Below are 58,293 nucleotides of genomic sequence, written 5' to 3'. Positions count from 1 at the left end.
TACATGAAGTATTAAATTATACTTTTCTCTGTCCATTGTAAATGAGATTTTTTAAAAAACAAAGTAAGAGAACAACTATGTTATATTTTTATAGAATACTAAAAATGTTTAGGTCGGAAGTCGGATACTTAAAAAAGGTGGGACGGAATGGGTGAAATCTATTATCTATTTGTATTGACTTATAAAATCTATTATTGCAAATTGAAGACATTTACTATATTACTGTACCAAATAATTTTCACGAAAGCACGCAAAATGATGGCAGTCACCATCTTGGAGTTCCCATGTCACGTCCGATGGTGCAAATAAATTTTATCATGGAATAAAATATCTATTCAAGGGTATTGTCACGAAAGCACATTCATTTCTTAATTTTCGAATATTGATAAATCGCACATCATTTTTCTTAATTAAATATTTATATCATAAATTATTTGTTTTTATCCTATTTACAAGTTATATTAAAACCAAATACTAAATGCATCTTTTTCCTCTATCCACAAATTGACTAATATGGAGTAATAAATTAAATTTTTTTATGTATTTGTAATGATTTTCTTATTGTAATAGTATAAAATATAAAAGAAAATGAAAAATTATCAAAAAAATTATGAAATTTGACAAAACTCTGTCCCATAATTTTATCTATCAACTAGAAAAATCATAATTTAGAATTATTTTCAGTTATTTTATAATAATTTTTTTTAAAAAAATATGATATGATAACTAAAAATTTATATATGGATGTCACTGTCAATGAGTTAACAATGTTATCCGTTCACAAGAACAAATCTAAATTTCATAGTTTTTTCTAGTTAATTTTCAAAATTGCAAGATATGAAGTAGAATTTAATAAAATTTTATGATTTTTATAATAATGTAACCTAGAAAAAAAGGATGCAAAGATGAAAAATGTAAAATCTATAGACAAAATGTTAGAGATAATCACATGATATGATATCATAGCATTGATGACTAGTCACTTAGTTGTGATAAATTGATAATCTAGTAGCGGCGATGCATGTCCCAACTTGTCTATTCGTGCACGGTGCACCCCATTTGGACTTTGTCCTAAACAGGTCAAAAATTTCACAGTGGATGTCTTAATCCTAATTATTTGTTCTAGTCCTGTGATTTTATTAAGATTTTTATGGTATATATTGCCTTTGTTTGACTTGCTGATGAGAAACATACGTACTATCAATATTTTAAAAACCGGACCGGACCGGCCGGTTCGACCGGTCGGACCGCAAACCGGTAGGTAGTTCGGTCCGGTTCACCCCTTTAAACCACCACTGCATTGAACCGACGTGAACCGGTGGAACCGGCCGGTCAGACCGGTTGGACCGTGAACTGGAAACCGATTTTCTATTTTTTTTCAAAATTTTTTAAAATTTTTTGGTGGTAGAGGTTGAACTCATGAGCTCTCTTCTAGTTAAGAAGACCTCTACCACTCCACCACATGGGCTCATTGAACAATTTGAACATTAAATATTTTTATACATTAACCATTAATTTTATCTACAAAACTAATAATTCATTTTAATTTTATTATTCTTTAATATAATTGTTAATTATAATATATAATTATCACCCTTTATATTTTAATGATGCTCTATATTATTATCAGTACCATATAAGATTCATTATTTACTATAAATAAATTTTTTATATTACATAATTAATTTATATACCCTAGCTATTGACATTAATGATAAATCTTATCTAAACTAATTAATACGTACTTAATTCGTATTTAATTATATATTATTTTACGAAATAAATTTTCTTAAATTAATATAAACATTATCTATTTTAATACATGAAATATTAAATTTTTTATCTAGACTAACTAATATTAAATATATATATCTGAATATATTTACTAAATTTTAATATTATTTATATTTATACGTCACTAATTATCTATAAGGTTTAATGTTTTGTGATATATTATTAATTGTAAATCATTTACTAAATTTAATATATTTTTATATATATTTGCAACAGTAAAACGGTCAGACCAGTGGTTCGACCGGTTGGACCGATTGAACCGTGAACCAGTAACGTCGCCGGTTCGCTTGCCGGTCCGGTTTTTAAAACATTGCTTACTATTAAGTTGCGCGATTAATTTGGATAATTTATTATAGAGCTATAGTCTCATAAATTTTCATGTACTTTGTTGACCATCGTTAACAATTGGTCTCCACACTTGGTACACGATGCAAAACAAGCTACAAACTCTTAGGGCACCCGCAACGCGTGCCGCCGGAGTTCCGCGTGCCGTTCCGCCAGAACGGTTTCGCCGCGGAACGCGTTGCGGCGCACCGTTCCGCTCCCATTCCGTTCTCATTCCGTTCCGCGTGTCGACGGCACGGAACGCGGCACGGCTTGTGCCGCCACGCGCTCGGGCGACGTGGCGCTCCCCGCTTCGTGCGTGCTTCCCACTCGCCGGCCCGCGAGTGGGACACGTCAGCGATGACGCAATAATTAATTTTTTTAAAAAAATATATTTTTATAATTTTTTTTAAAACGGTCATATTACCGTTTTTTAACTTTTTTTAATTTTTTAATTTTTATTTTTATTTTCTTATTCTATAAATACACCTAATTTATTACATTTCACACACAACTACACATCTACTCTTCCTAAACCAACATCAATTCCTCTCCAATTTTCTATTTCAATCTCCTTCACAAAATATCCGGTGACGGGAATTACGGCGGTGGCGGCTCCGGTGGGTGGGATCTCAACGCGTTTGGCGATTGGGAGACCATGTACAACACACTAGGTGGTTCCGGGTCGTCGACACCGGGCACCCAGGGGTCGGCGACGCCGGGTGGATACCAACCACCCACTTTCGATGTGGATGCCTACGCTCGACCACCCGGCTCGCGGCTTTCTCAGGGTTTGTCCCAGATTCGGGAGGATATCCCCGTAGAACCCACCCAGGGAGGAAGCCGAGGCGGTGGAAGCTCTAGGGCTGCGTCTGAGGCACCCGAGGAGGAGGAGGAGGAACTGGAGGATCTGGGCCGGCATCCGTACAACAACGAAGAAACTAAGGCGGTGTACACCGCCTGGCTCACCGTCTCGTACGATCCCATCGTCGGGAACCAACAAGCCGCCAAGTGCTTCTGGGAAAAGGTCCGTGATGTCTACCACCAGACTAAGCCGAAAGGGGTCCGGAAGCGCAAATATACAATGCTCCGTGCTCACTTTGGCCGAGTCGACGCACAGGTCAAAAAATTTTGCGGCATCTACGCGGCCGAAGCGGCGAACTACCAAAGCGGAGCTTCGGGCGCCGACATTCTGAGGGCGGCTTTGCGCGTCTTCTACCAGGACACCGGTCTACAGTTCAAATATGTTGATATTTGGCAGCTCGTCAAGGACGAGGAAAGGTGGGCCGGCGGTGTCCGCTCGAGCTCGGGCTCAACCTCAAAGCGCACGAAGCACACGGCGAGCGGCCGCTACTCGTCTGGTGACACCGGTGAGGCCAGCGAGGGTACACCGCAGGTGTTTGGGGGTACGGGGGATCCAATGCCCGACGAATACGGGGGATCCAGCCGTGGGCGCCGTCGGCCGCAAGGGACGAAGGCGGCGAAGACGGCTAGAGCGAGGAAGGGCAGAGGCGAATCAAGCCAGTCGGCCTCGGGATCGGGCTCGCGGGGAGGCTCGGACACACTTATGGTGGCGTACATGACCGCCACAATGGCGGACACTTCCCGCTTCTCGTACGCCCAATTCACGGCCTGGTGGAACGGAATTGTGGGCATCACAACTTGGCCTTCCGACTCCCCCTCAACCTCGACCGCCTCCGGAGAATGATTCGCCGGCGGAGTAGTTTTTTTATTTTCCCACGTTTAATTGTGTGTTTTTTATTTTGTGTTTTTTATGTTTTTAGGATTTTAATTGTGTGCTTTTTTTATTTTTTTTAAGTTTAAGTTGAATTTTTTTTAATGTTGTGTGTTTTTTAATAAAGTGTGTTTATTTTTTATTAAAGTGTGTTTATTTAAATTGAATTGGGTTGGAAATAAAAAAAATGAAATTGAATGAATAGTAATTTAAGGAACGGTTAAGGAACGAAGGGTTGCAGGTTCCGTTCCTTAGTTAAGGAATGGAGTAAAAAAGTACAGTGGGGCCCTCAAATAGTGATTTTAAGGAACGGTATAGGAACAGCGTTGTGGATGGCCTTATAACTACTACACTTGATCCAAGACATCGATCAATTCAGCACGAAAAAAATTCATTAAAACCCTCAACTAATTATTGTATTTATTTCGAGCTAGCCCGAAATTTCGAGTTTTGGCAGTAATTAAACAATAATTTTTGTAACATAAATATTGCAATCTGTTTCCATAGCTACTTACGTTTTTCAAATATAGACTCACAAGTTAACATAAATAGGAGAGGTATCCAAATCAAATTCATTTAATTTGTGACAAATTATCTTCTAGTCCTCAACCATCCCTCGCATGCCGATCAACCGGAGCCGGAGCACGGTCAGATTCTACTCCGAGTACATTTTCTCCGTCAATGCAGCCGTTGTCGCCGGAGACTGAACTACCTTCATCCATCTCATCATCATGTTGCAACAACTCAGCAACCGGCGACTCTTGAGGAGAAGCGCTATTGTGCTCGGAATCCAAACTCCGGGTCGGAGGCGACAACGTCACCGCCGACCTCTTCACTACGTTGAACACGATGCTTCCATTGTCGACCCTCTCCGGCTGCAGAAGATCCCCCTCCGCCACCACAATAGCGCTGGCAGGAACTCTACTACTCAGATCTGATCTCTCATCATCGGAAGTCGGGTTGGCTCTTGAATTCACCTCCAAACTCTGCACGTAATCGACGAACTTGTCCGCTCTCATGAGGGGGCCGCCAGACCTCGTCCACGACTGGACGAGGTCTGGGCTATCCGACTCGCTGTCGCTGCCGTCATGGCTGCAGCGGAGCGTGTGCCAATTTCTGGTGGCGTGGTCCGCCATGAGGTCTTCCTCGAGCGACCCTGTTGAGTTCTCTCTGGCAATCACATTCCATGAGGGGATCCTCTTGGAAGCACTGAACCTGGCTAGGCTGCCCCCGCGCGGAGAGGCGACAGCTGCGGCCGCTCTCTCTGCGCTCCTCTTGAGGCGGCGTCGAGGGCGAGCTCGATCCCGCAGTTGGGTCTCATGGCTGAGAGCTTCTCCCAAGTGCATCTCCTCCCCTGGTTTGCTGATTTCTGCAGCTCCACATATGAGGGATTCTGTATCACCTTTGATAACTGCAGATTCACACAAGCAAGAATGAATAAAATGGATATTTGTGAGACCAAGAGAAGAGGAATAAGGTAATGGATACCTGAGCCAGAGTAGCAGGCATGACAACAGTGATATCACCCTCCCAATCTTGAGCAAAGAGCTTTGCCACTCCTCCAAGAGGAAATCCAAGCTCCAATATCTGGTTACATCTATGCTTCACCTCCATCTCAGCCAGCTGAGCAATCTACACATGAACAAACCTCCCTATTTAATTCGAAACAGAGGAACATACTAGTATGAGGTTTGACAATGCACATCCAAACTCACATTAGTACGATAACAATGTGATTTTTGGGACATTTCCCCCAAAATGCCTCATACTAACGGAATGAGTGGCACATTTTCTAATATTTTGATTTGGGATGGTTTGAACCCCAACACGTACCTTAGCACCAAAGCTGCCACCAAAGCCCCTGACCATCTCCTTCAACCTGAGCAAAGGCGCAATGTGCGGATTCGCCTGGCTCACATTAAAAAGCTCCTTCAACTGCTTGATCGGAAGATCAATCTCCAAGCTCCCATCCCTCCACCGCCGCGGCGCAACCCCCTTATCTGGATCCAAGTGAAACGGCGGGTGGTACGGCACTATATTCCCGCCCCTGTCCTTCGCCATCAGCTCCTGCGCCTCAAACAGCCCGGGAAACGCACACGACGCTGTCACGGCGCTCCATATCACCACGTGCGGCGACGTCAGGTAGTTCAGACACCGAGGCGGCTCGTGCCGCCTAGGAGAGTACACCGTGATCCCGAGGATCCTCCCCGTCATGTCGTACGCCTACTGAAAGGTGAGATTGTTGGTGAGGTGCCTCAGCATCATCTGCAGCTGCCTGATATCATGAACCGCCCCGTGCGTCATGATCCTCTTGAACACGGTGAAGATCCCTCCGATCTGGTCGAAGAACTGAATCGAGTGCCACGAGTCCTCGAAGAAGCTCTGCAGTTCTGGCCACGACCTAGTGGCCAGAACAGAGCACATGGCGGACCCCACGCTGGAGCCGGCAATGATTCTGGGGAGGAGCTTGTGCTCCACCAGAGTCTTGACGACTCCAACGTGGAAGGCGCCGCCGCTGAGGAGCAAGGCCGTGCGGCCGAAGGCGTGGCGGGTCTCGTGCATGAAGGCGAGCTTCTCGTCGAGGAGGAGGTCCTCGGAGTCGGAGTCGCAGACCATCCGGAGCTGGGTGGTGACCTCGTCGATGTAGTCCTGGATGATGCGGGGGACGTGGAGGCGGCCCTTGTGGAGGTCGGAGTTGCACATGTTGCCGAGGTTGCGGATGAGATCTGCCCTCATGTAGAACATGATGTCGCGGATGGAGCAGTCGCGGCGGCGGTGGCTCAGCTCGTGGAGCTTGCTGAGGACGAGCTCCTCGTCGTGGGGGCGGGGGTTGTCGCGCTCGAGCATCTTGGCGGCGTGGGCCCACTCGTCGTAGGTGAGGGCGGAGCGGGTCATGTTGCTCCAGAACTTGCGCTTGTATGCCATCTCGGCTTTGGCCCTCACGTTGGTGAAGCGTTTGAGGAGGAATGCGATGGCGGTGATGAGGAGGATGCTTTGGGTGGAGCCATGAGAGGAGAGGGGAGAGGTGGGATTTTAGACTGTTTTTGAGTTTGGAAAAGTGGAGGGAGAGGGATAGAAGGATTTGGTGGCGGAGGAGAGAGAGGGAGTTGCAGAAGAGGATGCGGAAGGCGATTGTGCGGCCGAGGAACGTTGATGGTCCGATTGAGAATTGGTCGACACTCGCCTCGTTGGTTATGTCCATTTATACTCTAACTAAACCAAGTACTATTTTTTAGTGTTCCAAGAATCTTCAACTAAAGAAAAAAAGAAGATCCAAGATTATAGTACATCAAGATTTGATTTTGAGAGCCACCCATGAATCAGCTTCCAAAAGGGTTCACAGATCCTACGAAAAAGAATCAGATAATTGATGTTTTTGTTTTCCTGAATAAGAAAGGAATTTGTGAATTATTGAAGGGAGTTAGATCGGAATATGCATTGGGATTGTGAACAAACAGAATAGATAAGTCTATCCTCAAATTGCAAACGTGACGTCTGCTGCGAACAGCGGTGATGAATATACTAGAAACTGATTTAGCATGCATGCAAGTGCAACACAGTCGGCGCTTGCTTAGGATAAGAGCATCCGCAGCGGTGGCGAAAGACGCCACCGCCGTCCGCGCCGTTGGCAAGGCGCAGGACCGCCGCCGCTGCAGCCGCGCCGCTAGCACGGCGCTGCTCGATGTATCGAGCACGTCCGTGCCAGCGGACGCACACGTGGCGCGCTCCCATTCGTCAACGGCATAGCCGTTGTGTTTAAACTTTTTTTATTTTTTTTTAAAATCGGTATTTAATTATAAATAATGCTAAAAAATAAAAAAAAATATTTTCCAAATCCCAAAAATATGGCCGTTTTTTTCCCATTTTTTCTGAATTTTTTTGATTTTTTTTTATTTTTTTTCCCCAAAATCATCTATAAATACACACATTCATCATCCATTTATCACATCAAATCATCTCTCATTCATCTCTCATTCATAATTCTCATACAAACTATCAACACATTCATCACCCACTCAAAATCTCAAATGGATTTCACCCAATTATGGCGGAAGCGGAACGCGAAGAACAAGAATACTACGAACAACATCGTGCCGCTTACGAAGCATATGTCGCGGCGAATACCCCTGCTCCTCCTCCTCAACGAACCAGATCAAATCGACGGTACATCCATCGTGACCGGGAGGGAGCCCACGAAAGGCTCGTTGCCGACTACTTTGCCGACCAGCCGCGGTTTCCGGCAGATTACTTCAGCCCAAGGTGGTCGACGTTCGTGAAGACGCTCCACAACCCGCACGACCCGAGACGGGTTCTTTTTGCGCAGCGTCAAGAGTCAGCGCGGAAAGATGTCGAAAGAGCCTTCGGGGTCCTTCAAGCTCGATTCAACATTGTGAAGGCCCCGGCTCGGCTGTGGTACGTGAATAATATCGCCGACATCATGTTCACGTGTATTATATTACACAACATGATTATAGCCGACGAAGGGCCGAGGGCGGCTAGCTTCTACGACGAGGACGAAGCCGGAAGCTCAACAGCGAGGTCTCCCCTACGCCGAGGCGAGCATACGACGGTTGGCCAGAGGATCGAGACAAGACACACAATGCGCGATACTCGAATCCACAATCAACTACAAGAAGACCTAATCAACCACATGTGGGCGAAATTCGGCAACGAGTAGTGTCATTTTTAATTTTTAGGATTTTAATTATGTAATTTTTAATTTTTAGGATTTTAATTATGTAATTTTTAATTTTTAGGATTTTAATTATGCAATGTTTAATTTTATTTGTCATTTGTAATATTTATTGTGGGTTTTAAATGAATTTTAATATTATGGAAATGTTTTTGTGTAATTGAATTTTATATTAATTGTGCTCGTCCTTGCGGAAGAGCACAGTTGTGGGTGTTGTGCTCTTGCCAGAGAGCAGGCATGAATAGTACCGCCCGGGCCCACAACCGTGCCGCTGGCAAGAGCACGGTTGTGGATGCTCTAAGTGATAAAAATTCGTTTCTACCTCTTGGACTCTGTGTAATCTTTAGAAAGTTCGTTAGTCATCATGACTCTTTTTGGACGGTTTAAGGATGACTGACTTTCTTGATTATGAGGATTGTGCCAACTCAATATGCTTTACTAATCAATTGAAAAGCAATCTTCAAGCCATAATTTCATTATTGTACATTGTTAAACAACGGTGTTCATTTGGGGCTATATTTAGAAAAAAACTTAATTAAATCATATATAGATCTTAATTCAAGAATATCTAGGCTTTGACGGCAAGAGACACTCATCCGAGAATGGATGAAGTAACAATTACAAATAGTTTGAACAACAAAGGATTTGAGGGCAGTACCAAAGTTCAAATATGGTTGGGAACATCAATGATACAACATTAGGCATTAGAGCATCCGCAATGGGCGGACGATGGCACGCCCGATGGCGCGCATCGTCCGCGCCATCCATCGTCCGCACCCATTGCGGGTGCGTGCCATAGGGCGCGGACGATAGTCGCGCCCTATACTTCGGTCGCGGAGGATAGCGCGGACGATGGTCATTGTCCGCGCCATCGTCCGCCCCATTGTGGAGGTCGCGGACGATCGACGCGGACGATGGCACGCGGTTTTGATTTTCTATTTAAATCTCGTTTCTCATTCAGTTGTGCACACGAACATATCGACTATCTCTTTACATATTCTCTCTCTACATCCAACCAAAATGAATCTCGGCGACGACACCAATAGTTCTAGTTCGTCTGAATCCGGTGGTTCGCTTGACGAAGCATTAGATGCAGCCGTTGAAGAGGCCATGGTGGCATGCTATGCGCAAATGCAGCGCGAGAAGGAGGCGGCGGCCGCGGCGGCTGAGCAAGTCCATTGGCCTATTCGACATAGGTCGTATGTCCGACGCGACCACCAGGAAGCTCACAGACGTCTGGTTGAAGACTATTTTGCCGATCAACCGCGATGGGGCCCGACTGTTTTCTGCCGCCGGTTTAGAATGTCGAGGTACCTTTTTCTCAGCATTGTTCGTACATTGTCTTCAGGTGATGAATACTTCACGTTTCGGGAGGACGGCATCGGGAAACCCGGCCTTACACCATTGCAAAAGTGCACGACTGTCATTCGTTAGTTGGCATACGGCACCACGGCGGACCTTTTTGACGATTACCTCCACTATGGGGAGACTACAGGCCGCGAGTGTCTGAAGAGCTTTTGTCAGGGGATAGTAGAGGCCTATGGCGACACATATTTGCGCAAGCCGACAGCAACTGATTGCCAGGGTCTGATGCAAATGCACGAGAGGGCGCACGGGTTTCCCGGGATGCTCGAGAGCATCGACTGTATGCACTGGGAGTGGAAGAATTGTCTGACGGCGTGGAGAGGCCAATTCACAAGTGGATACAAGGGTAGCCACCCGACGATGATCCTCGAAGCCGTCGCTGACCATCGGCTCTAGATCTGGCATGCTTACTTCGGCGTAGCCGGGTCGAACAACGACATCAACGTCCTCAACTCGTCCACCCTCTTCCCCGACCAATGTAACGGCAACGGCCCGGCCATCGAGTTCACTGCCAACAGACGCCAATACCATATGGGGTACTACTTGGCCGATGGCATCTACCCACGGTGGTCAGTTTTCCTAAAGACGGTCAGCTGCCCAATTGGTGATAAGAGGGTTTTATTTGCGCAAAAGCAGGAGGCGGCGCGGAAGGATGTCGAGCGGGCATTTGGGGTGCTCCAATCACGGTGGGCAATTGTGAAAGGGCCGGCTCGTTTCTGGTACAAGGAAGTCATCGCCGATGTCATATATGCGTGCATAATCATGCACAACATGATAGTCGAGAGTGAAGGCGGAAGCATCACCGACTGGAATGAAGACGACCGTGCATCTAGCTCTTCCGGCACATCGACCGACACACCCGATAGAGGGTTACCGTTAGGCTTCGAAGAGGTTCTATCTAGACAGGCCTCAATGCGCAACCAACAGGAGCATGCACAGCTCATGAGCGACATGATTGAAGAAGTGTGGGCTCGTAACCGTCGTCGCTGAGTTTGCGTTTTTTTTAATTCGCATTGTAATGTATTAATTTTTATTAAATGAAATAAAGTTTTTAAAATTCATATTTTAATGTATTATTTTTTTTAAAATTTGTATGGATTTTGTAAATATTAAAAAAATGATGACGTGGCGCGCCTTAGGGCGCCCCACTGCAGGTGGGGAGGTAGGAGGATAAAACTGCTGACGTGGCGAGCCATAGGGCGCGTCTTAGGGCGCCCCATTGCTAATGCCCTTAAGAGAATAAAAATTATATATATACAAAAATGAAGTTCAAAAAAACGAGGCCAACAAGTAGAATTATGCTATCGCTTACAAAAAAATACAAATCCTCCCCCAATATCAGTAGGTTGAGGAAATAAATGTCTGTGCAAATCTCAGCATCGGATGAAGGTGGCAAAGAGAAAACTAGAGCGATAGAATGTTTAGTCCTTTGTCAATGAGACAAAGGGTTATGATAAGGATGTTTTCTGCATGCATAAACTGAATTACGGCATAGATGCCAATATTCTTTCCAAGGGATCACTATCCATGGCAGCTTCATAGGGAGACTAGCAGCAGGAGCATGCAGCGTGCTGTAGAAAGTGAACCGAAACAAACTCAGCAAGAACACGGAATGGTAAAACTGAGTGGGAGAGTGGGGAGTTGGATATCACAAAACAATAACGTGTGTGTGACTTCGTGGTGACAGAGGAATACCTTCTCCCAGTGAGAAGCCCGTAGGCAGATGAGCGAATAGCCGACCTAGAGAAAGCCGAATAAATGTTTTTATAGTGCGGCCAGACAACCTCTCCTGAAATGTTATCAAAAACAAGAATCAATATTTATAGTATGTAGCCTTCAATTTCATTCTTCCCTTTTTGGATTTGGTTGCTGAACATCATGAATATTAGACCTCTGTGGCTCCATGGCTTACCTAATTTCAAGTAATTGCTGTCAAGAAATGTAACCAAAATCGTAGATTTGCTGCTACTGCCGCTTGAAGATGCTGTTTTATGCTGATCCACAGTGGACGAATTACTGTCAGCAAAAGCTTCCGTCTCAGAATGTTGACATAATACGACTTTCAAAAATATCCCAGATGGAAATCTTTTCCTCATCTTCAACCACAGGAAAACTTTAGCGTATGGAGTGGAATGGATAAAAGACACGGTGGCTCCAATAGCTATGGAGACGAAGCACACAGCTGTGTGCAAAATGGTGAAGAAAATATAGAAAGCCGATGTCGTCGGTAGGAGGAGTAATATAGGAGTGAAGAGAAGAGAACCAACTACATGTTGCTCAACAGTATAATCATAGCTGTCCAATCTGTGGCGCAAAGGATTCAGCTTTTTACCCCTGCAACCGATAACAGCATTCATGTCATGAGATTGAATAACTGAACATAAATTAATACCAAAGAGTTTCAATAGAGCTAGCAATTTTTTCCAGAATTATCAACCTATCAAACACTTTGTAACCACTCAAGTAACTCGATAAGAATATAAGATGAAGTTATATTACTTATTCCACTACCTTAGGTGACATGGTAAATGTTTTCCTATCTTCATACAAAATTAAAGGCAGGTTAAGATTCTTAATAAAAAGTGTTTTACCTGAATAGGCGCCACAAAGCTGATAATGCCTGTATTTGAGTCAAATAGAGAAGTGAAATGAATAAATGAAGAATCAGAACATGCATAGTTAGTAGCGTGATTATGTCAATTAGTAGAGCTGCAGCACAAGTTGAACCAAAAAGAATCCCACATAGAGCAAGTCCTTTGAAGAAATGAATGAACAGAAAACCCACTGAAGCCCAAAGGGTAGACCAAATCTGAATTGCATTCAAAGAAATCATCCCTAGAACCCCAGCTAGCTCAGTATTCAACTTAAAACCAGCAGGATTGCCCATCAGCCATACACACCCAGTACGTAACCAACCATTTGTGAAGTCAAGTGAAAAGTCTGAAACCCATATGTATGCCAATTCTGCTTTAAACCACAGGGGAATGCCAAGTAGAGTTCCAAGAAGAGAATCAAATACAATACTTGACCATATTGAGTGCTTGTGAGATGCAGCTTTCTCTGCAAACTCCACACATGACCAATCCCTATATAAGTAGCAAAAATAATGAGGATACATATCTTACATTTCATTTCTTAGGAAATGAGAGTGGCAGAAATGAAGAGGGCATGGCTTGATTAAAATAGATAATAGGTGCAGAAAGTCATGTTTTCATATGAAAAAATTGTAGATTTGTTTCTGGGATTATAACATGGTATGTGAATCGGCTCGTAACCACACTACTAAAATTTTTTTGACACCATGTGACTCCATTCATTTTAAAAGCATAAGTCTAGAATACATCTACTATCATGAATTCTGATACCTTGATACAAATCAAATACATAAACCAATTGTCAACATACCTCATGTTTTGATCCTGGAGAAAAACAGGCCAATACAAGAGCTGACAGCAGCGGAAGTGAACATTTTTCGATGAATTGCTAAATACTTTAGTGAACAGAACATATATGCTGGTGTGGGACAACCAACTAAAAAGAATACGAAATGACTGGAGAACAATGTAAATCATAGTCGAAATGGAAGCAACCGATGCAGCAAATATCTGCCACGCGAAGGTAGAGAACCTGACAAGACATAAAGAACTGTTAGAGTGATTGAAAAATAAATGAGTAATGTGTAGGGTAAGTATTGTCTCAGTTACATGTGGAGAATGAAGAGAAGTGGCCTGAACTCAGCACATTGATGTCCATCGAACAATATTTGAGCAGCATTGGCACTGTTTATTGCCTGGATCACAGTATCCTTTTTCCCAAGGATATTAGAAGAACCGATTTAGAAAAAAGTGAAATTCGGATAAGGTAGATTTTACATTTTAGTAAAGACTATTTACCAAATCAAGGTATGAATCTCTCCGGTGGAGATCCTCAAACCACTTGGGTTTCTTGCTAGGGGTTTCTACTGGGTTGGATGAAAACTGAGCTCCCAAAGAATAATGGTGACCACCAAAAGTTGGTATTTCATAGAATATTACCTATATTTTTCAGGAAGCAAGATAGCATAATAAGAGAAAGAGAAATCGAAAAGAACAGAAACTCGTTGTACAGGTCAACATGACTTACATACGTGGAGGTCTAGATGGGACTCAATGTTGCCATTCAAATGTAGATGATCCATTTTCGGGATAGCAAGAACTCTTCCGTCCATTCTTTTAGAAAGAACATATACAAGTTTGATATACAAGTGTTCTGGAGCAGCAAGTCTACCTTGCCCTAAGATCCTATCCCTGACGCATCCACAGCGCCAGTTCTCTTGACTGCTCAAAAGTGAACATGAACTTTGGTTTCCGTTTCGCTTCATATCTCCATTTCTATCATTTCCACAACTGCCCATCTTGCTATTGCCACTACAATCCGCTTCTAAATATCCGAGAAGAGATAATTCGCTTTTATCTTGGAGAACTGTAGGCATGTTCTCATCAGTCCGTCGAAGGATTTCCTTAATGAAACGAGGCACCAATACGAAATGCGCAATCAGGATGTTACAATACAAAAAGGATAGCAATAATTATCGATGAATTTTAATATATCAAACTATGGCCTTTCAACCTCCAAAATTCAACACTCCCCCTTATAAAATCGCACACAGTTGAGCTCACAAGACTAAAATTGCCAGAATGCAACTAGGGTTCCCAATTACGAAAATTGAATCAAAATAGCACACCCGTTAACCTAAATCAATTACAAAAATTTCGACGTTCAGTCCATATCTAAGCCCATCAACAATCAAAACAACTAAGTATACAGCATAAGAACAACTTGAGAACTACATTTACAAATCCAAAACAGGAAACGCAGCGTACCATGAGATCCAAACCGGAATTAAGTGAAGAAGCGAGTTTGTGCTGATCGCAAGCGAAAGCCACAACGACATCGATGGAAGCTTCGGAAGAGGGAAGGAACCATCCAAATACGAAGCTTGGATTCGGCGGGGTTTGAGAAAAGAGATCAGTCGGCCACCAAAGCCGGCAATTTCTTCTTGTTGTCATTGTTGAACCTCAATCGGCTAGCGTCATTCGTCGTGGAACTGTGAGATCCGGAAAAGGGCGACTTGCTGTAGCTGGTGGCGACGGAGGAATTTGGGGGCGCCGCAGCCGTCCGTCAAATTTAGTCTAGGTTCGAGTTTTGTACTCAAGCTCTACTTCCCATTCTTCGATGGATATGAAATGTTCGTCTTTCGATTCTCTTTAACTAGAATTTAAACCTTTTTTTAAGTCGCATAACATCCCGCAAATATTTACTTCAATTAATTATACTTATATCAAACCAAATTTGAAATAATATTTTCTTCACCATACTTTTATACTTACAAGATCTTAAAAAGTGATTTGAGTGTATTATATTGTCGTTTTAAAAATAATTTTATTTGTCAAAAATGTAAAATGAGATGAATTTTATTTTTTTAGGTATTATAAAAGCTATTTTCTTACTTTTATTTTGAATTTTGAATATCGTTGGAAATAGTTTAAGAGCATCCACATTCCACAATAGTGTCTCTTCTCATTGGACAATTTGTCCTGTCAGAACGGGTTGGTAAGGGACACCTATTGCAGCCTTGCAGGTAACCAGTCCCATAGGATCACCCGATCTCGATAGCCCTTCCCTTATTGACGGGCCGCGCACCTCTCTACGCGTGGCCAGGGTGGTAACGCTCAATCGCCTTTCTATGAATGGGCATAAAAAATATGTACTTTCTAATTTTAGAAATTATTTTCTTTTTAATGAGATGAAACCCATAAATAATTCAAGGATGAAATGGATTGTTGCAGATTGCAGACGTTGTTCCTTAGTTAAAATCCAATCATAATAATTAATTCAAATTATCTTTTTGACCTCAAACTCTCACTTTTTCCTATTTTGAATGAGATTTACTAGAGATATTTGTGTACAATTTTAATTCAAACTTAATACTAAAATACCAAATATAGTAGAATATATATTTATTTATTTAATATATCAAGCACTACCTCATGTTAGTTTTTACTCGCACAAAACTAAATAACATATAATCTTATTTAGCTAACATGCCAAATTCAACTTAGCTATCAAACGAGACCTTAGTACGTATTTAATAATTAGTCTATGTTAAATTATTGGCTAGGAGAGGGCTATCAGTCTTATTATGATAAAACTGGTTTAGTTTTCCACTATAAAAGCATCCAAAACAGATGTACAGAAGAAGTGTTTGTTGAAGTTTGTTGCCTACAAACTTTGACTCTTTGTCAATATTTCCTTGTCCCACATCGGTGGGTGTTAGGGAGTTGGGAGGGAGTAGCTGCCTATAAAAGGAGCACTCCCCCCCTCATTTGTAAATATCTCAAATTGTACTCTTCTCCATTTAAATATATAAGTGGGCTCTGCAGAGGGTGCTCGGAGACGTAGGCAATTTGGCCGAACTCCGTTATCAAAGTTCCGGGTGTGTTCTTTCTTTATTATTTATTTTGTTCCGCATTTATTTCTGAGTTTATTTTCTGTTGGGATATTGTATTCAATATTATTTGCGGGTTTGGTAGTAGTGTTTTGTACGGTTCTTTTGGGTGTTTTTATATTGTGATAAATACACCGACTGATAAATTCTGTTAGGAATCTGGTATTTAAGAGGGACAATGTCCTCGCCAGTCTTTCCAAAGAATTTATTTGGAGAAGTAATTTTATCGAGTAGACCCCATTGGGTTAACTCTGAAATTACTGAATCGGTTCATTTCACTATTTGAGAGAAAATTACCCGGTTTTCTCAACAAGTGGTATCAGAGCCAAAGGTTCGTCCTTGGTTCTGTTTGTTTGTAATATTGAATACTTTATTTTGAGTCTGTAATGGCGGGTAATGATCAAGCAAACAAGGCTAGTTCTTCGTCATCGTGGTCGAGGTTTCCACTGTCAAATATGAAATTGACGGTGGAGATATTTGACGGTACTGGCCATTTTGGTATGTGGCAGGGGGAGGTTCTAGACTCTCTTTTCCAGCAAGGTCTTGACATTGCCATTGAAGAAAATAAACCAGAAGATATAGATGATAAAGATTGGAGTACCATAAATCGGTTAGCTTGTGGAACAATTTGGTCGTGTCTGTCCAGGGAGCAGAAGTATGCTGTCAAGAATGAGACTTCTGCACATAGATTGTGGAAGACACTGGAGGACAAATTTCTGAAGAAGAGTGGTCAGAATAAGCTCCTTATGAAGAAAAGGTTGTTCCGATTTGAATACCGACCAGGTACCACTATGAATGAACACATTACTTTGTTTAACCAATTAGTAGCAGACCTGCTAAATTTAGATGTGAAATTTGAGGATGAGGATCTGGCATTGATGTTGTTGTCGTCTCTACCTGATGAATTTGAACATCTGGAGACCACATTACTCCACGGTAAAGAGAATGTGTCTTTAGATACTGTATGTTCTGCTTTGTATAGTCATGAATTGCGAAAGGCAGATAAAATGAAAGGCAAAGCAGTTACAGATGAAGCATTAGTGGCAAGAGGTCGTCAACAAGGCCGATCAAAGGAGAGAAGAGGAAGGTCCAAATCGAAAAGGCGAGTTGCCAAAGATGAGTGTGCTTTCTGTTATGAGAAAGGACATTGGAAGAAAGACTGCCCAAAGTTGAAAAAGAAAGAAAAGGCTTCGCAAGATGCAAATGTTGCTGAATGCAAAAATGATGCGGAGTCAGATTGTTCTTTGACGGTTTCACCTTCAACATCGCATCCAGGCGAGTGGGTATTGGATTCAGGTTGCACCTATCATATGTGTCCCATCAGGGAGTGGTTCTTTGATTTTGAAGAACTCAATGGCGGACTTGTTTACATGGGAAACGACAGTCCATGTAAGACAGCCGGGATAGGCTCAATCAAGCTACGGAATCAGGATGGATCCACCAGAATTTTGAAGGATGTGCGGTACGTGCCCCAGTTGAAGAAGAATCTCATCTCATTGGGGGCATTAGAATCTAAAGGCCTAGTTGTGATGATGCGAGATGGAATTCTTAAAGTAACTTCAGGAGCATTGGTGATGCTGAAAGGTGTGAGGAAGAACAATTTGTATTACTACCAATGTAGTACAGTTGTTGGGACAGTAGCAACTGCAACTTCGAGTAATAAGAAGGATGCAGAGGCGACGAAGCTTTGGCATTTGCGATTGGGACATGCTGGTGAGAGATCATTGCAAATTCTCACCAAGAAAGGATTATTGAAAGGTACGAAGTCTTGCAAATTAGAGTTTTGCGAGCATTGTGTTCTGGGAAAACAACGAAGAGTGAAATTTGGCACTGCAATCCATAATACGAAGGGAATTCTGGATTACGTGCACTCAGATGTGTGAGGACCTGCCAAGACTCCGTCACTTGGAGGTAGACACTATTTTGTCACTTTTGTTGATGATTTTTCCAGGAGAGTTTGGGTGTACACTATGAAGAGCAAAAATGAAGTCCTTGGGATTTTTCTGAAATGGAAAGCTCAAGTTGAAAATCAGATGGGGAGGAAGATCAAGGTTCTCCGATCAGACAACGGTGGAGAATACAAGAGTGATCCTTTCCAAGATGTATGCCAGGAGTGTGGCATAGTTCGGCACTTCACAGTGAGAAATACACCACAGCAGAATGGAGTGTCAGAGCGTATGAATCGAACACTAGTGGAGAAAGTTCGTTGTATGCTGTCTAATGCTGGGCTAGACAGGACATTTTGGGCTGAGGCCATCTCATACGCACAACACATTGTCAATCGTTTGCCATGTTCTGCCATTGATGGCAAGACTCCTTTAGAGGTATGGTCCGGTAAACCTGCAACTGATTATGATTCTTTGCGTATTTTTGGTTCTATTGCATATTATCATGTGACTGAGTCAAAATTGGATCCACGTGCAAAGAAGGCTTTGTTTATGGGTTTCAGTGCTGGTGTTAAAGGATATCGGTTATGGTGTTTGGAGTCTAAGAAGACGATTGTAAGTAGGGATGTTACCTTTGATGAATCTTCCATGTTGAATAAGGTAAATCCAAATAGTAGTGATACTTCAGAGCAGGTGGAGTATACACCGAAGCAGGTGGAGTTCGAAGAAGCAGTTGTGATCCCAACTACGAACACCACAAATGACTCTCCTATGGAAGAAGAAGAGTCAGATGATGAAGAGGTTCCACCCCAAGAACCTTCGCAGCAATCAGAGCCAATTGCAGTCAGGCGAACGAGGCGGGAAAATAAGAAACCTGCTCGATTTGCGGATATGGTAGCATATGCGCTTCCAGTTGTTGATGATGTTCCATGTATCTTTTCGAAAGCTATTGAAAGTTCAGAAAGCGATGGTTGGAAAGGTGCTTTGGAAGAAGAGATGCAATCTCTTCAGAAGAACAAGACATGGAAGCTGATGCCATTGCCGAAAGGCAGGAAGACAATTGGATGTAAATGGGTTTTTGCAAAAAAAGAGGGATTTCCTAACAAAGATGATGTTCGCTACAAAGCAAGATTGGTAGCTAAAGGCTATGTCCAGAAGGAGGGAATTGATTACAATGAGGTATTTTCTCCTGTTGTTAAACATTCCTCCATTAGAATTTTGTTGGCTTTGGTAGCGCAGTTGAATTTGGAGCTAGCTCAACTTGATGTGAAGACCGCGTTTTTACACGGTGATCTGAAGGAGGAAATCTATATGACCCAACCGGAGGGATTCAAGGTTGCTGGTAAAGAAAATTGGGTTTGCAAGTTGAACAAATCGTTGTACGGATTGAAGCAGTCTTCAAGACAGTGGTACAAACGGTTTGACAAGTTTATGAAGGATCAGATGTACACAAGAAGCAAATACGACCACTGTGTGTATTTGCGCAGACTTCAAGATGGTTCCTACATCTACCTACTCTTATACGTTGATGATATGCTGATAACATCAAAGAGCCAAGTTGAAATTGGCAGATTGAAGGCTCAGTTGAGTAAAGAGTTCGAGATGAAGGATTTGGGGGAAGCCAAGAAGATTCTCGGCATGGAGATAACAAGAGATAGAGAAGGAGGCAAGCTTTGGCTGACACAGAAGCAGTATTTGACCAAAGTACTACAGCGTTTTGGTATAAATGATGATTCCAAACCTGTAAGTACCCCACTTGCTCCTCATTTGAAACTTAGTTCTCATTTATCTCCAAATACGGAAGATGAGCGAGGATATATGGCGAAAGTTCCCTATGCTAACGCAGTTGGAAGCTTGATGTATGCAATGGTGTGTACAAGACCAGACATTTCACAGGCCGTTGGTACTGTGAGCAGATACATGCATGATCCAGGCAGGGGTCATTGGCAAGCTGTGAAATGGATTCTGCGGTATATCAAAGATACTGTAGATATTGGTTTGTTGTTTGAGCAGGATAAATCACTTGGTCATTTTGCAGTTGGATATTGTGATTCCGACTATGCTGGTGATTTGGATAAGCGAAGATCTACTACTGGCTATTTGTTCACTTTAGCGAGTGCGCCAGTTAGTTGGAAGTCTACCTTGCAGTCAACGGTAGCTTTGTCTACGACAGAGGCAAAGTACATGGCCGTTACTGAAGCTGTGAAGGAGGCAATTTGGCTTCATGGGTTGCTGAAAGAATTGGGTGTTGGTCAGAAACAACTTGAAGTATATTCTGACAGCCAGAGTGCTATTCATTTAGCAAAGAATCAGGTCTTTCATGCAAGGACGAAGCACATTGATGTTCGCTATCATTTTGTGCGGGAAATTCTCGAAGAAGAGGAAATTGTCATCCGAAAGGTTCCGACTTTGGAGAATCCTGCAGATATGTTGACCAAGGTGGTGACGAGAGCCAAGTTTGAACACTGTTTGTTCTGCGATTTGGAGCTGGCGCTTGACTGCGCCAATATGAAAGCACCGCGAGTCGTCTGTTTGAATGGAGAAGATTTGTTTTCGGTGGAATTTGAAATTTTGCCAAGGTAGAGATTTGTTGAAGTTTGTTGCCTACAAACTTTGACTCTTTGTCAATATTTCCTTGTCCCACATCGGTGGGTGTTAGGGAGTTGGGAGGGAGTGGCTGCCTATAAAAGGAGCACTCCCCCCTCATTTGTAAATATCTCAAATTGTACTCTTCTCCATTTAAATATATAAGTGGGCTCTGCAGAGGGTGCGTGCTCGGAGACGTAGGCAATTTGGCCGAACTCCGTTATCAAAGTTCCGGGTGTGTTCTTTCTTTATTATTTATTTTGTTCCGCATTTATTTCTGAGTTTATTTTCTGTTGGGATATTGTATTCAATATTATTTGCGGGTTTGGTAGTAGTGTTTTGTACGGTTCTTTTGGGTGTTTTTATATTGTGATAAATACACCGACTGATAAATTCTATTAGGAATCTGGTATTTAAGAGGGACAGTGTCCTCGCCAGTCTTTCCAAAGAATTTATTTGGAGAAGTAATTTTATCGAGTAGACCCCATTGGGTTAACTCTGAAATTACTGAATCGGTTCATTTCACTATTTGAGAGAAAATTACCCGGTTTTCTCAACAGTGTTGCTACGCCTATCGCGACAAGCGGTGCACTATGTTGTGGGAGGCAGCGTTGAGGAGAGGAGTGGGGACGCTGGAGCGTGTGAAGATGCTCGTTGCGTCCCATGCGACGGGGCGAGGTATGGGGAGGGAAATTTGGGAAAGTTGAACCTTTATTAGCATATATTTTTTTATCTCAGTGTGGTGGGAGATGTATTCAGAGATGTGGAATTAAAGTTCTTATTTTTTTTATTATAAAAAATATCAACCTTGTCTATTTTTTACTAGTGCAGTAGGAAATGTATAAGGAAAAGTATTAGGTGATGCCTCTGCGGGGACAGGTTGTTTCGAGGGTGTTTGAGATTCGATTTTAATTTTTTTAAAATCAAATTAAAAAATCTATAAATATATAAACTTTTTATTTCATACCTCATTTACTCTCTACTTTTTTCAAATTAATTTTATTTCGTTTAGAATTTGAATTTTTTTATTTTTTTTAAAATTTCTTCTTGCTTAGTTATTAATTAATTTTGAGCTATATATTTACTTTTTTTATTTCAACTTTACAATCAAAATAATGGATAGTAGTAGAAATTATTAAATTAGATGAGAGGCGTGAGGAAGGGTCCAATTGTGGTTTAACACAACGAGATCCGATCCGATCCAATTTTTGATTGAATGGGCGATATTTTCATGCTGTGGTGCAAAAAGGAACAGTCCCTAATTAATACAAGCACTTAGGCGAATAATTCCATCTTTAATCATAGATTATGGCCTATCAGCCAAACGCGGATTTGGAGCTCCTAACCAGATCCCACCACCAATTACACTTTTCACCCTCAACGCCGTTTGATCATCCTGGCCGTTTGATTCTCCCTCCCCTTTATAACACGACAATCATTAGAATCGTGGTGGGACCCACACCTTACCGGCTATATCCGGTTACAACGCGCCACCTCTCTATTGGATATTTGTGATACAACTCACGATGCGCGGCTTACAACTCCCGGATGAGGTGGTCGCTCTTGGCGTGCTAGAGCGTGTTTCGCTTTGTTTTATTTATATATACGACAAAGCTATTTATTATCTTCACTATTCTTATTTTATACTACTAAATAAACTATTCTCCATCTCATTCAAGATGACCACATTTCCTTTTGTATTTGTCTCAATCAAGATGATCATCTTCCAATTTTGAAAATAACATCTTCTCTCTTCTCATTAAAATATTCAACTACATTTTTCTTCTTTACTATATTTCACCTAATAATACATCCTAAAATCTCGTGTCATTCAAGAATGTGGTCATCTTGAGTGGGATCGATGGAGTATTTTGGATCATTGTTTCAAGGCTATCAAATTTGACGTTTCACTTTTGTTTGGCACACCATGGGATATAATCATATAAATTTAGTTTAACAATGATTCATAAGCATGTCTTGAATATACACGTCAAAATAACTAAAGCAATCTATTCTATCTTGACCGTCTAAATAAAAAAGGTTGCAAATTATTTAGGTGCATGGTTTATAATAATTTATTTAAAGGGGAGCATTATGGTCCTATTGCCTCTATAGTATTAAGTTTCAACTTAATATTAACCATTAGATTAAGATGTTGGATGAACTAGATGCTGAGGAGAGATCATGGTCCGCGTTACATTATTAGTTGGAATTGGTACATTATAGGGGTAGAAATGTAAATAAATCATTAATATCACACGTTTTAAAACTGCAAGTCCGAATTAAGCGCGATTTTTGGGGAAACCGATTGATATTCCCTTCCGCACTATCTCTATGTCATTCCAAAATCCTCTCCCCCAATTCCACTCTCACTCAAAACCCTAGCCGCCGGAAAGAGAAAAAAACAGTTCTCCCCGACGTTTCTCTCCATGAAAAGTCTTCGACTCTACGTTTCTCAGTCGTTTCAGCCTTCGACTCTATGTTTCTCAGTCGTTTCAGCCTTCTTCGTCGTTGTACGGTTGCTTTAGCAGTCCAGATCCGGTGGAAACTGAACCAAAGCCGGCGATTTCGGGTAAGTGATTAAGCTTCGACGTTTTTAGCAAAGTTTTTATGGTGGGTTTTTCTGTAAATCAGCACTTCGTGTTCATTACTGTTAGATTTTCTCTGTAAATCAGCACTTCGTGTTCATTGTTGTTAAGTTTTTTTTTCTGTAAATCAACACTTCTATCAATTTACAACTTTTGGTTTGGTGATGGATTTAGATTTTGGTTTGGTACATCACTGCTCTATATATATTATTCATACAAATTGGTACATTATTTTACTCTAATGTTTTGTTACATCATGTAGCTAGATTTATACATCATGTTCTATTACATTATTTAGCCAAAGATGTACATTAGTTGGTAATTTGTGCATTAATTGCTTGTTTTTGTACATTATGCGTATGAATGGATCTTTACATTACATTAGATTATTGTGATACATTATTTATACAGTCGTATCTATTAAATTGCATTACCATGATACATTATTTATAGAGTCAAATACATTACACTAGATTAATGTGATACATTATAGATACATTTTTAGTAGATTTGAGGTCTCAATTCATTAATTGATGTTTTTGTATGGGCTACATTATATACTACTTAAATGCTACATTATGACAATCTATTTGTACATTACTTCACTATGATGTTCGATCCATTTTCTAAGGGGCAGAAGTTATATCCATTCCCCAAGGGTTTAGCAGTCCATGGAGCTAGGATGTAGTACCAAGCCAGTAGTACAACGTTCACTAAGGGCAGAGAGTCAGAGTCATTCTCATTATAATTGTAATGTACGGTTATAGTTATTTCAAGTATATTTCTCTACTGAGTAATATATGAAGATAATATTTTAATGTATGCTTTTCTGATTCTGTTTGTGATCAGATGGGACACCATGATTCGAGAAACTCTCCAATGCTGAAAGATATAGAGAATGACAAGGAGAATCATAGGCAAGAGGAAATATTGACATTTTTAGTTTGTTTTCTAGATGTATTGTTTTTTATACTTGCTTCAAGACATACATTATTTAGTAGTTAAGTATTACATTGTTTTGGAGTTATCCTGCTTTATAATTTTATCCCTACTATTATTATGTTATAAGTTTACATTACTGCATACTTTTGACCCATTGATTGCTAAATCCAAAGGGCATGAATTCAAGTTCATTTCAACATTATTCTCTTCAATCTGTACATTATTCACTGACCCGAATGCACATTATTAGATACTATTGGTACATTATTTATTGTACCAAATTTTAAACACATTAAAAAATAAAATTTAATTCATGTGGTGGTGCTATAACTTAGCCCCATTGGTTGTTGAACCCAAGGGGAATGAATCAAACTCTCTGCCCTTTGTGATGGTTTCGTTTGTGAGTGGGTACTACAACCTAGCCACATGGATTGCTAAACCCAAAGGGTATGGATTCAACTATCGCCAAACATTAAATACTTACACAGGTACATCATTTAGTATTAGACATGTACATTAAAGGCCACTTGGCATACATTACTTAGTTCTACATAGCATAAACATTATTCCATGAAACACGTACATTATTTAAATTCTGACGGTACATTATTAGACATTACGAATGAAAAATTCATATGCTTCAAATTTATGCAAGACAAAAAAGTATTGTGAACAAGCATAATTGTCGAAATTGTGTTACTTAAGTGGAGTGAATCACGGAAATTCTTTGCAAAATGAAAATCTATTGTGGAAAACATGGATTGATAAAATGAATTTTGATGTATGAGTTAGTAATATGCCCTAGCCCTATGGATTGCTAAACCCTATGAGAATGACTCTAACTCCCTTCCCGTAGACAATGTTTTGTTAGTGAGTCGGTACTATACCTTAGCCCCATGGATTGCTAAACCTTTGGGAACGGATTTAACTTCTGTCACACATTAAACCTATTGTAATCTACACTAGTCAAAGACAACATATACATTATACAACTATAATCGTACATTAATACAATCTACATTATACACTTAATATAGTACATTACTTGTCGAAAATTTACAAGCTGTAACTTACGAAAAGAAAACACGAAAAACTGTAAATGTCAGATGATTTCATGAAAATAAAACAACGATTGATGAAAAATAAAACTAAATACAAGAATGAACTAATCACAAACAAATACAGAAAACCATAGATGTCAATTACACGACTAATACAATAACTTTCTACCAAAATTTATCAATAATTCTCGAAATCGATGAACGAATTAATTAAATGACTTTCTTCCATTGTTGAAAAAACCGAAAGCAATTAAGGGACACCACCAGAATTCGGGTTTAGGCGAGAAACTACACAACCAGACGTTTTCAATATAGAAAATCGAATCAGATACAAGAGAGAAGAAAGAGAAAGCAATGAACGAGTTCTTCCATTGTTGAAGAAAACAAATCAATGAAGGAGTGCTCCAAATAATCGGTATTTTATGAGAAAAAATAAAGAGATGAAAGTTTAGGGAGAGAAGAAAGATTGTAGCATGTAATCGTGTATCAAAAACCGCTGTAATCTTTGATAGAGATAATCAAGGAAATTACCATAACCAACTCAATATTATATACCAATTATAACCTTTTTGAAATATTTAAATATTTAAATTAAATACATATGAGATTATTTTCGGCCATCAGATCTTTAAATTATGTGGTTGAGATTCAGTTGGATGATTGAACATTAATTAAAAAAAGGATATGAATACATCATTTTATTTAAATATACTTTGATTTAAAGCGAAAAAGTATAAACCAAACGAGGCGTTAACTTTAAACTTTGGAGTAGTTTGAAGGGTCAATCGGTGGGCAGGTTCGGCCTAACCCAAACCTGAGGCTTGACTTCCAAACCGCTAGGCTCGGCCAATATCTTCTTCGCTTATATATCTGACGCTTTTCTTTTCTTGGAGCAAGTCATAGCTCAATACGTGTTAGCTGAAAATTTTACGTTGGATAAGGATATTTTTCTATGAAGGTACTGTTTGGACTCAATTTCTTCAGTTTTTATCAGCTTTGACTACTCGAATATATCGATCGTCTTTTTAAGCTCTTGAGAGAGTAGATCTGGTTATCAGATGCTCGGATAGTGAAAAAAGTGTGAATTTTGTGAGGTATTTTACTCGGTTGGTAGCGATCAGATGTTAAATTCACGTAGGATAATTGTTTTGCGTTTGACACTAAAAACTATAGCCATTTTTAGCTACAGATGTTTTGGATCCTTGATTTCAGTATAAGTAAGGTGTGAATGAAAATTGATCAGAGATTCCGATTGAGAGAACAATACAGAGTTCACAGATATCCTGTTATTTTGTCTCTTTTCGGTTTGATAATGAAGGCGAATTGCAGTGAAATTGTATAAAGAGATGCAGGTGAGATTGCTTGGATTTGATCATAAATTAGTTTTAAAAATGTTTGCTGTTTCTGAGATATTTTATACTCCTATTCACTGGAAATTGAATCGATTGTTTATAAATTTGATTCTGATTTTGTGGTAGTGAAATATAGACAAATATGATCTTCAAAAAAAAAAGAAGACTTCAATTTTAAGAAACTTAAAATAATCTGTTTTTAAAGTGAGTGTTTGCTTTATTCTTACGGTTTCAATTGGATGAATAAATTATCGATTACAATCTTCTTAAATTTTCATGTATCTTCCAATTTCAGGTAATTTCGATCTGAAAAACAAGGAACCATGGCTCTTGTATCCGGAGGAAAGTCTTCACTGAATCCCTATGCCCCGCTGTTCATCCCGGCGGCAGTGCAGCAAGTGGAGGACTTCTCACCCGAGTGGTGGAACCTCGTTACCACCGCCACATGGTTCAAGGACTACTGGCTGAACCAGCATCAGGGGGAGGACATCTTTGGGGAGGAGACCGATGGCAACGACGTCGTTGGATTGTTGCCCGATAACTTTGACCTTGGTATTGATGAGGACACCCTAAACATGGAAGCACAGTATGAGGAATTCCTCCAGTCTGCTGAGGGCCAAAACTACCATGAAAGCAAGGCTGCCATAGGAATCACTGATAGTGGTATATACTTTTGATCTAACTTTGTGCTTATGATTGATAATATTTTATGATGCACTAATCTTTTCATACCTGTTGGCATGTCACTATCATATTAGCTTTTACTAATTTCAATTTGGAAAGGAGAAAAGCCACCATCCAATTATAGCATAATTGGGTCCATTTATTATCACTAGATATATGTCCACCCCTTAATCCTGACTTAGAAAATTGAAAAGTCTTGAGCTGTTGAGTTACACTTTATGTCACTCTCATTTGCATATAGCCTAAGTAGTACTACCTTTTTTGCCACTCTCATTTACTACTGCAATCCGAAAATTCATTGCAGGGTAGCATAAATTGGCTCTACTTGATGGGCTTTGCCAAAAATATTTGCTCTTGCATTCTTTCATTTGCGAGTGACTAATTGTTGATGATGTTTGCGATCAGGTTTGAGCAAGAATGCGACGCTGGTGAAGACTCTGAGCATGCCGAAGGAGAGAGGCTACTTGTCGCCACGAGAGGTGATGAAGTGGGAGAAGCCTGCAAAGATTGTGAGCCCAAGGTGCAGCCCTCGATTCATCCAGCAACCTCGTTGAGATCCAAGGTTGGATTAGGTTGCTAGCTCTCTACAAAAATCTGCAGCAGTGTTTGTTTTTCGTGTAGCTTTTTTTATGTATAGAGCAAGGTTTGGCTGTGTCTTTGTACTTGTAGCCTTGTTCATATCCTGACGTCCCTTGTTTAGCTTTGACTATAATGAAAATGTAAAAAAGAATGGAACAGATATTGTAAGAGCTCTACTTATATGAAGAAAAGTAATTCCAAAAATTATCTTCTTTGATGCCCAAGATCTTTGATCAAGCTTTTGTAAAATATGAACGGAATGTAGTGTCAGAATTATGTGGTGTGAGTAAAAAATGTACATTGTGATGTCACATTATAATTAATTTTCTTATCATTGCAGTAACAGTTTTATTCATGAATTTATATGCACTGTGGGGTCAAATTTGTTGTTGTATACTAGTTTTACTAGTACTAATTGACAAGAGTAATAGTGTCATTAATTACATAATTTGATTCATGATGGCTCGGATGGAATTAGTCAATTAGGGAACATAAATATTTTACTGAACTAGAGTGGATCTTAATTTTGATACAATAATCAAACGGACTAGAAAAATGAGGCTTTTTCGAAGAATAAGTTGGTCCTTATTTGAATGTGACAGACTGACTCGGCAAGAGATGCTACTCGCGTCAAAATTTGTAAATATGGCCAACTTTGAGGGAGTACAATTTTAATTTTTATTCAATTTTTATAATTTTTGATAGTGTAAATATATTAAAATTAAATATACTATAATTCTCCGGAGAGTCACAGCCCGGGGCGTCGTGTGTTGTGGGGGGTGGTCCGGTCGGGTGGGCTATGTGTCTATGGTGAGTGTCCCCGGTGCGGCGCTGACAGCCCGATGAAGGCAGCTGTGACGCATGGCGCTGCGCCAGAAGCAATTTTTTTAATTTTTAAATTCTAAATCTATAATTATTCTTTAATTAATTAAAATCAGCCATAATTAATTCTTTCCTTGCATGAATTTACTACAATTTGTGATTGGAAACAATTAATTTTTCATGCATGAAAATCGGTCATAATGACTTACTCTATATTTTCCATATACTAATTAATGAATATTTCATTCACTAAAGTTGATGATCAATGGGAATAATTGTACTCCCTCCGTCCCAACTAAGTTAAGACAATTTTTGACACAGAGATTAAGAAATTGTGTTGAAAGTAAGAGAGAGGAATAAAGTAGGAGAAATAAAGAGAGAGTAAAGTTGGTGATAGAATAAAGTAAGAGTTATTATATGTTTTGTTTTTTTAAGAGGAGAAATGACTCAACTTAATTAGGACATCCCAAAAAGAAATACGACTCAACTTAGTTGGGACGGATGGAGTATTAATTATGTACTTGGAATAAATAGTGCATATTAATATTTGTCACCTGGGGAGGGGCACGGGGGGGAGCCGCTCCATCGTGGGTATTGTGACCTGAAGCAAAAAATTGAAAAATGATAATGTGGCGAGGAGTAGGGGTGTGCATTCGGGTTTCGGTTCGGTTTTTTGCCCAAACCGAACCGAAACCGAAAAACCGAATTTAGGCTAAAATCAAACCGAACCGAAACCGAAAACTGAAAAACTGAAATATGAAAAACCGAAAACTGAACTAAAAAAACCGAACTAAAACCGAAAAACTGAAATGATGAAAAACCGAGAACCAAACTGCAATCATACAATTTTACACAACATTTATCAAAGAAATCATCAATTTTACACAACATCTATGTAACTGAATAATGAAATCATAGCATTTTACATTACAGTGAACACACAATTCCTAATTTCCTATCAAACCACAATCATACAATTTTGCATTACAATGAACATTCAATTTCATCAAATACCGAAACATAAATACATACTAAAAAATTATATCAGATAGCGTTTATCTTTTTCTCGAGGCGTGTCGTGGATGGGTGTGTAAGCCTGGAGACGATGGCGTGAATCTAGAGCTGAAGGCGTGGAGGGGCGACGGCGTGGGTGGAAGGGTGGAGGAGCGACGGGCTGGAGCTGTCGTGGGTCTTCCGGAGGCGACGGCAATGGCGACCGGCGTGGATGGCTGGATGCTGGAGGGCGGGTGGACAGTACAACTGGTGGCTGCTTGGAGTGGAGGTGGAGAGATTAGGTTTAGAGAATAGAGGAGGCGCAAGCGTGAGTGAAAGTAGGGTTAGTTTTTAGGATTTTATATTCAGTTACAATTAAATAATAGTAATATATATATATATATATATATATATATATATATATATATATATATATATATATATATATATATGTCCATGATCAATTGACCGTCTAAATAATGAGATTCAACATCAACCACTCATTTTTATTAAATGAGTGGTCCAGATTTTTCCACCTAAAAAATACTTTTAAATTAATTTATTATGAATGGGTGAAATGGTAATTTAATCCTCCAGAAGCCATCTTCTGGAGTTCCTTTATCCTTGCACAGGCCGCCGAACGCAGAGCAGCAAGTGATGGAGCTTGTGAAGGAGAAGATCTTCTCGGTCAAATTGACGACGCTTCCGGAAGATCCACGCAGCGAATCGACCACACGCGCGGCCTCGTCGAATCTAATCGACTGGAACGATTGCACCATCCTAGGGCTGAGAAGCTCGTTGATGCAGATCTTCCGCATCTGGCGCCAGTAGTCGCCGTAGGGGCTGAAGGCGATGTCGATGTAGTTGTACCACATGATCTCCAAGGCCACGCCCGGCGGTCTGTTGGCGAAGCAGGGATGCTGATCCTTGAGGATTTGCTTCGCGATATCCGGCGCCGGTATTTAAAAAGGCTTCTTCAGCTGAGAGATGATCGAAATTGGAGAGTTGACATGAAATTGATTATTCTCACTGAATTGAGAAGCCGCTGCCGCGGCGATCTCGCTCGGCACGCCGCTGCTGATTTTGCTCGCCTCCTTCGCCCTCTGCCGCTGCTCCTTCACGTGATCCACCACGTGCCCTAATAGCGCCGCCTTGTCCATCTATATTGATCGGAATCGGTCAATTCAGTGAGAATTTTGATTCGATTTTGATTCGATTTGAGAGAGACAGAGAAAGAGGGGAAAATACATTTTCGGATTTAGGGATGAGTTTGCGGAGAGTTGAGCGTTGATTCTGTCTATGCGGCGTTTCTCGGATGTTGTTTATTTGTTGAAAATTTGAGATTGACTTTGATGTTTTGTTGACACATATTTGTGCTTTTTATTTGGGTTGTGAAATTTGATTTTGACATTGGACTGCAACTTTAGTAGTTAAACTTTACTGTTGACATTAAATAAAAAAAAAAAACTTTACTGTTGACATTGCACATGATGGCATTGGCTGTTGGTTTTTGGGTGAACAAATTTGCTGTTGACATTATACTAAAACTTCAGTTGTAGACATTTGCTGTTGACATGTTGAAATGTAGGAGATGCTGGTTTGTTGACATTGTGAATTGAAGATGAAAATTTAGGATGACATTTTGTAGGTGCCTTTGGAGGTCTGTTGACATATTGACATTTGCGTTGCTAGTGACATTTCTCTGAAATTTATGAATACATTATGAGATGTTTTTTGCTGACATTTGTGGAATTAGCATGAGAACATACCTTGAGCTTCGTAAGACAACTCCATAAAATACCAATTTGGTAGATGGGATTGTATAGAATATTGACATGTCATGTCAACTACGGTACATATCGTGTCAACTACACGTACAAGCCATGTCAACTGTGTTACAAGCCATGTCAACTACACGTACAACCATGTCAACTGCACATAGAAACCATGTCAACAACAATTATAAGTCATGTCAACTAGACATACAAGCCATGTCAACAATCCGACACATTAAAACACGAAATGACACTTATACCCCCGTGTTGACATAATGTGATAGCTGTTGACATTTCGTTAATCTTGTGGATTAGTGGCTGAGATTGCATCTCATTTCTCAATTTAGCTAAATAATCTCAACCTAACAGCACCATATATATATATATATATATATATATATATATATATAGTCGTGATCAGATGATAACCCCTAAATATCGTAATAACCCTATAACCAAATCTGGACCACACATATTTCTAATCATACGGTTGAGATTCAAACTTAGAAAACTGTCATTTCTCTCATTTAATTTCTGAATTTTGCCAAATATCACGTAAAATGATAAAATGATAGGTTTATTGCATAGAATGATAGTTTTGAGATTCAAACTTAGATTTACTTCATAAAAAAAACGTGGGGGTAAAACTGTCATTTCCCTCATTTAATTTCTGAATTTCGCCAAATATCACGTAAAATGATAAAATGATAGGTTTATTGCATAGAATGATAGTTTTGCCGGATAGAATGATACTCTGAGTTGATAAAATGATACTTTTAACTGACTGATAAAATGATAGGTTTATTGCATAGAATGATAGTTTTGCCGGATAGAATGATACTCTGAGTTGATAAAATGATACTTTTGACTGACTGATAAAATGATAAAATGATAGGTTTATTGTATAGAATGATAGTTTTGCCGGATAGAATGATACTCTGAGTTGATAAAATGATACTTTTGACCGACTGATAAAATGATAGGTTTATTGCATAGAATGATAGTTTTGCCGGATAGAATGATACTCTGAGTTGATAAAATGATACTTTTGACCGACTGATAAAATGATAAAATGATAAAATGATAGGTTTATTGCATAGAATGATAGTTTTGCCGGATAGAATGATACTCTGAATTGATAAAATGATACTTTTAGCTTATAAATGTTAGGTTTACTGCATAAAATGATAGTTTTGCCGGATAGAATGACACTTTCAGCCGATAGAATGATAGTCTTGTCGGGTAGAATGATACTTTTAGCCGATAGAATGATAGGTATTTTTGGTGTATAAAATGACATTTTTATTTAATAAAATGATACTTTTACCTGATATAATGATAATCTAAAATTACAGAAACCTTATAAAAATGATAGTTTTTCCCGATAGAATGATACGTTGCGTTGATAAAATGATACTTTTAGCTTATAAATGTTAGGTTTACTGCATAAAATGATAGTTTTGCCGGATAGAATGATACTTTCAGCCGATAGAATGATAGTTTTGCCGGGTAGAATGATACTTTCAGCCGATAGAATGATAGGTATTTTTGGTGTATAAAATGACATTTTTGTTTAATAAAATGATACTTTTACCTGATAAAATGATAATCTAAGCGGATAAAATGACAGTAACCTTATAAAAATGATAGTTTAGCTGAAGAAATTGCATATAAGCTGATAAAATGATACTTTAACGTGACAAAATGATATAAAACTGATAAAATGATAGTTTTCCGGATAGAATGATACTTTCAACCGATAGAATGATAGTTTTGTCGGGTAGAATGATACTTTCAGCCGATAGAATGATAGGTATTTTTGGTGTATAAAATGACATTTTTGTTTAATAAAATGATACTTTTACCTGATAAAATGATAATCTAAGCGGATAAAATGACAGTAACCTTATAAAAATGATAGTTTAGTTGAAGAAATTTCATATAAGCTGATAAAATGATACTTTAACGTGACAAAATGACATAAAACTGATAAAATGATAGTTTTGCCGGATAGAATGATACTCTGAGTTGATAAAATGATACTTTTGACTGACTGATAAAATGATATATGTTAGGTTTATTGCATAGAATGATAGTTTTCCCGGATAGAATGATACGCTGAGTTGATAAAATGATACTTTTGACTGACTGATAAAATGATAAAATGAGCGAAATTCAGAAATTAAATGAGCGAAATTTGGATACGTAAATTTTATCATGAGCGAAATGACATATTTACCCCCGCGCTTTTTTTTATGAAGTAAATCTAAGTTTGAATATCAACCGCGTGATTTTAAAAATGTGTGGTCCAGATTTGGTTATAGGGTTATTACGGAAATTGGGGTTATCATTATAATGCACCCATATATATATATATATATATATATATATATATATATATATAAAATATAAATAATTAAATAAATTCGGTTATTCGTTTTTTTTCGCCCGAACCTGTCACGACCGCATTTTCTAAGGATAGAAAACACGGTTGATCGCGACTAATGGGGGAATTAAGAAGCGGGGAAGAAGGGGGAAAAAACAATCAAGGGGTACGACATGTAGATCAAAAGGTGAAATTCCATTATCAAATCAAAGTTTCAAATCCCGAAAGTACATAACGTGAATGACATAGTTTGACAATTCAAAGGAAATAAAAGAAATTCTTAAAACGTAGAGTAGCGGAAGCAATTGAGAGTTTGGCTACTACTATGTATGAAGACACAATAGTAACCGGAACAGTTATTGAATACAATTCCGGAATCATTGCTCAACATCATCCGCCTCCCGTCCTCGCTCAACCTGCACATAGGGAAAACATATGCAGGGGCTGAGTACTTGATGCACCCAGTGAACTCACGCCCGAAATACATTTATCGATAGAATTATGTCCGCCATCATTAAGTGAAACTCGGGTTTTTATTTAAAAGGCCGAGAAACACTAAAAACAGTCCTTTAATAAAATAGTGTCCGGGCGGACAATCGTCATCCTCCATCATATACCATATTTGAACCATCATGTGAAACGAGAATGTGGCCACAAACTCGATCACTGGACCGGCCGACCTAAGGGACGGCTCACGATCCCCATCAGTGCACTAGCCTAAGTAGGGCTTGGACCCTAGTAGACCCGAATTCGTTAACCATCAAAGTCTAGTAGAAGAACATTATTCTAGTAGACAATCAGATAGGCAATTCAAAACATAAAGTACGGCATGACATAATATTTAAACCACCCTTATCTCACCATAAACATATCAATTGCAATTAAAGAGTTTAAGTAATAAAGCCCACCTCAAAAGCTTAGAGTTTTCCTTAAGTAGCTTTTCGTTCCGACTTTTAGCGGCCGTGCGAACCACCTTTTTGGAAAATACATAAAGTACACATCAATCTCGGTAACGAAGACATTTAGAATGCATGCACTCTAATTAGAATCTTTTATTTCTCTTTCTCGGTTTTCGTGCATTTTTGGTTATTCGGCGGCCGCCCAAGGCGTAGCGTGCGACGCCGGTCGGTCGCTTACGCTCGTTCTTTCCTCCGTTGGTTCCTCGTATTTTCCGTGACGTCGAAAAATAATTTTAAAAAAAAGAATTATTTAAGCGTATACTTTAATTATCGCAATTATTTACCTTTGAAAAGTACTATTTCATGCTTAGGGTAAATTATTCATTCTTAAAACGTTCCGAGCTTTAATTAAATAATTTCCCGCGATTTAAATTAATTGACGGCCCAAAAGATATATTTACTTAGCCCACCTTATTCCTCCAAAAAAAATAATTGGTGAGGCCCAACTAAAAAGGGAAAAAAAACATGGCCCAATCTTTTCTCACTCTCTATCTCCTCTTCCTCTCTCTCTCCGTCTCTCCCTCTTCGACTGAAACCACGAGCAACCGCCGCTCATTGCCAGGAGGGCTGCTGCCCGTCGGAAGCTGCTGTCGCCGCCGGGGAGGTCGCGAAGCCGTGCTGCCTTGGTTCGCCGCCGTCGCAGGCCGCAGGGAAGAAGCTGCTGTCGCCGTTCACCCGCCGTCGCCGCCTGCTCCAGCGCCGCTGCTGTCTCGCCGGGGAGAGGAACGTCGCGGTCGTCGCCGTGGGAGGTCCAGCCTCCGGGACGTCGTCGGCACCGGGAGAGTCAAGCGCGGCATGTCCGCCGCTGCCCGTCGCCGGCGGTGACTTCTTCTCGTTCGAAACTACCCCAAACGACCCCGAATCAACCCGCAACACGCGTTTTCATTATAAAGTTAAGTTCTTTCGTAGTTTCGGTTACGTACGGCGATCGTTTGGTTGATTCTTAGTTGATGTTATTTGGTTGGGTTATGGAATACGAAGGTGTAAAAACAAATATGCAAGGCTATAATAATCTCATGCTTGGTGATAGGAAAGAATTATACCTCCAAAAATGGTTGAATTTGGTAGAAGAAACACAAAAGATGGTAGTCAAAACTTCCTCCCTTCCTCTCGGCAATCTCTCTCTCGGCTCCTCTCACTTTCTTTTTCTTTGTTTTCTTTGTTGTGTAATGTGAAGTGTCCGAGAATGGATTAAAGGGGAGTGGTGGTGGCTCTTGGATGGTAGCATTGATGAGGAAGATGGAGAGGTGGAGAAAATGGAGAGTCTCCTCTTTGAGAAGGAAACCGTCGGCCATAAGGAGAAAGAAAAGAAGAAGAAGAGAAGGGGGGAGTTGGGCTTGGTCCACTTTAAATTCATGCTTGGGCTTCAATAATTTATTTTGGTTTGGGATCAAATTAATTGGAAGCCCAAGTTAGAAATAATATCATTATTTGATGGATTAAAAGAGTAATTAGGATCCAAGTTATATTGTAATTAATTGGACTCTAATTTATTTTGAAAAAACCCAAAATAAGTTCATACTTTATATTTTCGTATTTTCCTTTGATAATTAAAATTCACGGGTCTTTATTAATTTTGGTTATCTCGTTCTTCACAACCAAAAAAAAAAATTAAAGTACGTTTAATGGCACAACTTATATTTGGTGTTGTCCCAAATATAATCCCTTCAACCATTCCTCGATTTACGCACGTCGTCTTCCAAAAAAATATTCATCTCCACGTATTTCATTCGTCTTACTAAATATAGCAATTTCGTCGTCATTCTTTCAACGAGACCTTCAACATGTCTCTCAATGTTCATAAAAAAAGGACGTTCCAAAAAAAATCACATCATCACATAAAAACCATACTATTTTCCAAAGCACATTTAACGAGAAACATCATATAACGAAATAATTTTATCAATTATTTCGTTACATAAAATAAATTTCGTACTTAAGGTACGGGTGTTACAGAACCGAACCGAACCGAACCGAAAAACCGAAAGTTTTGTATTTTCAAAACCTAACCGAACCGAAAAACCGAAATAACCGAACCGAATTTCAAAATTTCGGTTTGGTTCAGTTCGGATATTCGGTTTCCGATTTTTTTGCTCACCCCTAGCGAAGAGTTGTAGCGTGAAGCTAGTTCAGGGCCGTGGAACATTTTGACGATTTTCTTAATAGTTTACTAGTATTAAAATTACAAAATTAGTACGCCTTCTGTCCACGAGAATACGCTCTTTCATTTTTAGTTCGTCACATAAGAATATAAATTTTTTAATTTTAAAAATTCTTCTCTCTAATAAGGTGAGATCATTCTCCATTAACAATATTTGAATTACTTTTTTCTTTCTGCATATCTCTTACTTTATCAATTGTGCATTAAAATCCGTGTCTAACACAAATGTACTCCCTCCATCCACAAAAGATGTCACACTTGTGGGACGGTACGAAATTTTAGGAGGTTTTATTTTGTGTATTAAATAGAGAGAAAATATACTTTTTATATTCATGTTAGAGAGAACTTTTTTCAAAAATGGAAATATAACATCTTTTATGGAATAAACTAAATAAGAAAGTGTGACATCTATTTTGGGACGGAGGGAGTATATTCTCATGGGACGGAGATAGGAGTACTTAGATAATATTCCACTATCTAAAATTCAAGTGGCACGTGGCAAATGGATTTAAGCTGCACGTGTCGATGACCGTTTTCTGATGTGGCCATACAACACCTGTCATTTCTCAATGAATCACTCATCCCTCCCAAATCCACCACCTTCTTCACAAACACACACATATATATACATGCATCACATTTCCCTGCAGATTTACTGCCTCAAAAACACTAATTCGTAACAAAAAATCAGGACCATAGTTTCAAATAAACCAGTCTTAACAAATCATAGAAATGATGAGAAAGTTGTCTCCGCCGTGGCAAGTTCTTGAACTGGTGGCCCACCGCCTCGAACCAGAAACCCTCGCCACCGCCGCTTGTGTATGCAAATCCTGGTCCGCTTCCCTATCCTCCGACCACCTCTGGCAACCCTTCTGCTCCGCCGCCTACCCCTCTCTCTCCAACCTCCACCCCGCCGCCGCGCCGGCATCCGTCCCCTACTGCAAGCTCTACTCCCTCGGCCGCGCCGCCGAGAAGCGCCGCCTCCAGAGCCCCCCCAAGCCCGACCTCTCCATGTACGACCTCGTCTTCACCGTCGACGTCCAGAACGGCCGCAGCTGCGTCGCCACGGTCGTCTGCCCCGGCGCCGACCTCAAGCCCGACCGCAGCGGGGTGTTCCGGTTCGACATCGGCGTCGAGAGCGACAACCTGGTGGCGTTTGAGGAGCTGGATAGTTTGAGGATTACATGGAATGTTGTGCTTCAAGGATTGAAGGGTGTGTTTACTATGATGGATTGTAGGGGGAAAGGGAGCTTTGTTTTGGGGTTGGAGGGATGGTTCTCCAAGGAGCTTCCGCTGCCCGGGTGCTGCTCGAGTGGAGCTGCGAGCGGGCTCGTCTCTGATTTGAGGCTCGGCCTGAGGGAGGGCGGCGGCGGGAAGGTGGTGGTGGAGAAGATAAGTGTAGGAGTGTTGAGTATTGTGAGTTGGAGATATGTTTGTATTGATGATGCTCTTAGGTATTTGCAGCATTTTCTTTTACCATTTTGATGTATTAATGTATAACAAAATATGATGTAGAAGTACATGAGAATTGAGTGATAGTAGTAATGAATTAGGAACAAATTGCATTCCTATGTTATTTGAATGTTACTACATTACAAATCAAAGATCAATCAATGGTAGAGTAAATAATGGAGTACTAACAAAATTTATAGAGGGGTGGAAAAACCTCACCCCTTCTATTTGTAGACATGATTTTAGTTCCTATCCTCCGGGGAGAGGTGCGGCGGCGTCAGATCATCGAGCCAATCCGCGTAAATGCGGTTGATCTTCTTCTTCGCATTCCACTTCGATATCCTCTTCTCTCCAGCCACCGGAGCAGCAGCTGCCTCCATTGCCGGAAATGCAGAAACGGAGGCAACTTTCCCTGGTGCAGAAACTGCATTTGTAGTGGCTGCAATCTCTCCCTCATTGATTGAACCACTAAATCTCAAATCTGTTTAAACAAAAGAAAGCATTGCATAGATCAGGACTGAAACTTGAATCACAAAATCAAGAAACTATAGCTAAATAAACACTAAAAAACCCACATTCCAACTACACAACTGACATCCTAAATCAGTAACAACAGAGCATACCTGAGTTACCATGAGCAAAATGGCATCTTTCACCATAGTTACACAGCCCCATCTCCCATCTACTACAAATCTTCATTTTCCACCCCGACGCCTGATCAAGCTCACCGGCATTCCCCCTAACGTCCCCTGTCACGCCAATGCTGATAGCCGAGCTCTCCCTCTGCCCCGGCATCTCAACCTTGAGCTTATTAAAGGAGGGCGAGGGGCGGTCGTGCAAGAAATTGCATTTGTCCCCATAAGGACACTCCTCCCCATTGTAATACTTCTTACATATCTTCATCCTATGTATCATCCTCTGATCATCTCCCCAACCGCCACCACCGTTTCCCCTCTCCTTCTCCCTGATTATCTCCTGCCAATTAGGAGGCGGCTCACGCAGATCCTCAGGGCCATGAGCGAATGTGCATTGGTCACCGTTCCTGCAAGTTCCCTCCGTGAATTTGGCACAAATTCGAGTTTTGTAGAATATGTTGCTTGTCCCTTTGTTGATGATGGGAGGGTTTGTTTGGTTGATTCTTTGATTCATTGGTTGGAATGGTGGGAAATTTGGTGCTTTTTCAGAAGTTCTTGGCTTTTTGGATTGGTGGAATTGTTGCATCATATCGGGATGCTGCTGCATTTGGTGCTGGTCGGAGCCGGCCCAGAACTGCGGCCAGTATGTGGCGGCGTCGCCGCCGGAGTACGGCGGAGATACGAACGGATTTGGTGGTTGTGTGGGATCTGGAAAACTCATTCTGCTTCTTTTGGTGATCTCAGTAGCAGCCAATTCTGAAAAGAGAATTTTTTTAATCAAGATTCGATTTTTTTTTCACATTTGAACCAATCAAATCCAAATGAAAACGAAAACCATAAGAATTAAATTTTAAAAAAATGCTAACAGAATAGAATGAAGAGATTATTAACATGCAAGTGCCAGTTCAATGGAATGAAAGAGTCAAAATTCAAACAGCCAGAAATAATCATCTGAATCTGAAAACAATAGGCGGAAAGAGGAATTCCAATAACAGAAAGGTTGATGAAGATTGGATTATTGAATATAAAGTGGAGCAAGAGAAAACCAACCTTGATCGAATCAATTCCCCAATTTCAAACAAATTTCAAACAAATAAATCTTGCAGATTGGTATGTATAACAAATTTTGATTTGAGAAAATAATACTAATAATAAACCAAGAAGAGTGATTATATATACAAGTGAATATATATGGTCGCCGCCTCAAAAACCTAAATCAGAGAAAATTATGGAAATCCAAAACCCTAAGACGGCTAAACCCCCACTACAGTTTCCTATCATTAACTTTAATTACGCGGGGATTGAAATTGGGATTATCTTTCTAATAGGGTTTGTTGTAATTAGTGGGCCCTTCCCAGAAAATCTTAACTGTCCGAATTTGGATTGGAAAATTTATGCTGTTTTTCCATGGCTTTAGTATTCTGGTATATTTTCCAGCTGAAAATATACCAACAAATTTTACTGGAAAATTATTCGGTAATTTTGGGATATTAATTTGGGCCTTAAAGCGGGCCATATTTATGGGCTGATGTGGTAAAATTAGGCCTAATCTAATATCCTCGCGCCACGAAGTTTTGGCGGTTTAATGTCGATTCGCATTGATGCTAACGTGCGCACCTTTCCCCGCTCTCTAACCTGCACGCACGCCATTTTTCTGGAACTCCGATGGTTCAAGCCCTAAAACTAGCATTATCCTGTTCAATTACCGGGCGGTACATTCTATCGACTGAAGTCCATAATAATTTGAAAGAGATTTCCATTTGTCTGACTTTTTATTATTGCAGTTTCTCTGCGGCAAATAGCTGTAGGATACCTAAATTCAGCGGCCAATTTTGCCTGAGCTTAAGAATGACATCGAAGCGTCGTCACCGTTCATTTGCAACGGCATCAGCGGCGGCAGAGGGTTCGGGCAAGGAAACTAGCATTGATGAGCCGAAAATTCGGAAAATTGCTTCGGAGGTTCATTTCGTTTTTTTTTCAATTGCGCGCAGATGTAAAGGGCAATTGATTTTGCTAATCGAAGCTGTAAAAATAATGTTTTTTGGCTGGAATATAGGCAAGCGATGGAAGTAGTGGGGTTGAGGATACGCCTCTTGTGTTCGAGAAAATGACTCTTAAGCAAATCCAATCTAGTTTAGGGTATGTATACATTTACGGTTTTACTCTCCCTCTCTCTTGTGTGTGTGGATGCATTCTTGGTTGTCTGAACTGACGGAATCTTATATAGGAGCAATGGAGCTCATGATGAAGGTTGTAAACATGAACATGTAGTGAAGAGTAAAACTGATGGTATTTTACTACAGAATAGTATCAATCAAATTATACATTGATTACTGAGAATTCAAATTATTAAGGAAATTATTTGATGCAGCTGAAGATTCCCCACCTCGACAAAATCTAGCATCTCTTGAGGAGAAGCCAGCCGTCGCTAAAAGAAATTCCAAAAGAAAATCTAAAGCCATACCTGAAGATGAGCCTGTAGCATCCACAACCACAACCACAACCAAGGATTCCGAAGTTTCTGGAGGCCGAAGGTCAAAGAGGCAAGTAAAACAATCACCTAAGGACAGTGTCGACATCCGAATGTCACAGAGCGCTACTGAGCAAGAGCTGATTGTTGAATCAACTGAACTGGGAGGTGATTGAACTCATCTTTTTAGACCGTTTGCATTTGCATAAATATCTCATGGTTTGATTCGACAATGATGGCAGGTAAGAAGTCCACTCAAGTGAAGAAGGTCTCTTCAAGGGTCGCAAAATCTAATGTTGCTGAAAATCCTTGTGTGGATGAGCCTTGGACTGTGCTTACTCATAAGAAACCGCAAAAAGGGTGGACTGGTTATGATCCTAAAACTATGAGGCCACCTCCAATTGCTGCGGATACACCGCATGTGAAGTTGTTATCTTGGAATGTCAATGGGTTGAGAGCTTTACTGAAGCTGGAAAGCTTTTCTGCTCTTGAACTTTCGAAAAGGGTAGATTTTGATGTACTTTGCCTGCAGGAGACGAAATTACAGGCAAGTCCTAGTTTTGTTTATTTTGAACTTGAGAAGGCAACTTTGGTTTTCTCATTTTATGGATAATTTCCTGGATTTATTTTATAGTATTTGACAAACATAGAAATGATATCATTATTCTATGGATATTACATAAAAACGATGCACCTACCCTTTGTTTGTCCGTTGCTATTAGATAGCTTCACATATGTTTTTGCAAGGGCTTTCAAGAACCATGCAATCTACTCCAATGGTTGTTTGCCCTTTAATTTAAAAAAAAAAATACTAGTACTACTCATGAAATGTCTGATTTCGTTGGTATTGATATAATACTACTATTTTAAACTAGTTTCTCTTACTTCGCCATCTAAATCAGGAGAAAGATGTTAACGCAATCAAAGAAACTCTCCTACAAGGTTATGACAATAGCTATTGGACATGTAGCGTATCAAAGCTGGGATACTCAGGAACGGCTATCATTTCTCGTGTATGTACCTTGTTCTCTTGCATAGTACTGTTGCATATCTTCTTCTAGATTTTTCACTTATAGATGCTTCTTACTGACTACTGTGAGAATGGTTTTTCTTGTTGACTATACAACTCAAAATGTTATTTTAGTATAAAAGCATACACAGCTTGCCATGGCTCAAGCTACTCACTGTGTGTAAATATAAAATTCCTTTTAAGTGCTTACATAATGCCTCTACGATCAATTTCTTTATGACAGGTCAATTTTTTCCTTCGTAGTAATTTTGTAGTTGATTTTTACTCCATGATGTAAAGCATTTTACTTCTCCGAAATAGGAGAAACATGTGTATCATTCTCTAACCTTTTTAATTTTTTTTACTTCTGACAGATTAAACCACTCTCTGTGAGATATGGATTGGGCATATCAGATCACGATAGTGAAGGGCGCCTTGTCACACTGGAGTTTGATAATTTCTACTTGTTGAGCTGCTACGTTCCCAACTCTGGTGATGGTTTGAAACGACTGGTAAGACTTATTTCTCAAATTTTCCCCATACCCACATCTCTTGGAGAAACCTTGACAGTTCCTTTTCCCTCAGCCATACCGGATAGCAGAGTGGGATACTTCGCTTGGTAACTACATGAAAGTAAGTCTTATTTTAGAAACTGTATTCTCGTATATAGCATATGGTGTGGTCCCAAACAGATAAGATTAATGTGTAAGGAACATTTACAAATCATCTTAGAATGTCCAAGCTAGTGGAATTTACAACTGAAGTATGCTTTACAGGACCTGGAACAGTCGAAGCCTGTTATTCTCACGGGTGACTTGAACTGTGCTCATGAAGAAATGGACATTTTTAACCCAGCAGTTAGTAAACTTGTCCCAACTTGTCCCATTTCAGTCGTGTTTTTACTCTTTCTTCATATAAGGAGACTCTTATCTATTGGAACCTAGATCCTGACCTTCATGTGATGGCTCAGGGGAACAAAAGAAGTGCAGGTTTTACAGAGGAAGAAAGAAAGTCATTTGAAACCAACTTTCTGGATCGGGGCTTTGTCGATACTTTTAGGAAACAACACCCTAATGTTGTCGCCTATTCGTACTGGGGCTACAGGCATGGTGGACGACGAACAAATAAAGGTATGTTAGGCCTAATACACAATGAGATGATGTAGAGTGCTTTCACACAGTTTAGTTTAACTCTGTGTTTTTTAAAGATACACCGTCTAGATGGACGTCTAGCTGGTATTTCTATATGTTAATTTAGCGTTTCTGTGTGTCTAATCAGGGTGGCGTCTTGACTATTTTCTCGTCTCAGAATCGATCTCAGAGAAAGTCCACGACGCGTACATTCTCCCAGATGTGGGCGGAAGCGATCATTGCCCTGTGGGTCTCATTTTGAAGCTGTAGGTTTGTCATTGCTCGACCATTTTTTTGTAAGCTATAGTTTCTGTTAGATATAAGCACTGCTCCACGAATATGAATTTGTAGTTGATTTTTAGATTATTATGATAGCAGTATTTTGGTCCCAAAATCATTTCGAGAATAGTTTGATAGTATTCTAAAATTAAAATGACAAAAAAGGATTCGATTCAGTTTTTTCGAGACAACACGACTCAGTGCAGTTTTATTTCTAAAATAAAGCAAATTTGAATAATAACAAAAATCAAGAATTAGAAGGGAGCATTCCCTCTGTTTCATGAAAGGTTTGACAGAGGAATCCTCTGTTTCAAATCGCATTCCATCTATCTTCTCCTCCGGAGACGAGGATCCCGTTAATCTTCTCCGCTGGAGAGGTGTTTTCATCATCGTTGGCGTTCGACTTCTTCTGCTCAGCCTCGAGCGCCCTCACCAGACTCTCCAAGCACTCCTCTGCATCTCCGGCCAAGCTCCTCGGCATCAAATTCTCCGCCACATCCGCCGGCGTCATCTCCACCTCCCCCAACAACCTCTCGATCCTCGGAAATAGCTCATGCCACTCCACCCCAACGTAGTTCTTCGCCAAAACCTTAAACCCTTCGAAGCTGCAATACGACAGCTCAATGTGCTTATCCATCCTCCCTCTCCTTATCAACGCCGGATCCAACTTCTCCACATAGTTGGTCGTGAAAACAATGATTTTCTCCCCTCCACAAGAAGACCACAACCCATCTATGAAATTCAGCAGCCCAGAAAGAGTAATTTTGCTGCTCTTCGCCTCATTCTCCTCCATTCCCATCCTATGCAGCACCTGGTTGTTCTCATTCTCTTTCTCCTTCTCTCTCCTCTTCACTCTCTGCCCCGTGAGGTCGACAGAGCAGTCGATGTCCTCGATCACGATCACCGCCCTGCTGGAGGTCGCGATCAGGAGCTTCTTCAGCTCCGTGTTGTCCTTCACCGCCGTGAGCTCGAGGTCGTAGACGTCGTAGCCCAGCAGGTTCGCCATGGCAGCGATCATGGTGGACTTCCCCGTCCCGGGCGGGCCGTGGAGGAGGTAGCCACGCTTCCACGCCCGTCCGATCTTATTATAAAACGCCTCCCCCTTGCTGAACGCCAAGAGGTCCTCCACCACCTCCCGCTTCCTCGCGGGCTCCATCGCCAAAGTCTCGAACGTTGCCGGGTGCTCGAACGCGACGTGGGTCCACGCCGCGCCGGAGTTGGTGTAGAGCTTCCGGCGACGGTTCCTCACCTCGATCGCCTTCCCTTCCTTCATGACATGGTTGAGGTAAGTGTCGATGATGAAGTTTCTGTGCTTTTTGTGGAACCGGAGGTTGTAGAAACGCTTCTCGTCGCTCATCGGTTGGAAGGAAAACGTCTGGTTCTTGGTGATGTGCATGCCGGAGGACCACCACACCTTTGTCACACAAGAGAAACCTCTCTTTTGAATTTTATTGAAATTGGAAATATTAAAATCTAATCAAATAATAATTTCTTAAAACTCGTGCTGAGTCAAAACAGATCATTTAATTGCGGACAGAGGGAGTCTGGCATTGCTAGTATTGAAGTAAAATAGTTTCAGTTCGAGCTGACCTTGACGCCGGCGTGCTCGTCGGCGACCTCCTCGTTGTCGTCCATGCTGAGGGTGACGGGACGGGTGCTGTCGCGGAGGGAGTCGGCCTTGAGGCGGCGCGCCTGAGCAGCGGAGGTGGAGCTGAGGTAGGTCTCGATGGCGGCGTAGACGTCGCTGCGCTTGAAGCGCTCGCCGGTGAACTCATTGAAGGTGATTTGGATGTAAGGGGAGAGCAAATTCAGCAGTTTTTGGGAGTGTTTGTCGACGGAGGCTTTGAGCTGACGAGGGAGGTATTGATCCAAGATGGCTTTCAAGAACATCAAACCTGCAATCAACGTTCCTAATTGCCCAAATATTGCTCCCAACCTCATTTTTTTGACTGTTTGTTTTATCAAGTTTCAGAGTGATTTAATTATACATATAGAGAAGAAAAAAAATGAGATGAAAATGTTGAGTTTTCAGTGTTCACATGTTTGTTATCTATTAAATACTTACACGTCAAGTCGTTGTCTAAGTATTTACTACTACTACATGGGGAAACGTTTCCAACACATGTTTTTCATTTTTCTTCTTTTGTGCTCTTGATCGGGGTCGAGAAAATATACCCGAGTAGTTGTAGTTGTCTATATTCATTATTGTGATAATTTTGGTTTCGAATTTCAATTGATATATTTTTATTCAAATTACGAAAATTTCTTCTCCAACCGTTGACTACACGTAACATCTCGGCCTAAACAAAAATCTCAAAATGCTGCACAAAATTCATATTTACAATTCATCGCTACTATTGCTAGCGCTGTTCAGGGACCAAACCAGACCGGGATGAATCTGATATGTTGCAGCAACATGCCTGTGCCTTCTCCGGGACATGTCACTCTCGATTTACCGTGTTTGTCCAACAGTTATCGACTTCGAATTCCACTCTTTTGTGCCCTTTATCATGATCCTCGCTATTCGTTCCGCTCGTTCGCTTCAACCACCCAAGTCGCACAAATCCAGTCATTGGGTTCTCGTTCCAGCGCCCATCGCGTCTCTAGTGTTCGATCCTACATAGTTATAACGATTATTAGCATAGTTCCGACTCCAATTGTTCCCGTCACCTGCCCGTGGCATGTATCTATGCCCGCTCCTGGTGTTGTATTGCCACATATCGTCGTTATGATACCCTGACCACTCGTTCCACGGATCAGCATAATTGGCAGAGGAACAAGCGGCCGGGCCCACTAAGTTATCTTCCAAATCACCCCAGCCTACAGTAGCCAAAACATGATCCGGAGCAGCATAATCACCAAAGATCACTACAGGATCATGGTCTTCCTCTGTCTGGGGACTCGTAGCCAGGCTCTCGACATCTGACAACAGCATCTTGGGATCGTTGTCTGAATCCCAATTGATCTTGTCAATGTAAAGATCGGGATCAGGCAGTGATATGTCACAGGATAAGCCCTTTCTCTTAGCCCAGTATCGTTTTTTGGAATTGCTGAATGCTTCCTCGCCTGCAGAGTCGTTCCAATCCAACACATTATCGTATAAGTGAATATATCTCTTCATTTCCAGCAATGTCTCCCAGTCCATTGATCCAACCACTTTACAGAATTCTTTCTCCCACACAGGTACAGTAGGCTGCCAATACCCTGCAGAAAGCAATGAAACACAAGTGAGGAATCGAAGCAGTGGTAAATAACACTGCATAAAATCTTCAGCCGAAAAAGAAATGTTTCGTTTTGGATGGGACAAAGGGAGTATATCATAACAACATCCATTGAGGTGGGAGAAATAAAACGATTCTAGCCATAGAAACAAACAAATGCTAGGATATGAATGAGCTCGATTAAGCAGCACAATGACAATCAGTTACCAAAAGTGCTGATATGAACAAAACAATCATCCACTTGATTCACATCCAGTCAAAATTACACCACAAAAGAAGAAAAATGACAAAAAAAACCGTATAGAAGCACACAAAATCGAGTGAGTTGATCAAGAAGCATTGTCATTCTGAAATATACTGGACTTATAACAACCAAGCAATTCCATTCCTACGAACTCAACCTATTAAGCCTATGATTTTTCGATTATGTCATGAGACTAGATATTTCGTGCTTAAAACAAACATATGTAGGATTTAGGAGTTTCACATATAAAACTGCATGAGCCATTAAGCCTATCATCACTTAAGTTTTGCACAAAACAACAAACCAGTGAACAAGGCGAACAGAAGGATCAGAACGCCACCAAATCTAGAAAGTAAACAACCACAACCAAAACAGAACTCCACGGCCTAAAACAATTAGACTAAAAAAGTATAGACACAATATAAATAGAGTAGGACTCCCAACTCCAAACACAGTAAAGCATCAAATTCTGTAATCCTTAATTGACAAAAACTGATCTCTTTTCAACATTTGTGGACCCTGCCACCTCCTAATAGAAACATAACATAAAACTAACAGTTAATTTTTCACATTCTTAGCTAAATGAAAAAGAATCCATAAAATAAAGAAAACTCGAGATAAAAAAATCAGACCATGCAAAGACAAACAGTGAAAATATATATTAATTCAGTAATATTTAATATTGTAATAAAAAAATTCAGATATACCGCGCGGCGGTTTCCTGTTTTGTGATCTTCTCTCACTGTCCCTCCTTCTACCCTCCATGATCGCAATCTCTAAAAAAAACAGAAAATCAAGTTAGTAAATTGCCATAAAATAGGGAAATGAACAAGGAAAATTCAGTAGCAACGTACAATTTAGGAATTGGGTTAAGCTGTTGAGCGTTTTTTTACTGTCACTATTTCAAGAGACAGAGTGAAAAAGGGGGAGAATAAAAATGGAATCTTTTTTTTTCCTGGGAAGGGTAAGAAATCAGAGAGGAATTGTTGTCAGAGAAGGGAGATTGAAATGGTGGAAAATGGGAAAGAGGGTTAAATGGATTTTGAAGGGAGGTTTGGCAGCGATCATAAAAGGGAAAAACTTTCGTAAAATGATCAAACGTTGTTGAAACTTGAAAGCACAAAATTGAAAATGTAAATTATGGCAACCGATTGAACTAAAATTAAGGTTTACTGCTCTCTCTCCTTTTCATATGCCCTTATTGAACGCATGTTGGTTTGGTGTTTTCAACTTTTTATTGTGTTCTTCTATTTTGTAAAATTTGGAATGTCATTAAACTAAGGGAGATAGTAGTAGAATTATTTTCCAATAATTTTAAAAATAAAACACTGTCTTGTGGGCAGTTATTAGTGGCTCAAATTCTATGAATGGGCTTGGTAGCTTTTATTGGCCCATAAATCATAAATCCAAATTAGTGTTGCTTTCTGCCTTTCCACTCATTCTAACGTATACTACTCCTTCCGTCCCAAATTAGTGTTGCTTTCCACTCATTCTAATGTATACTACTTCCCCCATCTCACAATAAGAGTCACACTTTGTCATTTTGGTCTGTCCCACAATAAGAGTCATATTTCATTTTTACTGTAAATGATAAGTAGGTTTCATATTCCACTAAGTCACTTCACTCACATTTTATTATAAAATCAATATAAAAAGTGAGTCTCATATTCTACTAATTTTTCCAACCCTATTCTTTACATTTCTTAAAATCTGTGCCCACAATAAGAGCGACTTCTATTAACGGGCGGAGGGAGTATATTATTCAGTTAAATTAACTCGGTCATTTTAATAAAGCTCGAAACTATTTGTACAATTATTTAGGAGATTTGAAAAGTAGTACTCCCCAATTCTATTTGGAAGGTAGTATACAGTAGTGCTATTTTGTTAATTAAGTGAGTACTATTATTTTGATGATTTTTCTATTATTGAACATGTATTATTTTAAGTCAGATATCTTTAAAAAAATGTATTATTTTAAGTTAAATAGAGAGTATAAATAATATTTATTCCATTTTCTTTAATTTAACTCATAAAATAACAATACATACAAATATTATGTCAAATAAAAAATGTTGTACTAAGAGTGGAACGAAAAAAAGTAAGTGGGATGTGTACTGTGAGTGATTATTTGCCTTAGATATGAGGGGGCTGTGTAGAGCACGTAGTGGTTGCAACCTTTGAATGCTTAGCCATCCATGCATATCAGTTGTGGTCTCGACCTCTGAGTCTTGACCTTAACAAGTCGAATGAGGTTTGCTTTCTTGGAGTGATTTGTGAGTTTCTCGTCGTTTGTTTGGTGAACCTTCGTGGTTTTGTGTCTGCTACTCAAAGCGTCTCTTGGGTTGGTTAGATCTAGGGTTTCATGTTTGGTGTGAAATTTTTATTGTCCTTCCCTTAATATCTTCGGTAATAAAAGTGTGTATTGCGAGAGGCTTGTGTTTGTGCGAGATGAGCCTACTGTTCTAACTTCAATTATTTCAGATAACGTGTTTTCTTTGCATGTATCTTTGTGTAAACGGCGTAGTTCTTTAAAATTAATTATTATTTGATTTTCAATTAATCTCAAGAGGTCTTGTGTCAGTGTGAACTTTGGTAAAACTAATCCATATATGATGTTGGAGTGAGAGAGAAGTATACTTTCGATCAACTTATACCTAGGGATGGAAAAATACCAACATACTTCCTTTACTATACCAAAAAATATCGAATTTCCATGTAAAGTTAAACTATTTGGATAGTTTGATTGCATCCACATTACCGAAATTGACTCTAGTACTTATTTATTCTGTATTTCTGCTTGAAAATAAAAATCACATCAAACTTAAATTCAAATTGAATATTAGGCCATCGGCATCGCGTCTCGATGCTGTCTCTATCTCGTCTCAGAGAGACGAGACGGCATCGAGACAGCGATGAAGCCATCCATCTCGGTCTTGTCTCGGAGGGCGTCTCGGCCCGTAGGGTGGGTCGGCGAGACGTCTCGTCACGCGCCAGCGTCACGTGGCGAGCGCTGGCGCTAGGCGTGACGCCCACTCGCCTGCCCGCGAGTGGGCATCGTCATGCTGACGCAATAAATAATTTTTTTTAAAATTCGATTTTAACAAATAAATAAACAAAAATTTAAAAATGGTAATATTACCGTTCAACGGTAATATTTTAATTTTTTCTTTTTTTTTTCTTTTTTTATTCTATAAATACTCCTCTTTCATTCTCATTAGAGCATCCACAATGGTTTTCGCCCGGCCATAGCCTAGCCACAAACTCTTCCTGCCACATCATCAACACTAAAAATCCTCCTGCCACATCATCAAAACAAGCAAATAGCCCAGCCACATCATTCAAAATTATATAAAACAAATAATGAACAATCACACAAAATACGGAATTTACGCCACAGATACGGGAAAATGCAACAATTTTATTTAAATTTTAAATAAATTACATTTTAAAAAATTACATAAATTTAAATAAAAACTAACGTCTTGCAATCCTCCGCGCCCACAACTCTTCAATTAAATCCATTTGGAGTCGAATATGAGCATCCGTCTGACGCATGTCGGCATGTGCTTGAAGGAGGGCTTCTTCATTGTGAGGTACTCCACCTCGTACGTTGGCGGCGGCGACGCCGTGGCTTGGACCGGCTTCATTATCGTCGTTGGCCCAATCAGTCAGTTATACACCTTCATCTTCGACAATCATGTTGTGCATGATAATACAAGCGTACATTATATCAGCAATGCAGTCGACATGCCACAAACGCGTTGGACCCCTAACCGCCGTCCATCGAGACTGGAGCACACCAAATGCGCGCTCCACGTCCTTGCGCGCCGACTCCTGCCGTGCCGCAAAGTAGGCCTTCCTCTCATCTGATGCGCATCGGATCGTCTTCACAAACACGGGCCACCTAGGGTATATCCCATCGGCCAAGTAGTAGCCCATATCATGCCGGTTGCCGTTGGCGACAAAACTGATGGCCGGCCCGACGCCCTGGCACTGCTCGTTGAAAAATGGCGACGAGTTGAGGACGTTGAGGTTGTTGTTCGACCCGGCTATCCCAAAATACGCATGCCAAATCCACAGCCGGTAATCAGCTACGGCCTCGAGGATCATCGTGGGATTCTTTCCCTTATAGCCGGTCGTGTAGAACCCCTTCCAGGAAGTGGGACAGTTCTTCCACTCCCAATGCATACAATCTATGCTGCCTAACATTCCCGGGAACCCATGCTTATCCCCGTGCATCTGCATCAGATCCTGACAGTCTTGGGGGGTAGGGCTTCGAAGGTACTGATCACTAAATATTTCAATCACGCCCTCACAGAAATACTTCATACATTCCAGGGAAGTCGTCTCACCGATGTGGAGGTACTCGTCCCACATGTCTGCCGCGCCTCCGTAGGCCAACTGCCGGATTGCCGCAGTGCACTTTTGAATAGGTGTGTGGCCGGGTCTGCCAGCCGCATCGTGCCTGAAGCGGAAATACATATATCGCTGCTCCAAGGCGTTAACAATATGCATAAACAGGGCTCTGCTCATCCTAAAACGTCGCCTGAAAAGGTTGGCATTGAACCGCGGCTCCTCTGCGAAGTAGTCTTCGTATAGGCGCTGATGTGCAACTATGTGATCACGATCAATCGCTTGTCGGCGATGGACAACTGGCCGAGGTCGAGGTACCGCCGGCTGCAAGGCGCTTTGCATCCATTGGTCTATCCCGCGGTTGGTATATGCCTCAAGCGCTTCGGCCATTCGACGTTCGTACTCCTCAGCGTCCCCCCCACTACCTCCACGGTGTTGATCTTGTACAGAAATTAAGATAGAGAGAGTACTCGTTAATACAAGTGGTGCGAATGAAAATGAAGTGCAAATCGCGTATATATAGTGTTTCGAAAATTAAAAAAAAAAACCGCTGGGCTATGCGCTGGGCGATCCGGGCGCTGCAATGGCGCCGAGCGGATCGCCCAGCGCATAGCCCAGCGATTTTTGACCGTCTAGCGCTAGGCGAAATTCATTTCCGAAAAACCGCTAGGCGGTTTTCGGCTCCTGCAATGGTTCTCCTAGCGACCGCCTAGCGCCGACGCTCGGCTAGGCGGTGCGCTAGGCGCTATTGTGAATGCTCTTATACACACAAACACACATCTATTCTTCTCAATTCATCTCTTTTTTCTCTCCAATTTTCATCTCACCTCTCCAATTTTCATCTCAAAATGTTCGGCGACGGAAACTCTGGCGGCTTCGGCGGCTATGACTTGAACACGTTTGGCGACTGGGGGGCATGTACAATGTCTTGGGTGCTTCCGGTTCCGGTTCGTCGATGCCGGGCACCCAAGGCTCGTCGACGGCGGCGGCGTACCAACCACTCTATTTTGATGTGGATGCATACTCTCGTCCCTCCGCCCCGAGGTATGGGCAATCGTAGGGATTATCCCAAATTAGGGAGGATTTTCCGGATGAGGAAGAGGAGGAGGCGACCGAGGAGGAGGAGGATGTAGGTCGTCATCCATACAGCCGCAAGGACACGGTGACTCCGTTCAATGCTTGAGTCAGCGTCTCGTACGATCCCATCGTCGGGAATCAACAAACCCACTAGTGTTTTTGGGAAAAGGTCACCGACGCCTACAACGAGAACAAGCCAAAGGGGTCCCGCCGTCGCACCATGAAGATGCTCCGCAGTCATTTTGACCGAGTCGACAAAGATGTCAAAATTTTTTACGGGATCTACAAGAATGAAGCGGCGAATTACCAAAGTTGAGCCAGTGGAGCCGACATTCTGAAAGCGGCTATGAGAGTCTTTTTTGACAACAACAGCAAAGAATTCAAACATGTCGATGTTTGGGAGGCGGTCAAAGACGTTGAAAGGTGGGATGTTGGTGTCCAGTCCAGTACGGGCTCGAGCTCGAAACGCACGAAGCACACGGCTGGTGGCCAATACTCGTCTAGTGAGGGCGAGTCAGGCAACGCCTCACAAGAGGTTGAGGGCACGACCACCGATGCAGGTGGCTCCTTCAGTGGGCGCCATCGGCCGCAAGGGACCAAGGCAGCTAGAGGGAGGAGGGGCCGAGGCGAATCAAGCCCGACGGGCTCGGTCTCGAGCTCGAACACCCTATTGTCCATGTACTTTACCGCCACGATGACTGACACTTCCCGCATGACGTCTCCCCAATATCAAGCCCATCTTGCCGGAATTGAGTATATGGCAAGACAAATTGGTATTCCGCCTACAGGTGGCTTGAGTGCACTGCCACCGCCTTCGGGGGATGATTCGCCGGCGAAGTAGTTTTTAAGTGTGTAATTTTTAATTTCTAGTATTTTAAATTATGTTTTATTTATTTTTTTTTTAGATTTTAATTATGTGTTTTTTAATTATGTGTTTTTTTTTGTTTTTTTAGGATTCTAAATTATAATTTTATTTTATTCAATGAAGTGTGTTTTTATTAATTGAATTTGTTGGAAATAAAAAAAAATGAAATTAAATGAATAGTTAAGGGATGAGATGGTTAAGAGATGGAGGGATGCAGGTGATGTCTCTTAGTTAAGAGATGAAGTGAAAAGTACAGTGAGAGTCATGATTAGTTAAGAGATGAGACTATTAAGAAACAAATAAGAGACGGCGTTGCAGATGACCTTATAGGTTTCAATTGAAGTAGTCTTATTTATGATAGATAATTGAATATAGCATTAGTAGTTGAAACTTCTTCAGTCTTATTTATGATAAATAATTGAATATAGTAGTAGTTGAAACTTGAGCATCCGCCTTAGAAAATAAATGAAATATCATGAGTAACAATCATCGAAATTTTATTGTTGACTCTTGATATAGAAGATGGAGAAGCACCACCACGGCGGAGGAAGCCGCCGCAAAGACTTTGAAGTAGCGGTGGACATCGTAACTCTCCGAGACTTGTCAGAGCTCCTCCACTCTCAATCCAAGAAGCTCTACTCGGAATCATGCCGCCAAATCCAAAAAATCCCACCACAGATACGTCGCCGGAATTTGCGGCGGGGCCAGCAAGTGTACGACCCAGAGCTGGTCTCCATCGGGCCCTACCACCACGGCAAACCCGGGCTCCGTCACGCCGAGGAATTCAAGCCCCAGTGCCTCGACAGATGCGCCGGCGGAGATGACAAGAAGGCCTTCTTCTACTTCAAGATTGTGGAGGAAGCCGCCGCCATCAGAGACAGCTACGCGGAGGCAAAGATTGTGGAGATATACGACGACAAATCGCTAGCGTTGATGATGCTTTTGGATGCAAGCATCATCATAGACTTCATCCACAACTACTTGGGGATGCAAGGAAACAGCTTCTCGGACTGGCAGCGATGCCTCGGCGCCGGATCCGGACCGTTGCGCGACATCATGCTCATGGAGAATCAGATCCCCTTCCAGGTCACTTGAGATTATACAATTGAACTATATTAAAAATTTATATTTATGATAAATACTAATACTACTAACTAACTTTATAGGTGTGACACGTTGAATGGAATGCTAAGGCCTTTCTTGGTATAACGAGAAACGAGAATTGAATGAAATGATAATTTCTTTGCATTTCTAAGAAAGGGCTTAACAGTTGAACATTGCTTGGTCTCAGGTCCTGCAACTGCTTATCACCATGCAGTACGAGAAAGGAGAAGCTGCTTCGTTTCTCCCACGTTTTTTCTCGACATTTTTGTCCCAAGAATACCGAGATCCTTCAAGAAATTGAGGATCTTCCGATTCACTTCCTCGAAGCTTTTCGAAGAGTTATAGTGATGAAGAATAAGAAGAAGATTAAAGAGGAAGACAGAGTTATGTCTGTGTATAGCTCGGTTAATAAGAGCGTGTTCTTGCAGTCTGCATTTTCGATGAGAGAAGAGATGGTGGATGCTGGCATTGTAGGAAAAACATGTGGGAAATTAGAAAGGACTCAAAACCTTTCCTTTTCCTAAGTCTTTTGGCTTTTCAACCTCCAAGTGTTTATGAGGTGCCTTAAACCCGAGACCTCTCGTGTGGCCACTCCTAGCCTATAAATAGGCTTGTTTTGAGAGATGGAAGACACACAACACAACCTACAATCCTTTTCTCTTCTCTCGTAGCTCAAGCACTCTAGCTCGCATCTTAGGAGCATCGCATTGCTCGGTTCTCGCCTCCAATTCAAGTTCGTCGGAGCCTACGAGTTTGAGGTACTTCAACTCGATAGGAGGAAAGTCGTTTCATCTTTGGGGACATTACGCCAATCCGTGAGCACTAGCCGGGGCGTATTTCGTCTTGCGGAGAGAGGGATACCTCGACTCGACTTGAAGAATACTATAGTTTGCATCTCTTTACTTTCGTTGAATACTATAGTTTGCATCTCTTTACTTTCGTTGTAATTTATATTATTATATTTACCTTCCAGTTTTGTTCTTTTGTAATAGCAAGAGTTTTCCCGTGTAAAGGCTACAATATTTCCAACATTCGCAAGACGAAATATTGTACTCTTGTTGAATTCATGTCGACCGATGCCGGAGGAAACATGAAATTCAAAGCTGGAATAAAGCAACGAACGGTCGCAATGTCGATGCGCTATGGAGTGGTTAATTCCTTGAGATCTATTCTCTTGAGAATGATGTTTATCGTTTGTCATTTGACAAGCAAGACCAATTTAGATTTGGTAGTAGTAATTGGGATGCATGGGTTGATGAATATACCAATGCACATTTGGTTCAATATAATTGTGTACTTATTGTTGGAAACAATACTGTACAAATTATTTGAACGTGTTGTTATAAACAACAAAGATCACGAGGTGATCGCAGTGGTCTCCGACGTGGACCATGGTAATAATCCAAATGAATGGTTTGTTGATACGGGTGCCACATGTCATGTGTGCTCCGAGAGAAGCATTTTTTCTACTTACAAATCTGTTGGAGGTAGAAAAGTACGTATGGGAAACCAAGCCTCTTCCGAGGTGGTTGGTGTGGGTAATGTGTTCCTAAAATTAGGATCCGGAAAGGTTCTTACCCTCAAGGATGTACTGCATGTCACAGACATCCGAAATAATTTGGTGTCAGGCTCTCTTCTAGTAAATCATGGATTTTCACTAGAATTTGAGTGTGAAAAGGTTATATTGACCAAGTATGAAAAGTTCATAGGTGAAGGTCACCTAGTGAATGGGCTTTTTGAGCTGAATGTTACGGTCATTCACCGTGGAAAATGATTAAGAAATAAGGAAGATGATGCATCCTCCTATTTGCTTGAGTGCTCTGATTTATGGCATAAAAGATTGGGACATGTAAATCTAAATGCTATAAAAAGATTAGTAAATCTTAATTTACTAAAAGTAGATAAGTTTAACTCACAAGAAAAATGTGAAGTCTGTGTTGAAGTAAAAATGACCAAGCTACCGTTTCGCTCGGTAGAACGGAGCACAAAACCTCTAGAGTTAATCCATACAGACGTATGTGATTTAAAATTTGTGCAAACTAGAGGTGGTAAAAAGTACTTCATCACATTTATAGATGATTGCACAAGGTATTGTTACCTTTACTTATTAAGAAGTAAAGATGAGGCAATTGAAGCGTTTAAAGACTTCAAAAATGAAGCCGAAAATCAACTTAATTGTCGAATTAAGTGTGTTCGAAGTGATAGAGGCGGTGAGTATGTAGCCCCATTTGCAGAATTATGTCATGCAAGTGGTATAATTCACCAAACAACGGCTCCATATTCTCCCCAGTCAAATGGAGTTGCTGAACGAAAAAATCAAACACTTAAAGAGATGATGAATGCTCTGTTGATTAATTCTGGTTTATCCCAGAACATGTGGGGGGAGGCTGTGTTAACAGCGAATCATATCCTGAATAAAATTCCACTAAAAAATAGGGATGTGACTCCTTATGAGTTGTGGAAAGGGAAGAAACCTTCATATTCATACCTCAAAGTGTGGGGGTGTTTAGCGAAGGTAGAAGTGCCACCTCCGAAACAAGTTGCAATAGGGCCTAAAACAGTCGATTGCATCTTTATTGGCCATGCACTTAATAGTAGTGCCTATCGTTTCCTAGTCCATAGGTCAGCTGTGCCTGGCGTGGCTGAAGGAACAACGATTGAGTCAAAGAATGCTATATTCTTTGAGAATGTATACCCTTGCAAGAGGCAAGAGGATTGTTCTAGTGAAAGAATGATGGATGAATCCACTAGTTCTGATCCTCCAAAAAGGACGAGGTCAAGTTCTGAGGATGTTGAACCAAGACGTAGTAAAAGAGTTAAAGTTGCTAAAACATTTGGTCCTGACTTCATAACTTTTATGTTGGATGACGAACCAAAGTCATTGGCGGAAGCTCTGTCTGGCCCAGACGCGGCGTGGTGGCAAGAAGCTATCAACAGTGAAATTGAATCCATCATGAGAAATAACACTTGGGTGTTAGTAGACTTGCCTGAAGGCTGTAAGCCTTTAGGGTGCAAGTGGATTCTGAAAAGGAAATATAAGCCCGATGGTACTATAGATAAGTACAAAGCTCGCCTAGTTGTCCAAGGCTTTAAGCAGAAAGAAGGGCATGACTTTTTTGATACCTATTCACCTGTTACGAGAATCACTTCCATTCGGGTGCTTCTTGCGATTGCTGCTTTGCACAATCTTGAGATTCACCAAATGGATGTGAAAACTGCGTTTCTGAATGGTGATCTGGAAGAAGAAATATATATGGAACAACCGGAAGGGTTTGTTGTGCC

The 58,293-nt window shown here is 40.8% G+C and overlaps 8 protein-coding genes, 1 long non-coding RNA gene and 1 pseudogene across 13 annotated transcripts; 5 read left to right on the top strand and 5 right to left on the bottom strand.

Moving 5' to 3' along the window:
* Positions 1–4,397: 4,397 nt before the first annotated feature.
* Positions 4,398–7,335, bottom strand: LOC121747360 (annotated as a pseudogene).
* A 3,807-nt stretch (positions 7,336–11,142) lies between these two features.
* Positions 11,143–15,149, bottom strand: LOC121746464. Its single transcript, XM_042140303.1, has 9 exons — positions 14,774–15,149; positions 14,038–14,409; positions 13,805–13,945; positions 13,616–13,716; positions 13,317–13,538; positions 12,503–12,997; positions 11,824–12,245; positions 11,607–11,700; positions 11,143–11,482 (listed from the first exon to the last, which is right to left on the bottom strand). The coding sequence occupies exons 1-9, from the start codon at positions 14,957–14,959 to the stop codon at positions 11,344–11,346; spliced, it is 2,172 nt and encodes a 723-aa protein (XP_041996237.1). The 5' UTR covers positions 14,960–15,149; the 3' UTR covers positions 11,143–11,343.
* Positions 15,150–23,123: 7,974 nt separating this feature from the next.
* On the top strand, positions 23,124–24,393 carry LOC121747917. Its single transcript, XR_006039372.1, has 3 exons — positions 23,124–23,442; positions 24,090–24,213; positions 24,308–24,393. It is a non-coding gene; the product is annotated as an uncharacterized LOC121747917 (long non-coding RNA).
* A 1,872-nt stretch (positions 24,394–26,265) lies between these two features.
* On the top strand, positions 26,266–28,280 carry LOC121748356 (protein EARLY RESPONSIVE TO DEHYDRATION 15-like). 2 transcript variants are annotated; one of them, XM_042142660.1, is made up of 3 exons: positions 26,266–26,419; positions 27,109–27,476; positions 27,903–28,280. In XM_042142660.1, exons 2-3 carry the CDS (start codon positions 27,137–27,139, stop codon positions 28,049–28,051), a joined length of 489 nt encoding a protein of 162 aa, XP_041998594.1. In that variant the 5' UTR covers positions 26,266–26,419; positions 27,109–27,136; the 3' UTR covers positions 28,052–28,280. The 2 variants fall into 2 exon arrangements, with proteins under 2 accessions (XP_041998594.1, XP_041998595.1); XM_042142661.1 differs by lacking the exon at positions 26,266–26,419 and adding an exon at positions 26,426–26,813.
* Positions 28,281–37,907: 9,627 nt separating this feature from the next.
* LOC121749248 (probable F-box protein At5g04010) lies at positions 37,908–38,657 on the top strand. The gene has a single exon (XM_042143836.1). The coding sequence runs from the start codon at positions 37,908–37,910 to the stop codon at positions 38,655–38,657; it is 750 nt and encodes a 249-aa protein (XP_041999770.1).
* A 54-nt stretch (positions 38,658–38,711) lies between these two features.
* LOC121748253 (zinc finger CCCH domain-containing protein 39-like) lies at positions 38,712–40,650 on the bottom strand. 2 transcript variants are annotated; one of them, XM_042142491.1, is made up of 3 exons: positions 40,310–40,650; positions 39,248–40,015; positions 38,712–39,105 (listed from the first exon to the last, which is right to left on the bottom strand). In XM_042142491.1, exons 2-3 carry the CDS (start codon positions 39,978–39,980, stop codon positions 38,867–38,869), a joined length of 972 nt encoding a protein of 323 aa, XP_041998425.1. In that variant the 5' UTR covers positions 39,981–40,015; positions 40,310–40,650; the 3' UTR covers positions 38,712–38,866. The 2 variants fall into 2 exon arrangements, with proteins under 2 accessions (XP_041998425.1, XP_041998426.1); XM_042142492.1 differs by having other exon boundaries at positions 39,248–40,650.
* Positions 40,651–40,833: 183 nt separating this feature from the next.
* Positions 40,834–44,262, top strand: LOC121748251 (DNA-(apurinic or apyrimidinic site) endonuclease, chloroplastic-like). 2 transcript variants are annotated; one of them, XM_042142488.1, is made up of 12 exons: positions 40,834–40,971; positions 41,044–41,218; positions 41,316–41,398; positions 41,487–41,548; positions 41,631–41,897; positions 41,972–42,276; positions 42,632–42,742; positions 43,113–43,250; positions 43,324–43,371; positions 43,515–43,595; positions 43,709–43,868; positions 44,047–44,262. In XM_042142488.1, the coding sequence occupies exons 1-12, from the start codon at positions 40,925–40,927 to the stop codon at positions 44,136–44,138; spliced, it is 1,569 nt and encodes a 522-aa protein (XP_041998422.1). In that variant the 5' UTR covers positions 40,834–40,924; the 3' UTR covers positions 44,139–44,262. The 2 variants fall into 2 exon arrangements, with proteins under 2 accessions (XP_041998422.1, XP_041998421.1); XM_042142487.1 differs by having other exon boundaries at positions 44,017–44,262.
* Positions 44,263–44,298: 36 nt separating this feature from the next.
* On the bottom strand, positions 44,299–46,178 carry LOC121748252 (AAA-ATPase ASD, mitochondrial-like). The gene is made up of 2 exons (XM_042142490.1): positions 45,738–46,178; positions 44,299–45,561 (listed from the first exon to the last, which is right to left on the bottom strand). Exons 1-2 carry the CDS (start codon positions 46,086–46,088, stop codon positions 44,458–44,460), a joined length of 1,455 nt encoding a protein of 484 aa, XP_041998424.1. The 5' UTR covers positions 46,089–46,178; the 3' UTR covers positions 44,299–44,457.
* A 189-nt stretch (positions 46,179–46,367) lies between these two features.
* LOC121747022 lies at positions 46,368–48,842 on the bottom strand. Its single transcript, XM_042141002.1, has 3 exons — positions 48,467–48,842; positions 48,320–48,388; positions 46,368–47,351 (listed from the first exon to the last, which is right to left on the bottom strand). Exons 2-3 carry the CDS (start codon positions 48,375–48,377, stop codon positions 46,717–46,719), a joined length of 693 nt encoding a protein of 230 aa, XP_041996936.1. The 5' UTR covers positions 48,378–48,388; positions 48,467–48,842; the 3' UTR covers positions 46,368–46,716.
* Positions 48,843–54,353: 5,511 nt separating this feature from the next.
* On the top strand, positions 54,354–55,823 carry LOC121747362 (UPF0481 protein At3g47200-like). Of its 2 annotated transcripts, XM_042141398.1 has the most exons (3): positions 54,354–54,993; positions 55,074–55,110; positions 55,199–55,340. In XM_042141398.1, exons 1-2 carry the CDS (start codon positions 54,430–54,432, stop codon positions 55,077–55,079), a joined length of 570 nt encoding a protein of 189 aa, XP_041997332.1. In that variant the 5' UTR covers positions 54,354–54,429; the 3' UTR covers positions 55,080–55,110; positions 55,199–55,340. The 2 variants fall into 2 exon arrangements, with proteins under 2 accessions (XP_041997332.1, XP_041997331.1); XM_042141397.1 differs by lacking the exon at positions 55,074–55,110 and having other exon boundaries at positions 55,199–55,823.
* Positions 55,824–58,293: the final 2,470 nt, after the last annotated feature.

The sequence above is a fragment of the Salvia splendens genome, chromosome 9, assembly GCF_004379255.2.
Source record: "Salvia splendens isolate huo1 chromosome 9, SspV2, whole genome shotgun sequence".
In the NCBI taxonomy this organism is placed as follows: domain Eukaryota; kingdom Viridiplantae; phylum Streptophyta; class Magnoliopsida; order Lamiales; family Lamiaceae; genus Salvia; species Salvia splendens.
The sequence above is the reverse complement of the archived record's forward strand: the minus strand, read 5'-3'. Positions and strand labels throughout refer to the sequence as shown.

What these genes read in the sequence shown, in the direction of transcription:
- LOC121746464 (XM_042140303.1), bottom strand. Translation starts at nt 14,959, where the DNA reads ATGACAACAAGAAGAAATTGCCGGCTTTGGTGGCCGACTGATCTCTTT. An exon ending in AGTCCCATCTAGACCTCCAC is followed by an intron (nt 13,946 to 14,037) that starts GTATGTAAGTCA and finishes TGAAAAATATAG; the next exon opens with GTAATATTCTATGAAATACC. An exon ending in GAGATTCATACCTTGATTTG is followed by an intron (nt 13,717 to 13,804) that starts GTAAATAGTCTT and finishes CTTGGGAAAAAG; the next exon opens with GATACTGTGATCCAGGCAAT.
- LOC121748356 (XM_042142660.1), top strand. Translation starts at nt 27,137, where the DNA reads ATGGCTCTTGTATCCGGAGGAAAGTCTTCACTGAATCCCTATGCCCCG. An exon ending in CATAGGAATCACTGATAGTG is followed by an intron (nt 27,477 to 27,902) that starts GTATATACTTTT and finishes GTTTGCGATCAG; the next exon opens with GTTTGAGCAAGAATGCGACG.
- LOC121749248 (XM_042143836.1), top strand. Translation starts at nt 37,908, where the DNA reads ATGAGAAAGTTGTCTCCGCCGTGGCAAGTTCTTGAACTGGTGGCCCAC.
- LOC121748253 (XM_042142492.1), bottom strand. Translation starts at nt 39,980, where the DNA reads ATGAGTTTTCCAGATCCCACACAACCACCAAATCCGTTCGTATCTCCG. An exon ending in TTTTGCTCATGGTAACTCAG is followed by an intron (nt 39,106 to 39,247) that starts GTATGCTCTGTT and finishes TTGTTTAAACAG; the next exon opens with ATTTGAGATTTAGTGGTTCA.
- LOC121748251 (XM_042142487.1), top strand. Translation starts at nt 40,925, where the DNA reads ATGGTTCAAGCCCTAAAACTAGCATTATCCTGTTCAATTACCGGGCG. An exon ending in TCCTGTTCAATTACCGGGCG is followed by an intron (nt 40,972 to 41,043) that starts GTACATTCTATC and finishes TTATTATTGCAG; the next exon opens with TTTCTCTGCGGCAAATAGCT. An exon ending in TGGACGACGAACAAATAAAG is followed by an intron (nt 43,869 to 44,016) that starts GTATGTTAGGCC and finishes GTGTCTAATCAG; the next exon opens with GGTGGCGTCTTGACTATTTT.
- LOC121748252 (XM_042142490.1), bottom strand. Translation starts at nt 46,088, where the DNA reads ATGAGGTTGGGAGCAATATTTGGGCAATTAGGAACGTTGATTGCAGGT. An exon ending in ACGAGCACGCCGGCGTCAAG is followed by an intron (nt 45,562 to 45,737) that starts GTCAGCTCGAAC and finishes TGTGTGACAAAG; the next exon opens with GTGTGGTGGTCCTCCGGCAT.
- LOC121747022 (XM_042141002.1), bottom strand. Translation starts at nt 48,377, where the DNA reads ATGGAGGGTAGAAGGAGGGACAGTGAGAGAAGATCACAAAACAGGAAA. An exon ending in AAACAGGAAACCGCCGCGCG is followed by an intron (nt 47,352 to 48,319) that starts GTATATCTGAAT and finishes TGCTTTCTGCAG; the next exon opens with GGTATTGGCAGCCTACTGTA.
- LOC121747362 (XM_042141397.1), top strand. Translation starts at nt 54,430, where the DNA reads ATGGAGAAGCACCACCACGGCGGAGGAAGCCGCCGCAAAGACTTTGAA. An exon ending in AGAATCAGATCCCCTTCCAG is followed by an intron (nt 54,994 to 55,198) that starts GTCACTTGAGAT and finishes GCTTGGTCTCAG; the next exon opens with GTCCTGCAACTGCTTATCAC.